Source organism: Macrotis lagotis, chromosome 1 (genome assembly GCF_037893015.1).
Source record: "Macrotis lagotis isolate mMagLag1 chromosome 1, bilby.v1.9.chrom.fasta, whole genome shotgun sequence".
Classification (NCBI taxonomy): Eukaryota; Metazoa; Chordata; class Mammalia; order Peramelemorphia; family Peramelidae; genus Macrotis; species Macrotis lagotis.
Genome location: NC_133658.1, coordinates 40,397,175 through 40,469,263, shown reverse-complemented (window position 1 = coordinate 40,469,263; position 72,089 = coordinate 40,397,175). Strand labels below are relative to the sequence as shown.

The 72,089-nt window shown below is 39.7% G+C and overlaps 1 protein-coding gene and 1 long non-coding RNA gene across 2 annotated transcripts; both read right to left on the bottom strand.

Moving 5' to 3' along the window:
• Positions 1-24,139: 24,139 nt before the first annotated feature.
• LOC141496238 (uncharacterized) lies at positions 24,140-34,997 on the bottom strand. Its single transcript, XR_012470987.1, has 3 exons — positions 33,509-34,997; positions 31,773-31,974; positions 24,140-30,688 (listed from the first exon to the last, which is right to left on the bottom strand). It is a non-coding gene; the product is annotated as an uncharacterized LOC141496238 (long non-coding RNA).
• Positions 34,998-36,840: 1,843 nt separating this feature from the next.
• On the bottom strand, positions 36,841-40,694 carry LOC141505234 (eppin-like). Its single transcript, XM_074210930.1, has 3 exons — positions 40,248-40,694; positions 39,845-39,976; positions 36,841-36,881 (listed from the first exon to the last, which is right to left on the bottom strand). Exons 1-3 carry the CDS (start codon positions 40,345-40,347, stop codon positions 36,841-36,843), a joined length of 273 nt encoding a protein of 90 aa, XP_074067031.1. The 5' UTR covers positions 40,348-40,694.
• Between the last annotated feature and the right edge of the window lie 31,395 nt (positions 40,695-72,089).

Genomic DNA, 72,089 nt, shown 5'->3' with positions numbered 1-72,089 from the left:
TTTCTTCCCAATATTCTCCAGAGGTCTATCATCATATTTAACTTTTCTAAAATTCTCTTTATCTCCTTAACTTCTTTCTAGTTTATTTTATGGTTAAATTCATTTAGGTAAGAGAGGAATAAATTGAGTTTCCTCCAAAAGTATAGTTTTGCTGCTTATTTACTCCTACAACTCATTTAACTATCCCTTCAAAATCTGGTTGCTATCAGGATCCCTGATTAACTTTTAATTATTTTTTTTATTTCAGATGAAGCAGGATAGATTTTACTTCAGTTCCTTTTTTTAATGCTTATATGTACTTTTTCAAGTGTGTTTCATGTAAACAAGATGTTGGCTTCTGATTTCTAATCTAGTCTATTAATCTCTTTCATTTTATGAGTGAATTCATCCAATTCACATTCAAAAATATGAGTGCTAACTCTGCATTCCCTTTCCTCTTGTTATTTTTATTTAGTTTTCTCTTATTTTATCCTGTCCCCACCTCTAGTCTGTTTTGCTTTTGATTTTGACTACTGCCTACTTCACTCTACCCTCTTTCTTATTGCCCATCCTTTCCTACTACTTCTCTACTGGAATAAGAGGAAATTAATTCTCTTTCCAATTGTGTTTATATTTATTCCTCCATTTTTTTAATAGTTTAGATGAGAGTAAGATTCAAGTATTGCCTCTTCCCGTCCTCCATTCTTCCCTCCTTTTGGACCTCATTTATGTAAGATAATTTCCCCATTCGTTAGCTCCTTTCCCTCTTTTCCCAGTTCTTCCCTCTTTCTGACCCTTCCATTTTTCTTTTGAAATTATCCCAATATAATAGACTCATGCCAATGATCTTAACTGCCTTAGTGATGCTAGTTCTTAGTGTTTATCTGTATCATCTTCCCATATAAAGTGTAACCGCTTAACCCAGCTTAGTCTTTTCTGATTCCTCACTCACTTTTACCATTTATACTTCTCTTGACTCATATAAAAATGTCAAATTTTTCACCCAGCTTTGATCTTTTCATAAGGAATGCTTTAAAATCTTCTGTTTCATTAAATATCTATTTTCTACCTGAAAGTTTTTACTCAATTTTCTGGGGTGATTCTATGCATTATGGAAAATCATATTTCCAAACTCTTCACTTTTTTAGAATGGTAGACACTAAATCTTGGGTGATTCTCACTATGACTCCACAATATTTGATTTTTTCTGGTTGCTTTCAGTCTTTTCTCCTTGATGTAAGAATTCTAGATTTGGGCCATAATATTCTTGGGAGATCTGGATTAAGGTCATAATATGCCTGGGAATTTTCATTCCAGGACTTCGACTATGAGGTGATCAGTGAATTCTTTCAATTTCTGCTTTTCCCTCTAGTTCTAAGATATATGAGATGTTTTCCTTTATAATTTCTTGAAATTATTCTTGAAATAGAGTGTTCAGGTTCTTTTTCTATTCATGATGTTCAGGTAGTACAATAATTTCAAAGTTATCTCTCCTCAATATGTTTTTCAAGTCAATTATTTTTGCAACGAGATATTTCACATTTTATTCTATTTTTCAGTCTTTTCATTTTGTTTTATTGTTTTTTGATGTCACATGAAGTAATTATTTTCCATTTGACTGATTCTAATTTTTAAGAAATTATTTTCTTCAGGTTGGTTTTGTACTTTTTTGTACTTTTTGTACTTTTGTACTTTTTTAACCATTTGGTCAATTCTGATTTTTATACCTTTTTACCAAATTGTTGATTCTCTTTCCACACCTTTCTTGAATTTGTCTATTTTTCCCAATTTTTCTTCTACTTTTTTATGTTTTTTTAGTTTATTTTCATAAATCTTGTTGTGAAAGTAAATACAAACCCCTCTCCCCCAAAAAAAGACAGAGAAACTTCAAGAGAAATGAAATGAGACAGGAAAACGCTATACATCAGTCTATTTTCAGATTCCATTGGCTCTATCTCTGGGATGATTTGCCTTCTAGAGAAGATACTTCAATATTTTTTCCCTCCATTCTATTCCTCCCCACTCACATTTATTCTATTCTCTCTCTCTCTCCTTTACCCTGTCCCTCCTCGGAAGTGTGTGGTATCTGATTACCCTCTCCCATGATCTTCCCTCTTTTATCATCTACTCCCCCCTCCCCATCCCCCAATCCTATCCTTTTCCCCTCATTTTTCTCTAAGGTAAGATAGATTTCTATACCCCTATTGAGTGTGTATGCTATTTCATCACTGAGCCATTTCTGATGAAAATAAAGGCTCATTCATTTCCCCTTAACTTCTCCCTTCAAATCTATTGCAAAAGCTTTTTCTTGACTCTTATATGTGAAATATCTTATTCCTTTCTACCTCTCCTTTCCCTTTTTCCCATTTCTTACTTTTATCACCCATTGACTCCATTTATACTATATGTTACCATTATATTCAGCTCCCTCTTGTGACTCATCTACATATGCTCATTCTAATTGCTCTTACAAATGAGAAAGTTCATATGAGTTAATCAGCAACTTTTTCCCATGCAGAAATACATGCAGTTCAACATCATTAAATTTTGCATAATTATCCTTTCTGTCCACACTCTCTATGCTTCACCTGTGTCCTATACTTGGAAATCAAACTTTCTGTTCAGCTCTGTCACTTCAAAAGGAAAGTTTGAAATTCCCCTGTTTCATTGAATATCTATCTTTTTTCCCCTGAAAGAGGATGTTAAGTTTTGCTAGGTACTTGATTCTTGGTTGTAAGTCAAGCTCTTTTGCCTTCCAGAATATCATATTCTAAGCCCTAATAGCTCTTCATGTAGATGCTGCCAAATCCTGTAAAATTCTAATTGTAGCACTATAGTAGATTAAATGCTTCTTTCTGGAAGTGCATAGTAATTTCTCTTTGACTTGGGAATTTTAGAATTTGGCTATAATAATCCTGGGAATTTTTTTTCTGGGGGTGTGGGGAAGCACTGTTTCAGGATGTGATCAATGGATTCTCTCAATTTCTATTTTACCCTCTGCTTCTAGGATCTCAGGTCAATTTTGTTGGATTATTTCTTGAAAAATGAAGACCAAGCTCTTTTCTTGGTCATGACTTTCAGTAGCAGAATAATTTTCAAATCTCCCCTGGATCTGTTTTCCAGGTCAGTTATTTATCCAATAAGATATTTCAAATTTTCTTCTAGTTTTTCATTATTTTATGTTTGTATTATTGTTTCTTGATTTCTTGCAAAGTCATCAGCTTCCTTTAGCTCCATTCTGCATTTGAAGTTATTTTCTTCAGAGACCTTTTTTATCTCCTTTTGCAACAGGTCAATTCTGCTTTTTAAGACATTCTTCTCTTCAATTGCCTTTTGGATTGCTTTTCCTATTTGATATAAACTGGTTTTTAAGATGTTATTTTCTTTAGCATTTTTGTATTTCCTTTACCAAGTTGCTGACTTGATTTTCATGATACCTTCATTGCTCTCATTTCTCTTTTCAATTTTTCCTCTACCTGCCTTACTTGCTTTGCAAACTTTTTTCTGAGCTCTTTTATAGCCTGACCCCATTTCCTATTTCTCTTAGAGGTTTTGAATACAGAAGTTTCAAGTTTTTCATCTTCTGAGTGTGTATTTTGATCCTCCATGGAAACAACATAATTTGTGTGGTCAGGTTCTTCTTTTTCTGTTTGCTCATTTCCTCAGTCTATAACTGATTTACCACACTTTGAAAGCTTTTGGGGATTTCTCAGATACCCCATAGGGACCTTAATTCCTCCAAGGTCTTATGGAGATTCTACTGCTGTCCTGGTCTGGCTGTGGTCTATGGATGACCACAGACCCTCCCCTCTGCCCTGAAGCTGTGAGGAGGGTCCCTACTTGTCTATGGTGGAATGGGGGCCCAGACTGCAACCTATATCTGAGTATAGGCAGCAGAGTCCTTCCCCAAGGATAGCAGAGATATCTCTACAGTCTCTTCCCATTCCCTTACTGTCTATGGGCTGAAAACTCTGGAAGTACTGGGTGGCTCTGCAGGTCCCCACCACAAGGCTGTTCTAAGGCCTGTGCTGGCCTGGGCTCCATGCTCACTCTGGTGCTGCAGAATTCTCTCATTACCCCTTCAAGCCATCTCCAGTGATCCCTAGGCTAAGAGGTGTGGAAACCAACCCCATTGTCATGGACACAGATGCCCCCAGGGACCCAGGCACCTTGCAGGTTGTTCCTGGAAGTCTGGAGCTAGATTGCTCCAGCTCTGCATAGTGAAGCTGCCATCAAATTGCCCTAGGCTCTTTCCAACCCTTGGTCCCAGAGGAACAGACCTTTCCCATGGATCTTCTACATTGTCCTAGACTGGGAAATTATATCACTCAGTCTTTCTGTGGGTTTGTACCTCTAAATTATGATTGGAGTCATAATTTTATGGCTTTTGGAACATTTTGTGGACAAGTTTCTGGGAATTCCTGCCCTCACACCACCATCTTGGCTCTGCTCCCCTTTTTCTACTTTTCTTATTTGATTTTAAAAAAAAACATTTTTTCCTATTTAAAAAAAATCACTTTCTTGAGCTTCTTTAGGTATTCTTGTTAGACTTGTATTTGGCTTTGCTTATAGATGTTTTTGAGTAATTTTCTTTTTTCTTTTTTGGATTCTTATCTTGAGCTTCCCTGTAATTATAGAAGCTTTTTATGTTTTGTTTCTTTTTATGTTCATTTATTTTCTTATGCTTCCAACCTATTTCCCAGGTTCTGGTGACTCCTGGAGGAGAAGTCTGAGCTTCTATCTTTTATGTCTTTCTGTTGCTTCCATCATTAAATCTGAGTGCCAAAAAGTTTTTAGTGCTTCAACAAAGTATGATCCACTCTCCTGGTCAGCTCCTTTCACAGGCAGGACCTTTGTTCTTTTATAACCATAAACTCTCTTCTCTACCCTGAAACTATGACTCAGAACTAAGTAAATGGTGACAGATTTACCAGATGACCTCCATTCCTTCTTCCATTGCTAGTATTAAGGTCCTCTGGGATCTTTCTGCTCAGGTGCTTAGACCCCTAATCATCACTGAATCAATCACTGTTGCTTCCTCCTCTTACTGCCACCACCAGTATCCAATGCTGCTTCAGCTTCTGGGCTGTGCTCCTAGCTCTCTCCTATCCACTGTTCACAGACCTCTCTTTCTGTCTTCCTAAGCTGCTTTTAGGCCAGAAAAATGACTCATGGTGACTTTTTCTTGGCTATTTCACTAAGAATTAGAGCTAGCATTTTCTGGGGTGTTGTGGAAGATGGAGCTGAAGCAAATTTGCTACGACTTACAGTGTCAACTTAAAGTTACCCTGGAGAAAATGCTTTGTAAATAGTAAAGTGGGAGTTGCCATTCCTGATCCATAACCCCTGTGCTCTCTTCCTTCCTTGGGGATATTGTCCTCCCTTAAAGCCCTCTTGCTCCATCTTCCTTTTCCTTCCATTTGAACCCATCACACCTGCCCTCAATGTCTTTATTCACGCTGAAACAACAACAATTGAAAACATCATAGAGGGAAATCTTAGGGCTCTTTGTATTTCCAGAAAGATTATTGTTATCAGTCAGGTTATGTTAAAATGGCAGGAATTCAGTTAAGCCAGTTGGTAAAAAGGAGGTATCACAGTTAGGTGTCACAGTGGATAGAACACAAGCCCTGGAGTCAGGAGAACCTGAGTTCAATTCTGACATCAAATGATTAATAATTGTCTAGCTTTGTGACCTTGGGCAAGTCACTTAACCCCATTGCCTTAAATAAAATTTAAAACAAATTTAAAGGAGATGAATGATTATTGGAACTTTATTGGGGTTTTTGTGAAATTGTACTCTGTAAAAACAGCTACCTTTTGAACCTGTGAGGGAATGGAGAGAGAAAAACACAAAAAGAGTTAAGTTTATAGGTGTTTTAAGTTTCTGACTTAGATGATTGGCAGCTGGGATGACCTCATGAACTAGAAGTCGCAAGATTCAGGGAATAGAAGCCAGGACTCCCTTCTCTAATAAGGAATATTAACTGAATTCCAGTAAGTCAATAAACATTCATTAAATGCTTATGTGTAAGGTACTGTGATAAGAGCTACAAAGAAAGGGAAAATGAACATAAAAACCCAAAATCCTTTCCCTCAGGTCATCTGCATTCTAACAGGGAGTAAAAATATCAATATTCAATTACATACAAAATATATTCAGAGTATACAAAGGTAACACAAGAAGAGAAAGTATTAACAGTGGGAGGAAGGAGAAAGGAATGAGGAAAGGGTCCCTCACAAACTATAGGGTTTAAAACTGAGTCTTAAGGATTCAGGGAAGCTACAGGTAGATATGAAGAAGAACATTTCAGGGCATGGAGAACAGCCATGGAAAAGACTGGAAGAAAAGAGATGAATTGTCCAGATTGAGCAACTGTAAGTAACACAGTAATTGATTCAAAAGTTTATGAAGGAGAGTAAAGTAAAATAAGACTGCCAAAGGAGAGATTAGTCAGCTTGAAATAAGCCCTAAGAGAAGCTTTTTTAATTTGATCCTGAATAGTCAGACCTATATTTTTGAAAAACCCGCCTTGGTAGCTAACTGCAGGATAGATTGAAGTGGGAAGAGGCTTGAAATAGGGAGACTAATTAGAAGGTTATAGCAATAATCCAAATGAGAAGTCCAGATGAGGGTCTAGGGGGAATATTATACTAATAAACTTATTATCAATGAGGTAACATTTGCTTTATGTTTTGATTTTTTTGAATATTTTATTTTTTCTAGCTACATGCAAAAATAGTTTTCAACATTCATCTTTGTGTAAGCTTTTGAGTTTCACATTTTTCTACATCCCTCCCTTCCCCTCCTCCACCCCATGACAGCAAGTAAGCTGATGTAGGTTATGTATGTACAATCATGTGTAACATAGTTCCATATTAGTCATGTGGTCATAGAAGAATCAGAACTAAAGGGGAAAACAATAAGAAAGAAAAAACATAAAACAAGTTTAAAAAAGTGAAAATTGGGGTGGCTAGGTGGTGCAGAGAGACAGCTAGTTGGCACAGTGGATAGAGCACCAGCCCTGGAGTCAGGAGTACCTGAGTTCAAATCTGACCTCAACACTTAATAATTACCTAGTTGTGTGGCCTTGGGCAAGTCACTTAACCCCATTTGCCTTGCAAAAACCTAAAAAAAGTGAAAATTGTATGCTTCGGTCTGCATTCACACATTCACACTTCATAGTTTTTTCACTTCTGATTCCTCTAGAGTGTCCTTCCACCTAAACTGTTGGAGAGAACCTGAGTCCATCATAGGTGATAATCACAAAATATTGCTGTTAACGTGTAAAGTGTTCTCCTAGTTCTCCTCACTTCACTTGACATCAGTTCATGCAAATCTTTCCAGATTTTCTGAAGTCTTCCCACTCGTGCTTTCTTACAAAATAATAGTATTCCATCACACTTATATAATGTGGTAACATTTGTAAAGCCCTTTTCAGATTTTAAAGTGTCATATGAATCTTATTGATTATTTTTACTGTTATCATGATTATTAAATGAGAAAGAGGGGTTACATATGATAGATGTTGTGATGGTAGAAATGACAAAAAGAAAGAATGGAATTTGAGCATCATGAAGTTTAATTCACTCATTTTAACTGAGAAGGAAACAGACCCAGAGCTAGCCAGTGATTTACTCAAGTTAGTAAGGACCCGCAGGGAACACAACTCAAATCTCTTAGGTCCTAGGACTGGGCTTTTTTGGCCTTACTGTGTTTCTGGCTTCTTGACTTTAAGTTCACGTTTCTCACTTTAGCACCAGTTGCTGTTTTAGCCTGGGATCAAGGGAATTTGGAGCAGAAGTCCCTAAGCAGTATGACGGGATGGGAAAGGTTCTAATTAGAGGTGAGAGGTGAGAGGCCCAACAAGGCAAGCACTGGGATCAGAAGAAATGGGTTGTTTCCCACCTTTGTTTCTAGCACTGTGATGTTGATGAACACTACTAACTTCTATGAGTCTCAGGTTTCTTGTCTGGAGCATGGAATTAAGACTTCTGTACTGACTTTGCCATGTTATTGGAACAAAACAGCAATACAATGGAAATATGGGGGGGGTGTTATTATTTGTATACCTCCAATAATTCTATTTCTTTCTTCTTAGCTCAGACAAGGAGAATCCAATGGCTTGAATATGAGACTATGAGAGATTGACATTGTTGCTCTTGTTGGTCCAGGACCCAAAATAAGAAAAAGAATTCTGTCTTGGGCAGGAGCACCTCAATCAATATTTATTAAGTAATGAGCATATGCCAGACACTGCTGGGGATACAAAAAGAAGCAAAAAACAGTCCCTGACCTCCATTGGCTTAAAATATAATGTTCCTTTCTACATCAACCATCCCCTATTCCCAGGAGAACTCCCTTAACCAATCTAAGATGGGTTGACATTTCTGAAAGAAAGAAACAAAGTTTCTCAAAATTCCCCAGGATTCCATGTGGTAGTTAGGGGAGAAGGACAGAGAGATTGCCCATTCCCAACGCCATTTCTAGTAAATATTCTCTATGTCTCCTTTTCTGAAGTCCCTGCTAGTTCTAACAATTCTATGTTCTAAGATTCTTTCTATCTCTGAAATTCTGTGTGGTAAGATCATGGATTTAGAATCTGAAGGTACCATATGGGTCATGTCATCCTACCCTTTCATTTTAAGAGTGAGAGAGTTGAGGTCTAGTTAAGTGTTTTTCCCCAAAATCATCCAATTAGTAAATAGCAAAACTGAAGATTCAAACTTAGATCCTCTGACCCCAAATTCAATGTTTGTTCCACCACATCATGCTGCCCCTTCGAAGATTTCTTCCAGATAATCTAATCTTCTCTCCATAATTTAAATAAGAACCTAGAGAGAAGACAGGAATATGTCCACAACAAAATATAGCATGTGAATTTGCTGAGAGAGACGAGTGTCAAAAGGATTTCAACTGTAGGAGTAATATGAAGTGCTGCAATTTTACCTGTGGGATGAAATGCTTGGACCCAAAGGCAGGTAAGGAAAGACCCTGAATAGAGCTCATTCTAGATTTTGTACACATAGATTTTTGTTGTCATTTTGCATCCTTCCTTCTAGAAAAGAACCAATGACATCAGGAGGGTGATGTCTTGAATTGCAAAGTGAACTGGATTCAAGTAAGGCAGAACTGTGCAAAGTTATCAATCTTCCACTGTAAGGTTTGAATGCTTTGCACTCAACTGGCCCCAGAGAGCCTTAGGGTGCTGACAAGTGAGTTCCAGGGCTAAGATTTCTTTGCAGACTCCTTATCCTGAATGGTCAGCAAACCTTCTGACCATAGTGCTCAGCAGAGTTTCTACAATGTCAATGGATAAGTTACCATGGAAATTTGGAATGGAAAAAAAAGATCTCCAGTTATTTTTTTTGCATATATGCTGTAAATTAAAACCCATTTTCCATAAAATGAAGGGGCTGTTACATAGTAATGATTTATTACATACTTATAAAATTATATACAGAACAAACATAAAGTTAACAAATATGTATATGTATGTATATGAACATAAAATACGTATTTACTTTCTGCAATGAATAATGAATGTTATCTGGCTAATGTTTGGAGTTTTTAAACCCTTGAAATTAATTATTTAAGATCAAAATATAGGCTAGAAAATATCTCCATGATTAAGATGCAATGGATCTTTGAAAGCCAGTGCAAAACTTAAGATTTAGAAATGCAGGCTTTGCCAAGATTGTCTTGCAGGCATCTTTCCTCACTAACTTTGTTGATGGAGAGAGAAACCTATCTCCTTTAAAGGAAGGAAATTGAAAGAGGCAGAGATTAAGGGACTTGCACGGGATCATGTTGTAAGTAAATGCTTGAGGCTGGATTTGAACTTGAGTCTGTCTGACAAAGGTAGATCTGGATGTCAAGAAATATGGCTCAAGTCTTCTCCCTACCTCTTAATATAAGACTCAGATGATATTTTTAATCTCTGAGACTCAGTTTCCTCTTTCATCATATGAAAATAATAACTGTCTTACCAGTCTCACAGAGTTATATGCCTTAAATAAGATCATAGATATGAAAGTATTTTCTTAATAACAGAAGCAGTTATTATAATTATTATTGTGATTATTCATTTTTCCATTGATCCTTGAACACTACAGATTCCCTGTCAGGTTGGCTGCTAATTGTCACCTATATCTACAAAAGGAGGGCTTATAACTGGATGATACCTAAGGTCCTTTCCATCTCTAAGTAGATGGTCCAAATAGCTCTTTCTGTTTTCTGTATATTTTCAGTTTTATTTCAAAGACCCTCTGTTATTCCATCTACTCTCTATGAGACTTCTAGAGGAAGAAAAAGACAAGTATAACCCTACATATATTTATACCAATACTAAGTTTATATGAACAATTAAACTAATATTCCATATTATCACTTATTTGTTATCATAAATTCATCATAGCAATGCTCTATCTGTAGTTATGATAATACCATGATGCCTCAATAACATGGGAAAGACCATACCCAAAAGGCCAAGGTTTCCTACTGTATACAGACCATCATCAGAAGTCTTGTTTCCTATTAGGTCAGGTCATGGGGTGAAGACAGCTCTGGAACAGGCAATGAGAGGGATGTCTTTGCACAAAACTCCTTTCATTTTAATAAATATATCATGCAAGTTATAATATTCATATGTCATTGTCTTCTTTAATTATGAAGAACAACAATCAGGATCATGGAGGACTGCAGAGGGAACAGGTTTGCTTGAGACCACTGAGTAGGGAGAGCCCAAGCCTCTAGATTCCCAGTCCAAGTCGTTGCTGCTGTTCCTTCTTGAAGAAGACCATGACATCAGGAAGATGATGCCATGATATGCATGTAAATTGGGTTTGAGAGAGAGGTTCAAAGTCACCAGCCTCACTTTCTCCTTCAGAGCCATCTGGATCCAGTGTCCAGATATGGATCAGGGTGACTGAAGATGACCCTGGATTTGAGGCAATCAGGGTTAAGTGAATGACACAGGGTCACACAGAAAGTGTTAAGTGTCTGAGGTCAGATTTGAACTCAGGACCTCCTGATTCTATCCACTGTGCCACCTGCCTGCCACAGACCCAAATACCACACCCTGACTAGGTCTGGGTAGCTATAGCAAGGACACTTTTTCCTTCTTTTTCCATCCTCCTCCCAGATTTATGCAAACTGACACCAAGAATGGGCTCCTGTGATAATTTTTCCCTACGATGGTTCTACAGCACAGCAAATGGGTCATGTGAATATTTCTTCTACAGTGGATGCCAAGGGAATGCCAACAATTTTCCCAACAAGAAAATCTGTGAGCAGACCTGCGAGGGAACTGGTGAGATGCCAATCATAGTGGATACAGGGCTAAAGGGCTGGATATGGGAATAATGGGAAGAGCCTGCCTAGATCCTTCAAAAACCCCAGTTCAAGGGTTCTTAGCATTTTCTATTTGGTAGACTGCCTTGGTAATCTGGAGATTATGAACTTCTCAGAATACTAAGGCTGTTATTTTAATTCATTATTTAAGAAAATGATAATTTGAGCTAGAAGTTATAAAAATGAAGATATAATGAAGTAGAAAATTAAATCTATATGATTCCTATTTATATCTAATCTGATTGTTTTATAGAAGGGAAAAGCTGAGACCCAGAGAAAAAAAATATTTGACTGAGATCATATGGTTTGTAAATGTCAGAGATTGATTTATTTTTTGGAAGTTCATTGAGGTTTTCTTTTCTTTTTTTTTATAGATTTTATTTATTTTGAGTTTTACAATTTTTCCCCTAATCTTACTTCCCTCCCCCCACTCCACCCCCCCCAGAAGGCAATTTGCCAGTCTTTACATTGTTTCCATGGTATACATTGATCCAAATTGAATGTGATGAGAGAGAGATCACGTCCTTAAGGAAAAAACATAAAGTATGAGATAGAAAGATCAGACAATATCAGGTTTTTTTCCCCAAAATTAAAGGCAATAGTCCTTGGTCTTTGTTCAAACTCCACAGTTCTTTCAGAGATTGATTTAGAACCCTGTGTTATTTTGGCAATGTGTGTTGAAGGCTATTTCCTGACAGGCATGTTCCTAAGACACATTCTTCCCTGAGAAGGTTTGCTACAATTCCATTTGAGTCCTTTCCTTCTCTCCAGCGGAAGATATAATGCTAGGAAAGATAATTGAACCTACAATACAAGATTAGAGGCAATTAGAAGCTAAACTGGGCCAGTATATGGGAAGGTGAAGGAAAGACTGTTTATTGCCCACATTTAGTTAGCTGACTGTTTTCAGAGTCTGGTCTTGGTCAGAATGGGGAGCAGAATAGAAAGGACCTGAAATATACTGTCTTCTGTAATCACATATAATAATGTCTTTGGGCTTAGATAAAGAACAGAGGAGACATCAGTGGTTTAAAGGAGAGAAGGTATCCTGGAGAGGGGTTTGAATAAAGAGAGAGATATTATTTTGATGATATAAATTTTGGTGAGAAGCAGAGGTAGCTGTATCTAACAGAGAGTGCCTGTGTCTTCTTTCAGTAAAAAAAGGAAATTGTCCACCCTTCCCTTTCAAACGTCATACAGATTGTACTGCGATCTGTAAACGCGACCTAGACTGTCCTTCAGATCTCAAATGCTGTGCATCCAGTTGTGGATTGGTGTGTACCACACCCTGGAAAGGTGAGATCTGAGGGGTCACATTTATTCCTCAAAGCTAGTCAGAAAGCAGAGCAGAATTAGAGGTTTGTGACATCTAGGCTGACCCTGGATAAAGAATCCCAGCTATCCAAGGTGATCAGAAATAGTATCTAATTTTAGTTTTGAAGAGGAACAACTTGTCTCATTTTTGCTTATGGCACTCAGGGGATCTCTGAGCTTTAGAGAATCTCTTAATTTGGTTTAAAGGGCTACCAGAGGACCAGGCAAACCTTTGAAGCCAATGACTGACCACCCTATAATTTCTTCAGGCTTAATCAAAAGTCACTTGATGCTGTTAAAAAAAAAATTATGACCCCTGGAAGCAGTGAAGAGAGTCCACCATGGATTCAACAAAGAAATTGTCTTGTCAGTCAGAAATTGAGTTGCATAGAGGAATAGGATCATGGAACGATCAGAGAAACATTTTTAACAGAGGCACCAAATCCAATGAGGACATAAGGAGAGGCAGAGTATCAGTATCTTGCTACATCAGAGGCCTGAGTCACCTTGCCACATAGTGTCCCTAAGTATGTACTTGTTTGCTAGTATTATATGTGCCCATCCTTCTTAGTGATGCTGTGTGTATTAATAAGGGGAAAATTTTGTAGCTATTATTCCTGTGATGCCATTAAATACCTTTTTTTGAGATAATTATGCCAGCATGAGTTCATAAACTGTACCTTTAGGACCTATACCCATATGTCACCTTGAACCCAAAGTGTCAGCTTCTAGTTTTGTAGTAACCCATCAGTCCAGTTCTGGTGAGGTGAAAAGTTGAACACTGTTAAGACCACTGGGGACCTAGTTCTGGGTCTAAATCATGAAGTTGTCTGATTTCTTGTGTTGTGATGCAGTTAAACCTTGGGCCTGCCCACCTCAGCCAACCTCTTGCAAGTCAATTGAGAAACCCATGTGTGAAACAGATGATGAATGTGCGAAGAATGAAAAGTGCTGTTCTAATTGTGGCTTAAAATGCCTTGAAAGTTAGTAATGGGTGAGGTTCAGGGAGGTGGAAGGAAAGGGGAGTGAGAGCCCTTGGGAATGATACCAAGTTCCCCTCCTGATTACCTTCCTGACTGTAGACTTTCAGATTGGGAGTGAAGGGGAAGGGCTTGGGGATGGCAGATGGAGCCCAGCTCAGAGGAAAGAAATTTGGGGCAAATTTTCTTCTAGTTAGAAAATCCAGAGCACATTGCCACCAGAATCTATTACAAAACCTAGACTGAGCTAGTAGAATGTACCCTTCATCAAGCACATCCTCTATTAATGTTCTAAGGAAATGAACCAATTCCAAGTCCTTTGCAGAAGCCCATGGATCATGGGATGTTGCTGAGAGCCCCAATGCTACATAGCTCCTGGATCTTAAGCTGTAAGACAAGGACTCTTGATATATTTTGTGCTCTGGACCCTTAATCATCCTGTCCATCCTAGTGAACATCATCTTTGAATGTTTTTTAACTGCATAAAATAGAATATATAAGAATACAAAGGAATCTAATCACATTGAAATATAGTTGTCAAAATATTTTTTAAATTTGTGGACTCCAGATTAAGAACCTTTTATATAAAGCTTAATCTAACCTTGGAGATCATTCCCATATTTTACAAAAAAAGGAAACTGAGGCCCAGAGAGGTTAAATAACTTTCCTGAGATTATATTGTAAGTACATAGTAATAATAATGATGATGATGATATCAACTAATACTTCTATAATGTTTTCAGGTTTGCCAAAGCTTTACATGTTATCTCATTTTATTTAGACCCAAAGATTCACAACAATTCCTTATAATCCAGTTGTCATGATGACTTTCAACTCCTGTCCTATATTGGCTGAAATTTTGACTGAAAAAGACCCAAATGAGAAAAAAAACTTCAATCCTGAAAAAGAAGGAATCCTGTTCAGTTCCTTGGAAGGGTCTAACTTGAAGGACACTGCTATCATCTTTCATGTTGGACTGAAGTCCTGCCTTTGGTTCTTACTTGTTTTGTAAACCTAAGCAAGTTTCTGAACTCTTAGGTCACTGATGCCAAATTCAGAAAGAAATGGGGGCCTTTAAGCTATATATAAAGATTCATATAGACTTTAAAAATCACAGCTAAATATCATCTACATTTTACTACATTTTCCTTATTTTTGTTAAATTTTTTTCAATTAAATTGAGAGTAAATCTTTCAATTAGGGAACAAGTTGAGTGAGCCGGATAGGAAGATTTCTATAAACTGATGCAAAGTGAAGTGAGGATATATATATACATATATATATATATATATATATATATATATATATATATATATATTGCATATACTGTAACCACTACTTCGCAAGGATATGAAAATCAATTGTGAAATGTGAAAGAATTGGCTACTCTGAACAAGACAAAGAACCAGGACAGTTGCAAAAGTCACATGATAGAAAAACATGCTATCCCTTTCTAGAGCAAGAGTTAATGAAATCTCAGTGCTAATTAAAGCTTTCTTGTTTCACTTTTTATGTATTTTCCTTTTTGTTGGGGGTTTTGGTAACATAACTAATATGAAAATGTGTTTTCCTTGATTTTCCTTGTATAATTGATATCCTATTGCTTACTTCTCAATGAGTGAGGGGGGACAAGAGAAATTGTATGTTAAATTTTTTAAATTAGTGTTAAAAAATAAACTAATGAATTTATTTTTTTAGGTTTTGCAAAGCAAACAGGGTTAAGTGGCTTGCCCAAGGCCACACAGCTAGGTAATTATTAAGTGTCTGAGACCAGATTTGAACCCAAGTACTCCTGACTCCAGGGGTAGTGCTCTATCCACTATGCCACCTAGATGCCTCTAAAACTAATGAATTTAAAGAAAGTTTTCAATTAGATTGTAATCTGATTCAGGTTGCACTTGGAAAGAGTTGTCATGCATGTTTTGCTCTAGGTATTTCTCTTAGATTACAAATTGCAGAGAAGTTGTCAATTTGCATGGCCATAGCAAACTTCTTTATTCAGGAGTTCCTTAAACTAGTGAAATCATAGATCTGGTTTCTGGTAGATATCATAACTTTCTTGGGTGGTCTCCCAACCCTCTGGGGACAAGAATTGTGTAACATCTAAGAAATGATTGACTTGAGAGAAGAAGCAAGAGAGAAACGAGGACACACAGGGAGAGATGATACTAATAACTCACATATTCAGTTCTTTGAGTTTTTACAAAGTTTTGTCACCATATGAATTATCTCAGGAAAGTAGAATGATAATTATTCTGTCTATTGTACCAGTCATAAGATTTTGTGTTAAAAAAAAAAAACTTTGGGGATCATCAGTCCTCAACTCAAAGGCTGTAGACCAAGTCAGAGGAGAAACATAAAATCATACTATGAGCCCCAGTGAGCTGGGAGCATAGGATCAGATGGGACCTTAGAAACTATCTTGCCCAATGCTTTCATTTTACAGATGAAGAAACCAAGGGCCAGAAATTTTAAGTGATTCGTCTGAGGTCACACAGGTAATAAGTGTCAGAGGCGGGATGACTTCAAACCACTCTCTGAGAATCCATGAACTGTGCAGAACCAAACCAACCCTCTCATCAAATGGCTCAGAATAATAAGCAAGCAAATAGCTATAAGCATCAAAGAAAGAAACAAAAGCTTTAGAGCTGGGGAAAATTGCATGCTTTACATAGCATAAATTACGACTTTTCCTTTAAAAGTATGACTACATAGGAGCTTCTAGGTGGTGCAGTGGACAGAACACCAACCAGTCCTGTAGTCAGGAGGACCTGAGTTCAAATCTGTCCTCAGACACTTAAAACACTTAGCTGTGTGATCTTGGGCAAATCACTTAACCCTACTGCCTTGCCAAAAAAAAGTATGGCTATATTCACAGTAGCCTTTTGTTCTTATGATCTCCCAATGAGTAGATACTAATGATACTACTATGGCAGCCAGGTAGCAAAGTAAATAGAGCACTGGAATTGGAATCAGGAATATTCATTCTCATGAATTCAAATCTGATCTCTGACATTTACTAGCTATATGATTCTGGGCCAGTCACTTAACCTTATTTGTCTTCATTTTCTCATCTAAAAAATAAGCTGGAGAAGGAAATGACAAGCCCCAAATGAGGTCATGAAGAGTGAGCTTCAAGAAAGCTCATGACTGCACAACAAAAATAATACCATTATGACTAGGGGCAAAAAGAGGAAGGTCGGAAAATTTTAGAGTTAAAAAGTTTGAAATCCCTGAACTCATCCAACCTCCATGTTTTATAGATGGTGCAGTGGATAAAGCACTGACCCTGGATTCAGGAGTACCTGAGTTCAAATCTGACCTCAGACACTTAATAATTACCTAGCTGTGTGGCCTTGGGCAAGCCACTTAACCCCATTTGCCTTGCAAAAAAAAACACTTAAAAAAATGCTATGGGAGTAAGTTGTCCAAGGTGAAACTGGCACTAAGAATCAAAGCCAGGATTCACACTGGGATCTCTCTACTTCAAGGACGATGTGTTTTTCATTAAAAGTGAGTGGCAAAATTTGAGAGGCAAAATGGGGGGGAGAGATATTATAGCTTAGACATACCTCAGAAATGTTGTAGGCTCAGTTCTAGATCACTGTCTTGAAGTGAATAAACAATGATCCAAGGTCACATGAATAGTTTCATTTCCTCTACAGTATAGTCTATTTATTGTACAATAGCATTATGTCTTAAAAGATGTATATATCATTAGACCATTATTATTGCTGAACAGGTAAACATGGAAGTAAAGGGTGATTAAGGGAGGAAATTTCCATTCAGGCTGAGGTGATCATGAAGTTTAATAAAAATGTTCCATTTATCTCTTCATTCCCGACCTTCACACACACACACACAATCACACACACACAAACACAAACATACATACACACCATCTGAACAGGAAACAAAATTCCAACTCAAACAGCCTTAAAGATCTTCTTTTCCAGAGTTTCTCCAACCATAGACTCAGGGAGGGGGGATAGAAGGCTCCATAAAGTTTCTTGGAATCCTCCAAGAAAGGTTCATACACTCAACAAATACAAATACAAATGGATGTCTAATTGTGGAATTCGAGGTCAGCAATATACAAACTCTACTAGAATTGTAGGGTTGATTATTAACCTCCCTCCCCTACTCTTTTAAAATCCAATCCATTCTTTGAAGTTCAGCTTGGATGTTTTTCCTTCATTAGGCTTCACCCATTCCCATTGGTAGGCAAGAATCTTCCTGGAATCTAATTTTGTATTGTTCTATCTTTCCCTCCTTTCTCACTCTTGTCTCTTCCCATTATGTCATATATATGTTTGATTTTTTTATCCCCTGTCCACACTGTCACATCCTTTAGAAGAGTAATCTCATATATAATATAAATCTTCCTTTCTTTTATCTCTGCCCCAGAATCCTATCCCACCTCAACCTAGCATCCTGGTCACTAAATGTGTGTTTGCTTGGTTTGTGTTTGTGTCTTTATTAAAGACTTAATTAGTGAGAAGGGAAGTTTCCATGGGGGGGGGGGGGGGGATCAGGTTGACCTGTGAAACCGAAACAAAATATATAAAGCCAAAAGGCATTTAAAAAAACATTTTTAAAGTCAAAGGATGAAACTTCCCCTCCCATTTCAAGTTGTGCCAAAACTTTAATTAGGGGAAATGTGAAATGAGAAGGATGCTATGTATTTCAATCCGGAAGGTCCCGGGACATATATAGGCACTTGATGTATTTATAGAAGATTGGAGGTCATTGAATGGTATTGGACAGCCTCCAGCTCTCCCAGTCCAGAGCCAAATTCCAGAACCATATGTCTTTATAAGAAGGCATCAGAATATCTAAGTTAAAAGAGGGTACTTCACCTGAAAGAATCCCTGCCTCTGGCCCTGTACCCTCAGCTCCATGAGTTTCTTCAATGTCTTCTTATTCCTGGTACTGATCACCTAGGGCAACTTCAAAAGAAATAGGTGTCCTAAAGGAAGTTGCAAGTATACCTGTCCTCAGTCCTGACCAAGGCAGGAGGGTCATAAGAGGGAGGGAAGGAAAGGGTGAGGAGTATAAGGTCATGAAGGAAAACTGTTTCCTTGGCCCCAACTTCATTTTCAAGGGGAGTTCAACTCTCCCTTCTCATTCCCTGAATAAATGGGGTTGGAAGTCAGGATAGATGAATCTGATTCCTCTGGGACAGTGAATTACTTTCTGGGGGAGTTTTAAAATTTTATATCAGGAGACCAACCTAACCTCTGTCCCACCCATTCCTTTGATATAGAGATAGAAGCCAGACCTGTAACTTTATTGGTCTAAAGAACTCCTATAGGTAAAACATTCCCTCTACCAATGTAAGAAAACTCCCACTCTTCAACTTAGTCTCAGAAAAATCCTAGACCACTGCCATATTGCCTTGCTGGAGTCCTAGGATCTGCCATGACATCTGAACCCCAAGGTGGTCAGAACTGGGGGATGTGATTTGGCTTCTCTCCCTTGCTTTAGCAGGGTCTGAAAACAAAGGGTAAAATGGAAGACTTGTGAACTTTCCTTTAAATTTGGACAAATCTTACCCATAATACATTCAAGAAGCTGTGAGGTATCTGCTTCTAGTTCCTGACTGCATTGAGGCCTCCTAGAGTTTGGATCAGCAATAAGCCAGTGGGAAAAGCATGTTAAGGACACTAGTCCCCTTTCTCCCGGTCTACTTGGTATCTGTTCCATTGACCTTAATTCATCAAGTACTTGTCACAAACCAATTGTTTCCAAAGTGCTGTCCCAGGTGCTGAATGAGATGCCAGGTTTACATAAGGCATGGTAAATGCTCTCCTCAGGAGGCCATGGGACCCTCCCCACCCTTCCCCAATCCTTGTCATTGATGCTGTGGGGGGGGGCTGACAGAAGTCCAAAAAGATGAGCAAGTCAAAACTGAACCCAATTCCAGTTCAGGAGCAGCTCACAGTATGGGTATACTTTCTATATCCTTGTAGAACAGGGAAAACAGCAACTGGATCATCCCTTCTCTTTTCATGAGAGCATAAAACCACCTCATTGTCTTACGTTATGGCCTTAACATCCTCATCCTTAGCATCCAAGTCAAACTCAGGACTGAGCTAAGCTAGATAATTCCATGTAAGATCATATCACTACCTTTGTTCTAGTTGAATGATGAGAAGCCATGAACCAGCAGTCCATGAACATTAGGAAGTTTTGAGAACCTTGAGTTCTTCAACTTGTCCCCACAAGATGACCAGCCCTCCCAATCTACACCATCCCAACCTAGCATTATTCTCTTTTGACCTTCTCTTCTAGCCTCACCCCAGTAGGGACCCTTTGGATTCATTCTCCTCTTCCCGTCATTAAAATAATGAGCTCACCAGTCCTGGAATATCTCTCCCAGCTTTTTCCAGGTCAATCTGTCCATCGTCAGGCATTTATATAGAACCTTCAATGTGACAGGAACCATGATAAGCAATGGAGATATATAGAGACTAGGTTTCCTGGGTCTATGGAAATGTCCATTCTGAAGAAGAGGAGGCATCCAGGGAAGCCTTTGGAGACTTGCTGCTCAGAAGTTGACTTGTTTTGAATGGGAACAGAGGAGAGAACTGAGCTCAAAAGATAAAAGTTACAAAAATGTCAGTGAGTCACCATTTATACATTCATTAATTTTATCATTATTTATTCATTCTGTTATTTATTTATGTGCTCATGTATTTTTTTATTTTTACATATTAGATACCTATTGGCATTTAATTATTTAGTGCTACAGTATCCCAGACACCGTGCTAAAGTAAGCATTGGGTATGGTTTTGTCTCAATATAAGGAAGAACAATCTAATTATAACAGCTTCCAAATAGTGTAACAGGCAGATTAGTTGGCAGAAGTAAATGATGGAAGGATCCCCTCCACTGAAGAGGTCAGTATAAAGCAAATAAGTACATGTGTATCAAGCACCTATTCTGTTCCAATCACTGTTCCATAAAGCAAATGAATAAACACCTCCCTGACCTCAAGGAGTTTGTATTCTACTAGGAGAAAAAGGACCCCCAACAAAATGCAGAATGTCCCAAAAATCTTATAACTGTTTCAAGATTTAATAGTTTAAAATGATACTCAGACTTTGAGGATATTATAAATAAAAAATAGTTTAGAAGATTACAAAAGTCCTTGTGGAGGCTTATTTGAACAGAGACCTGCATGTTATAAGGAATTCCAAGATTTGGAAGTGAAGTTCAGATATGCGGAATATATTCTGGTACAGAAGGGTACAGGGGAATGAAATAGAAAATGGATCATGAGAAACAATAAAGAGAACAGCTCTACAACAAGTGGAGAGTGTGGTGTGGGAGGAGTGAATAAGCATCCTGGAAGATGGATTGGAGAGCTTAACAGCCAAATAGAGTTTATATTTTGCCCATATGTCATGAGGAGACAATGAAACTTCTTGTATGCAAGAATAAATGATCAGACTCCTGCCTTAGGAATAACAGTGTAGCAACTATCCAAAGGAGGAAGATTCTGCCATGCTTCTTACGAAATAGTATTGAATCACCTGAAAGAGAGTCTGAACCAGTCAAAAGAGTCAAGCCTGACCATCCTTACAAGAAAAAACAAATGGATGCAGGATATCTATATCCATTTGATGTCCTGCAATTGGATGGGTGACCTGTAGAACTAGTTTATTATTAGGTATATTTGGGACAGATAAGACAAAGGAATGAGTTGAACCCATAATCAAAAAGAAGATGGATATATGACTGTATTGCTTTCAGGTAGTTGGAAACTTCCTTTAATGTCCCCAAACTTCTCCCAGGAAAAAGGACACCTTTTTTGGTCAGTTCTGGATTAAGTGGAGCATATGGCAGTTGTGAGGGTAGCAAGATTCAGGATACTGAAACCTCCAAAATGGAAATGAGTGTCAACCAGAGGAAAATGGAGAGGTGGAGGGTAGGTATGAGTACAGTCTGTACCATCTAGCCAACAAGAGATTCAAAGGAAGAATGGGGAACATATTTGCAGCAATGAAATATATTTTAAAAGACGAAGGATCAAATGAAATAATAGTAATTATAAAAAGTGCTTATCACAGTTCCTGACACATAACATTTTGAGAATCTGGGATTCTATGATTTGAACACAGGACTTCCTGACTTCAGGACTGGTGCTTTATCCACTGTCCCCCAGTAAATTGATCTTTAATAAAGGAGGCATATGAAATTCAAAATATAGATAGATAGATAGATAGATAAGTGTGTTTCATTATCAATGATTTCCTTGGTAATACTACATATTTATTTTATGCAATAAAAAGAAAACAGTAAACATTGTTCTGAGGTTTCACCACACTTCCAAAGAGGATGACCACAGAAAAATTTAAGAATGTTCATTATAGGGGCAGCTAGGTGGAGCAGTGCATAGAGTACCAGTCCTGGAGTCGGTAGTATCTGAGTTCAAATCCAGACTCAAACACTTAATTGCCTAGCTGTGTGACCTTGGGCAAGTCACTCTTAATCCCATTGTTTTAAAATAAATTTTTAAAAAATTTAAAAAAAAGAATGCTCATTCCTAATCCTTTTAAAACTTAGGAAAGAGTTCAGATCAGTTAATGTTATCTCCAGGTCCCTTCAGCTAACTCCACCTACCCACAAGGACCTGTGGGTGAATTTGGCATCAAGTCTTCAGATCCACACCTCAATAGGGGGACTTGGTGTCCTGAGAGTGGGAAACCGGAAAGAGTTGAACACATTTCAGACCATATAGTCCCAGAATCTGCCTGGATCAAGGAAGAATCAAGAACAAAGAGTAGAGGGAAGGTAGTCAGGCTGGAGAGACTACCCCTCAGGAACCATCACGACTCCCAGGCTTCATGGGTGCCCTGAACATCCTCCTTTTCCCAATTCTGTTTTCAGTGTGTGTGGAGACCCTATGGACTCAGATCATTCGAGATGGCTTGAATAACAGTAGGTACCCATATGGGAGAGCCTTCTCTTACCATTAGGCAGTGAAGAGGAGGGAAAGATCATGGGGAGGGAGGAAAAGCAAGAGAGGCTCCTTTGGAAAGAAGTTTGGGGAAGGGTACTCTTCTCTCTGTTCCCAAGAACAGACCTGATCAAGGAGGAGGGTAAATATGAGAAGTCAATAAGGTGGCTTTGAGAACTGTTTCCTGAATCATTTGGAGTGAGAATCTTAGAATGGGGAATTTAGCTTTGACACCCTTGGTATTACCTTGGGTAGAACCCTTCCCACTTCTGGGACCAGTTATTCCTCTGTAATATAAGTCCTTGGACCAGATTTGATTCAGTTTGACAGCTCAACAAACATTTATTTAGCATCTAAGAGGTATAAAGTGAGGGAAAGCATTAAGGGGAAAAGGTAGGCAGGAAAAAAAGTGGAATTGATCATTGCCTTTGAAGACCTTGAAATTAAGCTGTCCTCCAGGGAGCTGTCCCAAGGTCAAAGTTCATTGTATCTACAAGGAGAAGGATGTTTGTGATGAGGACCACAACTGCCCAGTCCCTCAGAAGTGCTGCTTACTGAGCTGCGGAAGAAAATGCATAAACTTCTCAAAAGGTGCTTAGCATAACTTTAGAACCTATAAGGAAAATCATCCCTGCTCCAGTACTATCTTCAATCTACTAAAAGGCCAGATACTGATCATCTTTTGGTCTAAGGACCTGATGCCACAATTCTTATGAACACAATTCAAGGCAATGGGGGGAATAGAAAGAACATTAGCCATTTGGAATTAGTAGGAGCTTAGAAATTATATGATCCAGGACTTCTTGACCTTCTTGTGGCATTGAAACCTACAGAACCCTTCTCAGCAAATAAGATTTGTTCCCATTCCTGGTTCTTTTCCATAACTTACTGTGGGATATCACACCTCTCGGGATCTTAGCCTTGCATTGAGAACATACAATTTAGAAGGTGATCCTCCTTCTAAATACACAGGCTGACATTTCTTTTGTTTATTCATTTTTGACTTGAGATGTTAATGAATTGATTGTCAAGGACACTTAGCAAGATGGTGGAAGAGAGAGGTGACAATTCCAGGTCTCAGAAGTCCTACTTATTAGAGCTGAGTTTTTCCCTCAAGTAATACAGATAAAAGTTAAGTGCAGTGGGGTCTGGGAGAAGGGAAGGGAAAGGTTAATGTTTTTGTGGTCCTCTTAGCTAACTTCCATGCTTGGGGATGGTCTCTCCTCAGTCCTATGTAAGCTACCTGCAGATCCTGGGCCTTGTCTGGCTTCTATAAAGCGTTGGGCATATGACAACAAAATCAAAGACTGTGCCAAATTCTTCTATGGGGGCTGTGAGGGAAACAACAACAACTTTCAGACGCAGGAGATCTGTAGAAAGACATGTAAGACATTGGACAAACATGAGAAATCCTATGGTAATTAACCCATGTCCTCCAGAACTTCGTGAGTCCTGATGGATATCTCTGAGGGAAGGGTACCTCCACCACCAGGGTCAGACCCCTATCTTAATAAGCCAATAAAACATTGATGAACTACTCACTGTGGTCAGAGCACTGTGTTAATTGCTTGGGACAAAAGTAGAAAAGACAGTGTCTGCTCTCAGGAAACTTATATCCTAATGGTGGATACCTATGGAAGATTCCAGTTGGAAAGGTCCCATTGTCCTTAGAGTGAAGCAGCAGAACAGATGGTCATCCCACTTCTTTAATGTCATTCCCCTGATTCAATGAAGTCATATTCCATTGTTGAGCCATTTGACAATGCCTAGGACTTTGGTGACAAGAACATTCTTTTCTAGAATTTAAAGAGATATGATTATAGCACCTGCAGCTCCATCTCCACCATAATTACTTCCCAAGATGGCAGCTGTAGACACTGGTCTGGAGATCTGAGTATTGCCAAAGTTCTTAGGTTCATGGTCCTAGATTATCTCCATCAGGTTCTGAGGGAAGATGGTGTTCCAGGCAGATATGTTGATTTGAATATCTTGGAACATGTTGCCTCCTGTCTCTTCCTCAGAACCTTGCCAATTCACCTAGACTAACTTACCTAAATTGTGAGAGGCAATGGGTTGGTGATTGATGGAGATGACTAACCCCTTCTCTGTAGAAACTACCTCCTGGAATTATGTTAATAAAGATTTGGCTAAAAGGAAAGACCAGTGGGAGATGTGAGTGTTTACTGACACCTTCAGGTCTTGTGTGTCAAATTTGCTAGTTGGTGGCAACTGTTGGTAGTAGCTGTTGATGGTGATGGAGAATGTGAACTCCTCCACAATGACTTCTCATTTCAGTGATGGATGCAGGGGCTGTAACTGATAAAAACAAACAAACATACAAACACACCAAGGAACCCAAATCAAGAATCAAGAGAAACCTAGAAAGGCAAATTTATTTTAATAATTAAGGAAGGGTTTTATTATATGGTAGTACTAACATTTGAATATAGGGGAAAGAAACATGTCTCTTCATAACCTTAATGCCTTCCAAGGGAATTGATGGAATTTGTTTTTTTTTAAAGTGTTCCTGACGGTGATAAAATTCTGTTCTGTTGGTTATATGTGAGTGTGATGATAATGTTAGTCCTTCATTCTTTTTTTTCTTTTTTTTGTAAGGCAAACGGGGTTAAGTGGCTTGCCCAAGGCCACACAGCTAGGTAATTATTAAGTGTCTGAAACCGGACTTGAACCCAGGTACTCCTGACTCCAGGGCCAGTGCTTTGTCCACTATTCCACTTAGCCTCCCCTTAGTCCTTCATTCTTGAAGAAAACCATGATTTAATGGAGGTGATGGTAAGTGAATTGGATTTGAGTGAAGTGACACTGTGCTAAGTCACCAGCCTTACTTTCTCTTCTCGAGCCATCTGGGTGCAGTTGCCAGATATGGATCAAAATGACTGAAGATACCCTGGATGATAGGGAATCAGGTTAAATGACTTGTACAAGGGCATTCAGCTAGTAAGTGTCAAGTGTCTGAGATCAGAATTCAACTCAGGTCCTCCTGATTCCAGGATCAGTGCTCTACTCACTGTGCCACCTATTTGCACCCCTCTCCCCATTCTGATGTTTGAAGAGAAGGGAAAGGGTCAAGAATGGATATCAGACAAATTTCACTCTGATCTACAGGAGATAAAGGTTAAATACAAAGGTTCATTTTAAAGGACATCAAGCAACAGAGAAAAAAAGTGGAAATGGATTGGGGGAGGAGTTAAATGGAAAGATAATAATAGGGAAGTAAGTCATGAGCAAGAAAAACTTCCCATTCATAAATAGATTAATAGAAAGAGGGAAAAAAGGAAGAGACAACAAAGGGGAGAAGAGGAGAAAGGAGGGGAGGGGAGGAAAGAAGAGAAGAAAAGAGGAGAATTGAGGGGGGAAGGGGAGAGCAGTGGAAAAAAGAGAAGAGGAAAAGAGAGAAAAGAAGATGAATGGGAGAGGAAAAGGAAGGAAGAGAAGAAAGAAGGGATGGCATTTTTCAGACATTCTGTGTGTGATTTTCATCCTGGAGGGAAAGAGTGGTTTATTTCTATCTTCACTTTGCCCACTAGCACTAATAAATCTGAACATTTTTTTCTTTAGGACTTTAAAAGTCACATTTTTCAGCAAGCTCGATGACTCTTAAGCTATCTCTATTTATCCACATCATTTGTTTTCTGCTTTTGCTTTGGTTTTTGTTTTTAGTATAAGAAAATGTATATTTTTTCCATTTTTTTCAATGAGTTTTGTTTTATTTTTACTATCACTTCCTGTTCTTGATTTCTCTTTGGTCTATTTTAGTTTTCAGAGAGTCCACTACTTAGATAAGATTTACCACTTTCTTTTTAGGCTATTTATTCTCCTTTCAAATCTCTTGCTTATCTCTCACTAGGTATCCATTTAGCACTTGGGAAAATTGAAGCAGTTCCTTCAATTCACTATTTCAGGTTGATATCATTATTGGGGGAAATTTCCATATTTGCATCTATAGGTTTCAATATAGATATACATATCTTATATCTATATTTATATATTCTATAAAACTTTTCACATAAAAAGTAACAATCTTTTGAAACAGTTGATGTCTTTTTTCACTTAATTCCTGTATTGAGATTTGGAATCAAATAACAGGGCACACGTATCACTATGCTTTTGACTATTGTAGTTACCCCCTCCTTAGTCTTGCCCTGGGTTTCCTGGTTGACCTCTTCTTCCTGGTACTGGGCGCCTTTCCCACTCCCCTGGATCTTTGAGATTTTGAGCACTCTCTAGCTTCAGAATCATCCAGGGTCATTCAGGATGTGTTGCTAACATCAAGCTTCTCTGATGGACCTCACCCTCGTGGCTCTGCAACAAGTCACAAATTTTTCTTTTCACTCAAATGCAGGATTTAAAAGCTCCTTCAATTTGCAATCATCCAGAAAGTGTGTGTTCTTACTGTGACTAAGAATTCTCTTTCAAAGTCAGGCAACTTCAAAACTCATCACCCTGGGTATCTCTGGACCAAACTGACAACTTGAGTACAGTGTTGACTCACCGTGTTGCTACATTGCCCAATAAGAAAAGAGCTTGTCTTCAACAATTTGGGCTGGTTTTCTGGGCTAAAAAAATCAGTATGTCAACTGATATTCATCAAAGTACCTAGTTACAACATTTATCTTTCTCCTTCTTAAACCAGAAAGGGTAGAAAAGAGCTATATACCCTTTTGAGATGCTCTGCCTCTGAAAATTTAGGGATACTGAGGGACTATAGTGAAATTTCAGTCTTCATCAGGTATCATGAAGTGAAAGCCTTCCATCAATGGAGCAATTGTTGCTATTCTTTTCTTCAAACCCCTCCAACAACCTTCTTTTCTTACCCACCTCCCCAGATGTTTATTCTTTACCAGCTTCTTCTTGCTTCAATCTCATGTTCCTGTCTTCTCCTCCTTTGTTCTCTTAGTCATGTTCCTGACTTGAAAAGTTCCAAACCCTGTTGCTGCCTCTGTCTCATCCTCACTTCATCACCTGAAAGGCATATGCCACTTCTCCCACTGATGAGTCCCTCGTAGGGCTACCATTTTATAGAGGGGACCAATATAGTTGTCATTTCCCTCCCAGTCCTATCTCTGGATTCTGGGAACCCTGAGCCAAGTGCTTTCATTAACCATCCCCTTCTTCCTCTCTAAGAAATCAGAATGAAAAGACCAGGGTATTCTTTAGCTGTCTATCTTTCCTTCCCTGACCCTCCTGGAAGAGACTTGGGAGAAGTCTGGAAGCCTGAACTGGCCCCACAATTTCTTTGCTCTCTGCTATATTTTCTTGGGCAGTCTTCAGGTCACTTGGTATTGAAAATGAGCTAAAGCCCAAGAAAGGGAAGGACCTTGTCTAACATTTGACCAACAGTAGAAGTAAGAAGGAAAGAATGGAAAATACCTGAAACTAAAGTCATGGGACTAAGATGGGACTTCACATTCTGCCCCTAACTCACTGTGATGGACAAGTCCCTTACCTTCTCTAGGTCTCAGTTTCTCCTCTATAAAATAAAGAAGATGGAATTAATTCTTATAAAGATCTCTTGAAGGTTTAGAGCCAGTGACTCCACACATATCAGTGGAATAGAAGTGATCTATGAGAGATTCAAATCATGAGATGCTCTGCTCACCCTAAGGATAATCCTAAATCCATTCCTGCATCCATTCCATCCAGGCACTCACTGGTCTTTAGATTCTCTGAGGTGATAGAAACTTTAGAGGTCACCTAGACCAAGGACCTTTTTCCAGACAGCAATTGCAGTAAGTGATGTGAACTGCCTGAGGTCACCAGGGTAGTAAACAAGTGATCCAACTCCTCAGGCAGTCTTCTTACTCCAGTTTCAGGTTCCACGGGTTCAAAGAGAAAGTCCACATTTAACAGAGCAAGGATTTGAACCCAGCTAGAAACACGGGCTGGAGAGCTATAAGAAACCTTGGAGGTCATCTAGTGTAAATGACCTATTTCATAGAAGAAGGAATAGACCCAAGAAGGCTTAAAAGAGTGACTAGCCCTGCCCAAGGTCACACATTAATAAGGAGCAGAACTGTTGTCTCCTTCCCAGATTGCACAGAATTTCCCTCTACAGATCATCTTAATGGTGAGCATCCAGTCTTCAGGATAGTGATTTTTACATTGAATACAAATCTGGTAGGCTTACCATCATTAAAGGAGTGGTAAGGATGACTCTCCTTCTTCTGAACTCTCCCTTCCTCTTCTTTAGATTTCCAAGGAAGGGTTGGTGGAAGGAATACCCCAAGGATTGATTCCCCAACAGTAATGAGCAGTAGAGATACATGGTTATTGGAGGCTTTACCTTGCCCAAGAGAACCTGAGATTGGAGTTGCTTGAACATCAAGTTTTTAACTGTCTTCTCTAACCTTTCTCTTCACAGATCAGTAACAGGGAAGGTTGATAACTGGAAATTTGCAAACTTGGTGGCTATCTCCTAACTCAAGAGATCCCAACATGCTTCTTAGAGGAAAAGCAAGTGAATCCTGTAGCCAAAAGGCTACCATGGCTGGCCAGGAGATGTGAACCTTGGCAGGTTTTCCAAGAATGCTCTGGCAGGGAATTCCTGTATAGGATTAGATGAGGAATGATCCTAGGCTAGGATGTACAAAGGACCTCAGTCTACTGGATATCAGATCACTGACTGTACTTGGAGGAGGAAAATGTTCTTCCTCCTCCTTGTCCCTGCTCCCTCTCCCACCACCACCTTAGGGAACTCTTACAGTAGCTTTCATTCTCTATTTTCTTTTTCTTTATCTATAAATACAGAATCAAGATATATTCACAAAATTTACAGGAAAAGAGTATTTCAAACTGGGAAAGAAATAATTGTTAAAGAACTCAAGAAAAGCCATGTGATATAGAGGAAAAAATCATTGATTTGGTAATGGGAACTGAGTTCTTTTCTTCCCCTGTCATTTACTATGTGATTTTGATCAAAACATACAATTATTTTGGGGCCACACTTTCTCACTTTCTCATTAGTAAAACAAAGTGTGTGTGTGTGTGTGTGTGTGTGTGTGTGTGTGTGTGTGTGTGTGTGTCTGGAAAGTGGGGATATGGGGTGGCAAATGTCCCCTTTAGCCTATAAAATTTTAGGATGCTATATCTGGCCATAATGGATGCTCAGGCCTATAACCTTTCCCTCCTTTAGGACTTTAGTTCTCCTTGATGTTTAAACTCCAGCCTTAGTTTGTCACCTATAGCTTGGGAATAACATGGGGTGTTGGTCCATAGTGGCTCTTTAAATCTCTATTCTTTATAATTCACCATAATGGCATTGGGCAGTTAGGTGGTGCTCTGGGCCTGGAGTTAAGAAAGCCTTGAGTTCAAATCTGGTTTCAGATACTTATTAGCCTTGGAGAAATCACTTAAGCCTTTTTGCCTCAGTTTTCTCATCTGTAAAGTGAGTTGAAAGAGGAAATGGCAAACTGTTCCAGTATCATTGCCAAGACAAGCCCAGTGGAATCAGGAAAAGTCAGACACTAGTGAAACAGCAAAAAGTACCCAAGGCTAGGTCTTTGGGAACCATTATAATTCTTTTAGCCTTGAATTCCTACCATTATATGTCTTCAGTCCTCCTTGGCCCCTTTCTCCCTCAAATTGGCCTAGTTCAACATTCCTTCCTCAACTCCAGGTTGAAAAGAGACTAAAAAACTAAGAACTAGAAGGGACCTTGAAAGACCTTAAGTTACTTTCCCCCTACCACATTGATAGATGAGAAAAATGAAGATACTTAAGAAGACATTCCCAGGTCACACATCTAAGAAATCACAGAGAATGAGTAAGTGAAATTTGAGTTTTTTACACTGACTTCCCAATGAATTTTATGTAAAGATCAAACTTCCCAACAATGTCAGTTATCCAAGATTGGAATGGGTGGCCCCCGGAAAAAATGAGTGCACCCTCTCTAGAGCACTTCCAATAGAGTTTGGAGGATGGTCCTAAAGAGGTAATCAAGGCACCAGGTGACCCTTGAAGTTGCTTGTAGCTCTGAGATACTGCTATTCTGTGAAGCAGGTCTATTCCTGAAGACCTAAACCAGCATAGTAAATGGTTCATCATTCAACTCAAAGAGCTTCAAAGGCACTCCATGTCCTAGAGAAGGAAGGATAAAATAAAGACTTGTCATCTCCCCATGGCCTCAGACTTCTACCTCCCACTGTTCCACAAGCAAGATGGCCAGTCTTTTCTCACCCTCCTCTGGAACATGGACAAAATGTCCCCAGACAATTGACTTTGCTAACACTTTGTAGATGATATCATTCCCCATAACTCCCACTCTTGGATTCAACAAACTCCTATGGTTCCCTGTCATTGCCAGGGTGCAATTTAAAATCTTTTGTTAGGTATTCAAAGTTCATAATAACCTCTTTCCAGTCTTCTTATCCCTTACACTCTCCAATGAACTCCTTGATCCAGTAACATTGGCCTCTTGGCACACATTTGCCAACACTAGACATTTTCCCTGGCTGTTCCCACATTCTTGTAATGCCCACCTTTCTCACCTCTCCCTCCTGGCTTCCCCTGTGTTCTCCCAATTCCAAATAAAACCCTACTTCCCCATTCCCCTTAATGCCAGTATTTCCCTCTGTTGATGAATATAATCTCAAATATAATATATTTAAATGTAGTTGTTTATATGGTGTCTCCCCCATCAGACTGTGAACTCCTGGAGGGTAGGCAAAGAGTTTGCCTTTTACCTCTTTTTACATATCCAAAACCTAACAAAAGTCCTTATATATTGTTGGCATTTAAGAAATGTTTATGGATTGACCAATACTGTTCCACTTTCCCACAAATTCCACCTTCTACAATCCCTATTTCCACCCTATCTCTGATTGTTCAATCTTTCTTCTCCTTCAAAGATCAGTTAAAGTCACCTTTTCCAGGAAACTAATGGGATTTCACATATACATACACTCACATAAAAGGGGTGAATTTCCCTTCCTGGGAGACAGCTCACAACCCTTGCTTTGTGGTTAATTAGATATACATTCATCTTATTCTGAGCTGTGATTGCAAAGAAAGAGATTGTTCACCAGGAACCATTTGGTCCCCGAGAGTGGATATTATTCCAGATATTGAAATGTTAGTGTGTTAACAGGTTAAGAAATATATTTTAAGAAGCATGCAGATGTGCTCAAAAGAGACCTTTTGTTTATCTGAAAATGGGCCCCACCTTTGGAGAACTTTTTAAAGTTGTCTTACAGCCAGTAGGAGCTGGGAGTCCAAAATGGCCTTGAAAGAGAATCAACTGGGGTGGCTAGGTGGCACAGTGGATAGAGCACTGGCCCTGGAGTCAGGAGTACCTGAGTTCAAATCCAACCTCAGACACTTAATAATTACCTAGCAGCCACTTAACCGCACTGCCTTGCAAAAACCTAAAAAGAGAGAGAAAGAGAGAGAGAGAGAGAGAATCAACTGGTCAAAAAAAGGAAGGGTCAGAGGTTGTTCATGACTTCCAATTGGATTAGATAATAGGGACCCCCTGTTACTATCCAAAGGTCCAGCTAACCATTGTCAACATGGTGGCCAGGAACTAATGGGGATCAGAGCCTAATTGAAACCATGGTGTCTGCCTCAAAGTGTAGACTCTTTCCATTAAAACACACTACTGCCTCCTGAATGTCTTGGCCTCACCAAATGCCAAGCAGGTCTTCTTGCAAACCTCATGAGACTGGAAGTTGTTTTTCTTGTTACTGCATGGGCTGTACTTGAAGGGGAAGCAATCATTTTCTTTAATGTTGTAGAGACATTGTTTCAAAGTGTGAGAACAAGGTACAAAGCTGGTATGATCTTCACATGGGTCTGAAAGGAGATGGGATAGTTGGGGATCAAATATATATCAATCACACATAACCATGTTGACTATTTTATCTGGAAGCAGAGCCTTTATCTGAGAATCCAGAGACCTGTCTCCCAGGTCTAGTTGGGTACCCTTGGGGTCAATGTCTATGACTCCAAGGTCCCATTGCTAGACTATGGCCCATGATCACACAGTGAAAGAGTCAGAGCTGGGGTATGAATGCCCTCCTCCTTATTTGAACCCCTTCCCACCATATCTGCTTTCTCAGCTTTGGGCACGGGGGAAGAGAGGTTTGGGGTCATGAATAGATGCAGTCATCCTGAAGCAGGGAAAGAGAAGAGTGGGCCACTGCCTCAACTAGCCTCTCCTTCCCTCTTCTTTGAAATTCCTATCTATCTTTGCAAGTTCAACTCCAATGCCCCCTCTTCTAGAAAGCCTTCTCTGATTCCAGAACGCTCTTCTCTCTTGGATCTCTGGCTCCATTTTGAATTTCCTCAATTCATATTCTTGTTTAGAAGTCTTGCTTGTGCTTTAGCCAATATACTATAGACTGGAAGGTCCCTGAGGACAGAACCGATTAAACTTCTTTTCACTCCTAGTCCTCATCAAAGCTCTCTGGGTCTAGTAGGCATGTGCTTCATAATGGTCTGCCAACTGGCAGGCTGAACACAGACAGGAAGAAATGGTGCTTACCTTCCTTAGGGTTTATGCATTGCCTTCCACAACTGAATGGGCAACATTTCTCTGGATGTGTGCAATCCTTGTTTTTAGAGCAATCTCTATTCTCTTGGTAAGCACACTGAACCCTGATATAGGGACATTTCCCTAGGAAAGATTCACTCTGATTCACTCTGTTATCACCCTTTCTTCCTCTTCCAATTATCCCCCAGTCATCTCCCATTCTATGCTTGCTTCTGAAGGAAACTATTTGGGAGAATTCTCTCAGTTTCACCTGATCTGGTATAGGGAGGTTTGGGGAAGGGTTGGTACGTCTCCTTTCCCATCTGGGTTTGTTCCTTCCCACAGTCCTCCCCTGGACCCTCCCTAGCTAGAGGAGTCTCCTCAAGGAAGGGCAAGGGCTCCCCCATGTCATCACCCCCATCACTTACATTCAGGTTTCAGACTGTGTTGTATAACTTCCAGAAAAGTCTCTGATGGTCCAGAATCAGCAGCAGCAGCAGTGGCATCAGTAGGCATCTTGGATATCCCATGATGTTGAGGTTTGGAGGAGGTGAGGGCTCTTCTCTCTCAGGACCTCTCCCCCCTTGCTGGACAAGCTGCCTGCCTACTTGGCTTCTTCTTAATCTGGCCTGCCCTAGAGTTTGACTCCCCAATCAATCTCTGTGCCCAGCTATGGGCAGGGCTGTGGGCTGTGCCAGCATGTCAGAGCCCCACCCACTACAACTTCCCTGAAGAATTAGACTGGTTAATCCTTAATGTTTCCCCCAATCTATGGCTAGGCGTCCAAGGGGCTGTACTACTCCAGGTCAGACCAGAAACAGAAGGCCAGGGGACCACTTGGACACCTTCCTCCCCAGACTCATGGGGCACTCAAATACCCTGCTCTTTCCCACCTTTCTGCTTTTTTTTTTGAAATAACTCCCTATTCCCCTTTTCTGGATCATTCCTACTGTAACCTTTGAGAAACATACTTTGGGGGGCAGTTAGATGGAGCAGTGGATAGAGCACTGGTGCTGAAATCAGGAGGACCTGAGTTCAAATCAGAAATCAGACACTTAATGCTTAGCTATGTGACCTTGGGCAAGTCACCTAACCCCATTGCCTTGCAAAAAAACCCACCCCCAAAAGAGAGAAATATACTTTTTGCATAATTTAATCATTTTATTAATATTGCCTGCATGTTGTTAATAATAGAGTTCAGTAGCCCTCCTGAATGCCAAAGACCCCTAATGACTGTCAACTAACTGTTTATATTTCCTTGGAAGAGTGGGTGGTTCTCTTTAGAGTGGCAATAAACTCTAATTTGTTAACTATTAATGTGAAAATGAATATATTTCAAGGAGAATTAGTCTATAGAAAATGAGAGCCTTGAGGTATGTGATAAACCAAATCTTAAAGAGATTTCTCAATTTCCCTATCCTCTGTCTAACAAAAGAGAGAATCAACATTTTTCCAGACTTATCTGAATCAATGCTATGAGCAAGAATCCACCCATTAGCCTAAACTTAGAATTCCCTTTACTGTCTTTGATTAGATTTTTAGCCTGGTGAGTCTCTGAGAAAGATTTCCCACACTGGCTAATTCAATAATTAGTAAAAACAAGAGAGACAGTCATTTCTCTCACTACCTATCCTTTAACCTATTTTTTTCTGAGGAACTCTTAAGTTAACCTAGGAAGACAAATACTTTATCCATTTATTTCATGATCATCGCAGATGGACCTTGGTCTAGGATCATTCTAGCAAGAAATTCTCTTGGTTAGAAGGAGAACCCCAGTCAGTCACTTAAATTCTCAGAGTTCTTCACTATTCCCTTCTCTAATATTCAATATTCCATTTTCCAATAATTACCACTAGTCCTCCCTGTCCCCAGTTCTACTGAACTGACTGAGACTAACTTTCAGCCCCTAAGTGGCTCTTGGAATCTCAGGGTTCTGAGGTCCTTCTGAGAGCAGGTGAGCCAGCCTTCATCTGGATGAAAATTTCACTTCACAACATCACTAATGACCTTTATTTGTTTATCCATCTTGCAAGACTCAGTGTTGGGGAGGTTGTTCTATTTTGGGATATTTGCAAATATCATATGCAACTGAAATCTCCTTCTTTATAGCCCACTGCCACTTCTGCCATATGTGTGTGTGTGTGTGTGTGTGTGTGTGTGTGTGTGTGTGTGTATGGACAAAGTGAGCATACTGAAAACTATCAAAAACTGAACTCATTTATCACATTGTTGCAGCCCCCTTCCTCCATTCATACCCATACTCAGCATTCTCCAGTTTAAAATTTTTCCATTCCCTCTATTACTACATGGTATGTATGTAGGGGATTTAAGGAGAATAGGAGACTGATACAGTTAAATTAGAACAGATGATCCCATCTGGATCATGCAAACACATACTCCATACATATATATATGCATATATATATATATATATGTATGTATGTGTTTATCCATCATTCTCAAAGAAGACCATGACATCAGGGAAGTGATGCCATGACAAGCACATGAATTGCGTTTGAATGAGGGGGATACTGTGCTAAGTCACCAACCTCACTTTTTACCAGAACCAGGTCCTCCTGACTCCAAGACCAGTGCTCTATCTATTGTGTCACCAGTCATCCTGGTATGTACACATATGGATGCATGGATATATTTACACACACACACACACACACACACACACACATGTGTGTGTGTGTGTGTGTGTGTGTATAAGAATGGTCTTTCTGTGGATGTAGGCAATGATGATGGACATAGGTGAGAGTAATTCTTTGCCCTAAAAATTCTCACCCAGAAGTCTCTCATGGTCCAGAATCAACAGCAGCTATAAATAACTTGCTCTTGGGGAATAAGTCATTGGAGCAGATCCAGAAAAGCAATAGCAAGGAATTCAAAAGGAAACCCATAAAATACAGACAGAAGACATCCTTCTTTCTTGGGTTCCAGGACACATCATAAAATTTTTACCCCACCTAGAGACTTTTTAATGTGAAAATTATTCACCTCTTTCTCTGATCACGCTTTCTCCTCTAAATCAACCTGGAATATTAATGGAATAATGAACATCAATTGATTTTCATTCTCAAAAACTGGCATAGACAACATAGACCACATGACCACGCAAGTTTCTAAAAATGCCCTTGATGGAACAGTGGGAGTTAGAAAACAGTAGCAAGGGAAAGAACAGAGATACCAGGCAAAAGGGGACAGTCACTCACTATAGATTGAATATATTAGACAAATTATGTCTGTGATCCCATCCAGATTCAAAGCCCATCATTCCATTATCACATGGTGGGAGAGGGAATATTATGTCCTGTATCACATTTGAGAAGAGAAAAAAACAGAAAGAAATGGGACATTATGAAAAGAACACTCTGTCTCTCCCAAAGAATAACAGGTTTACACCAGTATTAATGAGCAAACTATTATTAACTGTTGGTTACTTTCTCTGGCTGAATTTTGCAGTTTTTCTCTTTTGAATCTCTATTTAATGACTCAATAAATTTCTGTTTTCTACCCTAGTCAGACTCTGTCTGAAAAAATACTCTCTTCAATTCAGAGACTATATCTTAGGAAGGACATTGCCAATCCACAGCATGTCCATAAGAAGGCAAACAGAATGAGGAGGGGACTGGAGAAACTAAATCAAAGGAATGGTTGAATCAAACATCTGTCAATCTATAAGCATTGATTAAGTGCTTGCTATGTGTCAATCATTGTGGTAAACTATAGGAATTCAAAGATAGAAAAGCAAAATCTACCTTCCAATTACATGCTTATGCCACAATCTAACAGCCACTGACATTTCAGGCCTCATCCTTCTGAAACTTATACTGAGATTTGTAGGGAAAAAAATCTAGACAGGAAAAAGTTGAGTGAAAAGTTGAAGCTAGTAAGGGAGACATGCCCAGGTCACATATTTAAGAAGTCACAGAACATGAGTGAATGGAATTCCAACTTTTGCACTGACTTCCCAATGGGCTTTGTGTATAACAGGCATCCAATAATGGAAGGGAGGGAATGAGCTCCCCCTCACTGGAGCCCTTCAAGCAGAAACAGGAGGTCTACTTGCAATGGAATATTGGGGAGAAGGTCCTGGAGAAGTAACACGAAACCAAATGATCCCTGAGGTCACCTGTAGATCTAAGATACTGCCATTCTGTACATCGGCTCTTAAGTCCTCTGAAGAGCTTCACATTTGACTAAATTCCAATAGGTAATGGTTCACCTTTCAGCCTGTTTTTCGAGAAGGAATCCTGTGTCCTAGAGAAGAAAGAATAAAACACAAACTTGTCATCTCCAAGATGTCCCTCCCCTTGTCCCTGGACCTTCTCCTCTCACCCCCTATAAGCAAGATATCCAGCCTTTATCTCACTCTCTTCTGGATCATGGATTTAATGTCCCAGGTAGCCTAGTTATCTCCACATGTCACCTCTTCATTCTGATTTCCTCCTCTTTGTGTCTTTGCCAACCTGTGCTAATCCTGTCATCACCATATATCTCTACAGTAAACTCAAACTCCTATGACACCCTATCATTTTCAGAATCCAATAAAAAAAATCTTTCTTTGGCATTCAAAGTCCATCATACCTTCTTTCCAATCTTCCTACACCTTTCATTCTCCCATGGACTTTTTGATCCAGTGACATTGACCTCTTGATACAAAAGACCATCCATCTTCCCAAACTGGACCTTTTTCCTAGCTGCTCCCCTCCATGCCTGGAAAGTCCTCCCTCCTCATCTGTCCCTCCTGGCTTCCCTGCTGTCCTTCCAATCCCAATAAAATCCCACTTCCCCATCCCCCTTAATTCCAACATTTCCCTTTATTAACTATTCCTAATTTATCCTGAATATAGCATATTTAAATATGAATTCCTGGAGGGCAAGCAAAGAGCTTGTCTTTTACCTCTTTGATATTCCCAGTCCTTACCATAAGTCCTGACCCAATATAGATGTTAGAAAAGTTTATGGACTAATACTGTACCACTTATCCAGAATTTCCAACTCTTGCTCTTCCTGACCCCATCCTATCTCTAGCTACTAAATCTTTCTCCTTCAGGGACAGCTAAAATGTCACTTCCTCCAGGACACTGATTGGATTTCATACATAAATACACCCACAAAAAATATGAGCTTCCCTTGCTGGGAGAGTTCACAACCCTTACTTTGCTGGCAATTAAATGCCTTAGTCATATTCTGATCAATATTAAACTTGATTGCAAAGAAGGAGATTGTTACCAGGAACCATTTGGTCCCAGAGAGTGGATATTATCACAGACATTGAAATGTTACTGTGTTAACAGGATATTTAAGAAGTATAATTTAATAAGTATGCATATGTACTCAAAAAGGACACCAAGGGGCAACTAAATGGTACAATGGATAGAGCACCAGCCCTGGAGTCAGGAGGACCTTGTCCAACCTTAGACACTTGATACTTGCTTAGCTGTATGACCTTGGGCAACCCACTTAACCCCATTACCTTGCAAAAATCCAAAAGCAAAAAAGAGAAGGAAAAAAAGGGACAATACCATTGTCTTATCTGAAAATGGGCCCCATCTCTGGAGGGTTTTGAAAAGTTAAACCTTACAGCCAATCCAAGTTGGGAGTCAGCACCAACCTTGAAAAAGAGTCAATTGGTCAAAGAACAAATGGTGTTCCTGTCAGTGTATTTGAATTCCTTCAAGGAAGGGACATAGAGTTGTTCATGGGCTCCATTTGGATTAGACAGTGGGGCCTTCTATTACTATCCAAAGGTCCATCTGATCATTGTCCTCACAGTGGTCAGGAATTAATGGGGCTCAGAGCCTAATTGAAACCATGGTGTCTTCCTCAAAGTCTAGGGCCCTTTCCATTAAACCATACTACTGCCTCCTGGATGTCTTGGCCTCACCAAATACCAAGCAGGTCTTATTGCAAACATCATGAGACTGGAAGTTGTTTTTGTTTTTACTGCATGGGCTGTACTCGAAGGGGAAGCAATCATTTTCTCTTATGTTGTAGTACCATCGCGTCACAGAATGATAACAAGGCACCTGTCTGACCATTTGTGCACATGGGTCTGAAAGGAGATTGAAGAGTTGGAGATCAAAGAGTCTGAGGGTCACATTGCCCCCCCCCCATCACCATACATCACTATACATCATCAATGTTGACTACTTTATCTGGAAAAAGAGCCTTCACCTGTCTCCTAAGTCCAACTGTATGCCCTTGGGGTCAATGTCTGTGACCCCAAAGTCCCATTGCTAGGTTGTGGCTCAGGATCACATAGTGAAAGAGCTGGAGATGGGATGCAAATGTCCTCCTCCTTATTCAAGCCCTTTCTCACCATATCTTCTTCCTCAGCTTAGAGCATAGGGGGAGGCAGGTTTGGGGCCCTGAATAGAAGCAGACATCCTGAGGCATGGGTGAGAGCAAGGTGGGACACTGCCTCAACTAGACTCTTTCCCTCTTCTCCTTTGAAATTTCTACCTCTCTTTGCAAGACCAACTCAAATGCCAGCTCTTCCAGGAAGCTGTCTCTGGTTTTGGAACCATTTTCTCTCTTGGTTCTCTTCCTGAATTCACATAAATGCTGATTATGGATCTCTATTTGTGCTCTGCCCAAAAGACTGGAGACTGGAAGTTCTCAAGGTCAGGCAGTGATCTAAACTTCCTATCACTCCTAGAGCTCATCAAAGCTCTCTGGTCCTGGTAAGCAGGTGCTTCACAAAAGTCTGCTAACTGACTGGTTTGATGAAGAAAGGAAGAAATGGTGCATACCTTCCTTGGGATCTAAGCATTTCTTTCCACAGCTGTACATGCAACATTTCTCTGGACCCTTGCAATGCCTGTCTTTGGCACATTCCCTAGCCTCTTTGTAAACACATTTTATTGTGACTCGGGGACATCTACCTAGGAGAGACCAAAGCATGACTCATTCTTTTGTCATCCTTTCTTCCCCTTCCATTTATCCCCTAGCCCTCTCCCATTCTATGTTTGCTTCTGAAAGAAACTCTTTGGGAAAATTTGCTGAGTTTCATCTGAGTACATGGCAGAGTATCTCCCTTCCTATCTGGTTCTGGTCTTTCCCACAGTCCTCCCCTGGCCCCCTGCCCAGCTATAGAAATCTACTCCAGGAGAGGGAACAATTTTTATCCCCATCACCTCCCCCATATCCTACTACCTAATTTTCTTATATTTCCAAAAGCCAGTAGCTTCTTGTGGTCCTGAATCAGAATGAGCAGCAACAGCAGCAGGATCAAAGGGCGTCCTGGAGAACCCATGGTGTTGAGGGCTGGATGGGGTAAGGGCTCTTCTCTCCCAAGGCCTCTCCCTGCTTGCTGACGTGGTTGCGTGGTTGCTTGGCTTCTTAATCTGGCCTGCTATGGGACTTGATTCTCCAGCCAATCTCCAAGCTGTTTACCCATGCCTAACTATGAGTAGGGCTATGTCAACTTGCCAGAGCCCCACCTACCAAAACCTCCCTGAAGAGCTGGACTAACCAGTCCATAATGTTTCCTCAGCCCATGGCTAGGCATCCAAGGGATTGCACTAATTTGAGTCAGACCAAGAACAGGTCAGGGGATATCATGAACCTCTTCCTCCCTAGGTTCATGAGGCACCCACATACCCTGCTATTTCCCACCTTCCTTCTTATGCTCTTCCCCTTTCCCTGATCACTTCTTTCTATCCTTTAAAACCCATCCTAAACATCACCTCTTCCAGTTGGCTGATTCTTGTCTTTCATTATCAAAGACAAAAATGGTATCACTATGTTAGAGACATGTTGCAGTTCTCTGATTTTTCTCCGACCAAAGGAGCTTAAAAGCCTCTACTACAAATTGGACCCAAATAGTTCAAGTGAACACCTGGCATGAGTTTTCACAACTTCACAATTTTAATTCCTTTGAATTACTTCTATTCTGACTTGCTTATAGAGCACAGCACCCTCTCTCTTGAGGACATGAGAATATATGTCTCCTATGCTGCACAATCAATTCCAAAGTTCTTACAGAGACCTTGAGAATATCCCTGTATCAGTTCTTGTGTACCCCCTTCCCATTGAACTCTTGCCCTTTGTATACATATAGCATTCTAACATCATGACAAGCCCATCTTAGTTGCATTCCCTGCACTAACATTTGAATGTCTGGCTGTTTAACTGGAGAAAGGACCTCAGTGTCTGGTTTCTTATCCTCTCAGTTGATCTTCAGAATCTTCCTAAGACAATTTAAATGGAAGAAATTCAATTTCCTCATATGACACTGGTAGACTGTCCAGGTTTTTCAGGCATATAGCAATGAGGTCAGCCCAACAGCTCTGTAGACCTTCAGTTTATAGTAAGTCTAATACCTCTTCTCTCCCATACCTTCTTTCAGAGTCTCCCAAACACGGAACTAGATCTGGAAATGTTTCTGTCAATGTCTTCATGAATGTGTGCTTCCCTAGAAAAAACTTCAAGCTAAGTAAACTTATCCACAATATTAAAAAGTTCTCCATTTGCTTCTATTGATGGTTCCACAAATAGATAGTGTGATGCTGACCAATGGAGCTCCTGTGTTTTCATGGTGTAAATTGTTAGACCAAATTTGACATAAGCAGCAGAGAATCTATCCATACTTTGCTTCATCACAACTTCAGAGGCTGCATTGGGTGCACAATCATCTGCAAACAAAAAATCATGCACAAACTCTCCCTCCATTTTGGACTTGTAGATATCTACAAGTTGAAGAATTTACCAGGAGTGTGGTAACTGATCTTGATGCTATGCTCTATCCTCAGTGAAGGCATCAGATAACATGACCAAAAAACATGACCAAATAAAAAGAACATGGGAGCAAGGATACAACCTTGTTTCATTCCACTGATGACTAGGAAATCTCAAGAGTATCATCCACTATCCAGAACCCCATAAGCATGGCATCATGAAATTGATGTACAATACTAATTACCTTCTCCAACAACCAAATTTTGACATAATTTTTCATAAGCCCTCATGACTGATGGTATCAAAGGCCTTATTCATATCAACAAATGGTGTATACAGATTTCTGTTCTGCTCCTGGCATTTTTCCTGGAGCTGTTGGGCAGCAAACACCATATCATCCATTGCTCGACCCTTTCTGAAGCCACATTGGCTCTTAGGGAAGTGATCATTTTCCAGGTGAAGGATCAGTATATTAAGGAGAAGTCTCACTAGAGTCTTATCTAAAAGAAAAAGACCTCTGTGACTGTCATGGGATAGTCTCTTTACCTTTACAGAAATGGACAGTGTAGGCATCCTTGAACTCCTGGGGATAACCTCTTCATGCCATATAACCTGGAAAATTTCAATCAGCTTTTGTATGAACAATGGTTCCCCCATCCTGCAAATTTCAACTGGAATAGAATCAGCACCATGTGCTTTGCCAGATGAAATGAGCAAAATGGAGTTCCAAACCTCTTCTTCATTTGGAAATTCAGGGGTGAATTGCTACAACTTGAGGTAAATGGTCAATGGCTTCCACATTGATTGATGATGATTTGTTAAGAACAAGATGGACAGAACATCTCCCTAGCATCATGTCCCTATCACTAATCAATGTTGATTCATTTGCATTGAGTAGTTGAGATACTTCATACGTTTTGGGGGGCATCACAAAAGCATAATGGGTCATTATTATCAGCATAAAACTGAATTATATCTGCCTTCTTTCTGAGCCAAGAATCTTGCATCTTGCTAAGCTTCACTTGTATTTTATTTTTGATGGAATTAAATATCTTCTTAGAAATGGTTGAACTACCCTGCTGGTAAATCCTGTGGAATTCTCATTTCTCATTTAGCAGTTTCTGTATTTCATCAAACCAGTATTGATTGTTTGCAAATGTTCTGACCCAGATGAGCAAATGCAATGCCATACATCAAATCTCTGAAACCTTCCTACTCCTTTACTGCTCCACTATTGCCAACTGTGTGACTCAACTTTCCTTGAAAGTGAGCAATATGGGGCGGCTAGGTGGCACAGTGGATAAAGCACCGGCCCTGGAGTCAGGAGTACCTGGGTTCAAATCCGGTCTCAAACACTTAATAATTACCTAGCTGTGTGGCCTTGGGCAAGCCACTTAACCCCATTTGCCTTGAAAAACCCTAAAAAAAGTGAGCAACAAATTGTTCCCATTCAGAGAACCACTCTAATCTCTTGACATTAATTCTTCTGGTAGTCATTTTGCCTTGAGGACACTGCTTTGGTTGAATGTGAATGTGAATATTTAGCTTGGAAGGGATGAGTCTGTGATGAATCCAGCACTCTGTAACACAGATTGTCCTCACCACTCTTACATACTGTTTGTCTCTTCCCTTTACAATCACATGGTCTATTAGATGTCAATTTTTGCTTCAGGATGCATCCAGGAAGTTTTATTGTGTTAAGGTAAATGAAAGACAGTTTTGTGGTGGAGAGAGAGAGGGTGCTGTGCTCTATAAGCAATAGTGACCACTGCTGTTGTTGCTTCCAGTTCCATTTCATCTCATGACTCCCTATAGTGTCTGGTAGTCTAAGTCTTCTCTAGTATTAAAATCACCCAGAATTATAAGTTTGTCCTCTTTTTGGTACATTGTTGATAAGGTCTCTAGGCTTTCATAACATTTTTCTTTGATTCCATCAGATTTCATAATGGTAATAGCATAGGCACTGAAGATGGTGCCAAAGTGTTTTCCTGAAAGTAGAAATGACATTGGCATAAACCTGCTGTTCACCGCTTTTGGTAAGCATACAAGTTGTTGACTAAATTAATTTTGATTGCAAAATCTACCCCAGCTTCACAATGCTCCCCTTTAATTCTGTCACTTCAGAAAAACATGTATCCAGAGGCATCTAGATGGCACAGCAGATAGAGCACCAGCCAGGAGAACCTGAGTTCAAGTTTGGTCTCAGACACTTAATATTTAACTAACTTTGTGACCTTGAGCAAGTCACTTAACTCCATTGCCTTGTAAAAAACAAGCAAAAAAAATGTGTATCCAGCTCCAATTCCAGTAAATTGGTCTTCATTTATTACTCTTATTTCACTCAGGCTTGCTTTTTGGATATGATATCTGATGAGTTTTCTTGCAACAACAACTGTTTGATACAGTCTCTAAATTAAACTTCAGATAGAACTTCAGTACTTCAGATAGAATCTGACCAGAGCAGAAAACAGAGTCATTAACTAAAGAAATAATAGAAAGAAAAAGAGTAAAATTTAGTCAGGGAAAGTAACAAATTGTTGATAATGTTGTGTTCACAAACACTGATGTAAGCCTGGTTATTTTAGGGTGAGACACAGTGCTCCCTCCAGATTGTCTCATTAACTTCTGTTTGTTCTTCTCAAATATGTTGAAAAACAGAATATTCCCTCTCTTCCTCCCACCATATGATAATGGGATGATGAGCTTTGAATTTGGATGGGATCCCAGACATAAATTATCTAATCCATTCAATCTATAGTCACAGATTGTCCCCTTTCTCCTGTGATCTCTTTTTTTCCCTTGCTAATGTTTTCTTACTCCCATGGTTCTATTAAGAAAATTTTAGAAGCTTGCCTGGTCATGTGGTCTGTGTTGTCTCTACTGGTAGCTGTTGAGAAGAATGAGTAGTCTGGGAACATCAAATAATATTCATTAATTTGCTCCAAGTTGATTTACAGGAGGGAGTGTGAACAGAGAAAGGAGATGAATAAGTGCCTGTTAAGCAGTTCCCTAGATGGAGTAAAACTTCAGGAGGTATCCTGGGACTCAAGAAAGAAGGGTGTCAGGGCAGCTAGGTGGCATACTGGATAAAGCACCGGCCCTGGAGTCAGGAGTACCTGGGTTCAAACCCGGCCTCAGACACTTAATAATTACCTAGCTGTGTGGCCTTGGGCAAGCCACTTAACCCCATTTGCCTTGCAAAAACCTTAAAAAAAGAAGAAGGGTGTCTTGTGTGTGTTTTCTGTGGGGTTCCTTTTGAATTTCATGCTGTTATTTATCTGAGTCTTCCCAATCAATGACTTATTCCTCAACAACAAGATATTGTTTTGTAAGAATTTATGGGATGAAATATTTTTCTTACCTATACCCATCATCAGTACCTACCTCTACAGACATAGACATAAATACACATATGTATACACACATATATACATATGGGTATATATGCACATATGGATTGCATATATGATGCCCAAATGGGATCCTCTATTCTAATTTAACTCCATCCGTCTCCTATTCCTCTTAAATCTCTTTCATATTTCCCATATCTTGAAGTAATAGAAGGAATAGAAAATTTATAAAGTGGAGAATGTTGAGCCTCGGTGGAAATGGAGGAAGCAGGTTGCAACAATATGATAAAGATGTTCAGTGTTTGATAGATTTCAGCATATTCAAAATGACTTTAAATAGGCAGAGCTGGCAACTGAATGTAAAGAAGGAGGTTTCAGTTTCCATGTAAGGATAAACTCCCTAATAATTACAAATACCCCAAAAATAGAAAAATCTATCCAATGAAGTAGTGAGCTCCCCAATATTGGGACTTTGTTAAAGATGGAAAAGAAGTGTAAGGGTTGCCACTTTTTAAAAATGCTGTAAAGAAGAATCCCATCAAGATGAGGACTGGCTTATATGATCTCAGAAAGATTCCAAGACCCACTAAGGGTTTGAAGATTGGTCTTGGCCAGTTCAGTTAAATTAGGGACTGGGAGGAGCTAATGGTAATTATTGGAACAGGGAATAAGGGATATTGAATATTAGATAAGGGAATAGTAAGAAGTATTAGAATTAAAAATTCTCAGTGATCTCTAGACAAGTTCTAAGTCAATCCAGGTTCTGAAATATATCACCTGTGATCTTGAGCAAGACACTTAACCTCTTTGGTTTCAGTATCTGTCGATGTCAGCTCGAACAAGTTTGGGTTAAAAGGTCAATTATGATTTAAAAAACCTAAGTTCTGGTGACTCTCAAGCTGAAGGCTTTCCACGGAACTCTGATTTGATAACACAACTGCATCATTTGTGGCCTCACTTGTTGATAGCCCTGTTCCCTAACTTCTTGACCTGGGCTACATCCTGCCAGGATACATCCTGCCCAAATTATAGTTACATCATTGTTTTTATCCTCTATGCTAATTTTGTGGTTTTCTGCTATAAAGAACTGTTTGATACTTTCAATAAACGGCTCTGCTGGTTGTCCTTCTAACACCCCCACCCAAGTGTACACATGTTTCTTTTCTATCCTGAGATAAATGAATCCCCTGATAGACAGAGGAACTCAACATTTGGCACCCTTACATGGGGCAGGCACAGGGGACCTGAAACTGTCCAGAGGCTGAGACAGTCTTTCCAGAGAAGAAAATGTCTGGTAAGGTTGTGGTAATCCCAGAATGATTAAGGTAAGAGGAAGGCTTGAAGATAAGCCAATCTGCATTGGTGACTTTTTCTTTTCTTTTTCCAAGCAGATACAAAGGGTACAATAGGGAAGGAACTATTTATAGAACTAAAAGAAGCCAGGGCATGACATAAATATTTTGAAGAACCTGGCTAAAGAGAAGGGCTTAAAAATTATCAAAAAAAAAAAAACACTGATAAGATTTTGCAGACTGAGATAAGAAAGAAATTTGTGTATAAAAGATATTCAGATCTAATGTTAACTTTAAGAGAACTTGTTTTATTTTGTCTTTAAGAGAATGAAATGTCAGTCTGGAAATCTTATGTTTCACGTAGGTTAAGAGTTAAATGTCTGATTTTTTTTTAGGTTTTTTGCAAGGCAAACAGGGTTAAGTGGCTTGCCCAAGGCCACACAGCTAGGTAATTATTAAGTGTCTGAGGCCGGGTTTGAACCCAGGTACTCCTGACTTCAGGGCCAGTGCTTTATCCACTACACCACCCAGCCACCCCTAAATGTTCAATTTTAAAGAAGTAAAATGGTAAACTCAGAAAAAGAGTGTACAAGAGATTGGGAGGTATACCTTAAGTGCAATTATTTCCAATAATATTGAGTATATGTGAGGGACTTTGAAAGATGATTGGGAAATTGAAAATTATGCAACCCATAGTTAGATAACTTGCTGATGAGAAAAATGTTGAAAAAGTTATGTGATCTAGCTTTGTCTAAATAAGCTATTTTACTTAATAATATCTAAGCCTAGAATTAATGATTGATTGCTTTGTAGAAGTAATGAGGGAAAATATCAGAAGTTATGACCCTCTGAGTTCCCTGAAATTTTTAAACAATGTGATGGACCTTATTCTAAACCTGTAGGTACAAGAATATATGCAATAATAGAAAAGAAATTATAGCTATATTATTGGTATCAAGAGAATGGCCACAATTCCTTAACATTTTTATAGATAGTAAGTATAATTATCATGTCACCAGATACATAGTAACAGCCTTTATTAATCATAACACTGATGTAGTATTATATCAACTCTTTAAAGAATTACTAGAAGTTACTAGAAATAGATACAATTAATTCCTTTTTAATTGAATATATAAATTCCCACCCTGGATTGCCTGGTTACACACACACACAAACACACACACACACACACACACACACACACACACACACATATTAAAGTAATCATCATAAGACCCATCTATTAACCCTTCAACTCCTTATAAGCTTAGTAGAAGAGTAAGCTAAACTGTCTCACAAAAAAAAAAATTCATCAGAATGCCTCTTTACTAAGGAAAGAATTTAAAATCACCAGAGAGCAAGCTAGGAATATAGTAAAATCCTGTCCACAAAGGGGTATTTATCTACCCCTCCAAATTATTTTAAGAATCCTAGAGGCCAGACTCCTAATCATTTATGGCAGATGGATGTGACTCATTATGCACCTTTTGTGAAAATGAAATCTATTCATGTTACTGTAGATACATTTAGTTCATATACAATGGCAACAGACCAAAGTTCAAAGGCTACTCAAGATGTGAATGATCATTTATTCTATTATTTTCAGGGATACCAAAATCTATAAAAACAGATAATAGCCCTGGACATACTTCTATTTTAAACAATTCTGTCTATATTACAATATAAGACATGTTTCAGGCATTCCTTATAATCCTACTGGTCAAGTCTATCGTTGAGAGGAAGAATGGGTTATTTAAAATATTCTCACATAAACAGAAAAGGGGGAATGTGGGGGAGAAGATATTGAACATGCCTAAATAAAGCTTTCTATTCATTAATTATTTGACTTTGGATGAAAAGAATAAAACGCTGGCTGAGAAACATTTTGGGTTACAAAATTACCATAGATAACATAATAAATACCCCTAACAGTATTCATAGAGTAATGTGGAAGGATACAAAAGATGAACATTTGAAAGGACTTGATCTATTACTAACCTGGGGTTGAGGGTATACTTTTGTTTTGTCCACAGAAGGAGAAACTGTTTGGATGTCAGAAAGGAACATCAGACCATGCAGACCAGATGATCAAGTGATATAAAAAATGAATAACTTACACCTAAGAAATCAAAGAAAAGAAAGCATAAGAGGAGAAGGAAGGACAGACCACACAAAAGGAAAGCACAAAATGGACTTAGAGAACAATTTGTGATGCTTATATTAATCATGAATAATTTGGGGACTGCAAAATGAACTGAATATTGGACTTCTGTCCAAAACTATACCATGGAGAGAAAAGTATGACTGAAATTGTTTTGACAGGGAAAGCTGAAAAATTATTTGGGATATAATAAAGTTACTATTGGAAATATCAAAGAAAAGATGCTAAAAAGTTAGGTATAATTTCTCTGACTTAAATAGTATCACACCTCATATAGAGGATTTTATGATCATTACTGAAAAAAAGAAGGGAAATAATATTAACTGTTACAATTACATTATTTGAGCATGTGTATGTAAAGAAGCTATGAATAAGAAAAAGATAGAAGCAGAATTAGTATGCATTACAAACTTCTGTAATGAACAATTTGTGTTAGGGAAGAAAAATTGTATGATTGGTTGTCTCCACCTGTAATTGGTATATGGTTACATGGTATTATTTCTGTTTTCAGTTTTGTTGTAATTATGATATCAATCATTTGTTGTTTGTCTCTCATTTTAAAAACTATCTTTGCTCTAAATAAGAGTGTGGGTTTCACAGTCAAGATGTTAAAAATCAAAGGATGGTACAAATCCAGTGCTGATCATGTTTTTTGTGAATTAATTCAATGACAGGAGAACCTCCCATCTGGAAGGTTTAAGAGATGTATTAGTTGTTTTGTAGTTGGAGTTATTATGCTTGTCTCTTATAGCCTCATCTGTATCACTTGCCCTGTCTATATATAATGCACAAACTTACAATTGTAAGTTTGGGCTTCCCAAAACAGTCAAGATATTGATAAGTAGTTTTTGCAAATGTTAGAGGGTTTGAAGAAGACAGTAGTTTCTACAGGGGATGAATTCTATATGGTAGAATTTAGACAAATATTAGTTGTGACTATCAATACATGCAAATTTGTGTGACCAGCCTAAAGTATGATGATACTCAATGGGAATGGGAAAAGGTTAAGAATCACCTTAATGGATTGTTTGATAATTCTACTATATGTTTGGTATTGATGATTTGTATAAGTTGGCAAAAGATATCCAAGAAGCCTCCCAGTGAGACTTGATCCCTGAAAAGACAGCTAGTAAGATAATTAAATTGGTTTCAACATCCCACTCTCCTCGGGCATTGGACCCAGAGTATTATGCAATTATGTCTCATATTGATTCCCTTTATGTTTCTCTTTTGCTGTTTACCATGTTTTTTCAAAGTTTTTTTCTGTAACCAAAGCCACTACAATATGCTATTAATAGAATTCAGTATCATATAACCCAGGTTGAACATCAGGTTGGGCAATTGTGAGCTTGTTGTGAAAACAGAAAAGGGGAAAGTGTTGATGGCTGCTTGAGTGAGTTTGAGTTAGAAGGTCGTTATGACTTAAAAAACCCGAAGCTCTGGTGACCCTCGAGCTGAGATATTTAAAACCCTGAAAGAGGTGCAGCTAAAATGATGAACTTCATAGGCAAGCAAATTTGGAAAGCTCAAAAGTGGCCACTGCTCTGGAACAGATAAATTTATGTCCCAATCCTAAAGAAGGGAAATGCCTAAAGAAGGGCAAGTTACCAAACAATTGTGCTCATTTCACAGACCAGCAAGATTATACTTAATATTCTATGAGCTAGCATTCACCAACATGTGACCCAAGAATTCCCAGAAGACTAGGATGATTTGCAAAAAGACAGAGGAATTAGAGAACAAATTGCCAACATTCATTGTATTGGGGAAGCAAAAGGGATTCTAGGAAGATGGCAGTACAGATCAGAAATTTCCAGACTCTCCAGATTTCCTCTCCAAACAAACAGAAAATCACCAAAATAAAGGGGTAAAGTAGTTGTCTTCCTTAGTTAACTTGAGAGGATCTCAAAAAAAGAAAGGGCTTACAGGAGTTGGTCTAACCTGGGTGAAGTGTACACACCTCCAGGCAGAATCCACTGAATTAATAAACAATAGGTGAGAAAGGCAACTCTATTGGGAAATTGGTTAGTCCTCGAGAAATTTCATCACACAGATTTTGAAAATAGTAATCTATTGTCAACATTCGAATTCCATTCTTCCCTCTATGGATTTTGATGGTTGTCTTTGATTATTGATTATTGATTATTGTATAGCTGAGATAAATAAGTCCATCACAGCTGATCACCTCATGAACTTTTATCTAACAAAGGACAGAGGATGACTGATTGAGGGAAGACTGGCTAACCCCCCAGTTGCTTCCAGAAACCAGTCCTAGCAGTGCTGATTAGAGGTGATCCCAGGCTATAGCTGTGAGTGAAGTAATTATCATGTGCTGGGTAAGTACTGAAGCACAGGGAGCAAGAACCAGGACCATATGCCTAGAAGCCTGAACTGTGGCTTAGGGAAGGAGAAACAACCCTGAAGTTGAGCTCCCAGACAGAATTCAGAAAATAGCAGTAAGGAGGACCTGCTGCCTAGGACAGCATTATATAAAACTCAGGATTAAAACCTGATTATAATAATAACTTGATTATAATAAACTGCTAAGAATTGCAAAGTAGAATCAAGATGAGCTCTCCCCCAAACCCCTCTATATATCTTTTAAAAATAGCTCTAAACAAATTCTAGAGTAGTAGATCCCTGAAAAGACAGAGGGAAACAATTTTCATGGCCAAGACAACTTAAAAGATTGGCAAGAGAGGTTCTTGCACCAAGGTAAGAGAGGAGAGCAGTCCAACACAGGCTGTGCCAGTGCAGACCCAGCCCCAGCAAACCAAAAGCAAGCATTGGATGTCTCAGAATCAATAGCAGCAGCAGATGCTTCTGAATTTCTCAGCCCATAAACAGTAAGGAGGTTGCACAACTAACCAGAAGGAGATTACGGGAGTCTCTTTGCTAACACTTAGGCAGGACTTTACTACTCTGTCCATGTTCAGATGCAAATTACAGTTTTGGTTAGCAGTCCCTGGTCAAGGAGGAGCACTAGTACACATACCTCTTGTGAGCACAGAGGAGTAGGTACCCTCCAAGGACAGACAAAATTGTTTATGGTCATTCACAGATCAGAACACAGGTCAGGAAAATATTAAAGACATTTCTCCATAGATCTTACCTACTTGAAAGAACTGAAAGCTTACAGTCCCTAAAAGTATCTCTGAATACAGCTGCACAAAAAATCAGAAGTGAGCCCTCCACCAATAGGCTGGGAAAATGAGCAAAGAACAGAAAAACAATCTGAACATAGAAAGTTACTGCCGGGGTTTCATTTACAACGCCGGCTTCTTTATGCTAGTCGGTCCTCTTACTCACCAGTCCAACGCATGATGAGTCTTCGGGGTACCTCCGGCCCCCACTCTTTGATGGGGGAAGAACCAGACAGAGCGCCTGAGGTGGATAATGAGTCTTTATTCTTCTGTGATCACATCCCGCTCTCTCCCAACCTCTCAGCAGACACTTTTAACCCTTCTGTCCTCCCTCCCATGAACTCTTACCCAATGAGGGGCCGAGTTCTGTAACATTCCCTTATAAGGTGATTATGTTTCCCCCGCTAAGCGACCGCCAAGCCTCTTCCCCCCCGCCCCCAACAAGTTACTATGGTGACAAGGAAGATCAAAATGCACACTCAGAAGATAACAAGGTCAAAGCTCCAATAACCAAAGACAACATGGTCTCAGATCATAGAAAAGCTCAAAAAATATTTTGAAAATAAAGTAAGAGGAGTAAAACAAACTGGGAAGCAAAATGAGACTGAAGCAAGAAAATCATGGAAAATGAGTCAACAGGTTGGTAAAGAAGACACAAAAAATATTCAAGAAAATACCTTAAAAAACAGACCAAGATAAATGATAAATGTGATCCAAAAGCCCAATGAGGGAAAAAATGCCTGAAAAAAGAATTGGCCACATGGAAAAGTAAATATAAAGACTAAGTGAAAAAATAATTCCTTAAAACTTAGAATTTTGCAATGAGAAAATATTTCAAGCATCCAGAAAGAAACAATTCAAGTACCATGGAACCACAGTCAGGATAATAGATTTTGGAAATTCTTTAGAAAAATAATGGAAATTCTACATTAAATCATCAGAGGACTTAAAATATGATATTCCATACTACTTATTAGAGAAATGCACATTAAAGCAACTCTGAGGTACCACCTCACACCCCTCAGACTGACCAATATGACTATAAAGGAAAATAAACAATATTGGAAGGGCTGTGGGAAATCTGGGACACTAATACATTGTTGGTGGAGCTGTGAACTCATCCAACATTTCTGGAGATCAATTTGGAATTATTCCCAAAGAGCAACAAAAATACACCCTTTGATCCCGCAATACCACTACTGGGTATATAACCTGAAGTGATTGTGAAAAAAGGTAAAAAACATCACTTGTACAAAGCAGCCTTGTTTATGGTGGCAAAGAATTGGAAATTAAGGGGAACAGCTTAACAAACTGTGGTTATATGTATGTCATGGAACACTATTGTTCTATTAGAAACCAGGAGGGATGGGAATTCAGGAAAACCTGTAAGAATTTGCATGAACTGATGCTGAGCAAGATGAACAGAAAAAGAAAAACATTATACATCCTAACAGCACCATAGGGGTGATGATCAACCTTGATGGACTTGCTCATTCCATCAATGGAACAATCAGGGATAATTTTGGACTATCTACAATGGAGAATACCATCTATATCCAGAGAAAGAATTGTGAAGTTTGAACAAAGACCAAAGATTACTATTACCTTCAATTAAGAAAAAAACTGTTACCTTATTATGTAATTTTGCTATACTGTATTTTTCTTCCTTAAGGGTATGATTTCTCTCTCATCACTTTCAGTTTAGATCAATGTATACCATGGAAACAATGTAAAGACTAACAGACTGCCTTCTGTGGGGGGTGGGAGTAGAGAAGCAAGAATAGGGGAAAAATTGTAAAGCTCAAAATAAATAAAATCTTTCTTTAAAAAAAAAATAAAGTAATGGACTCCTGGCCAAGATGATGGAGAGAAGACAGGCACAGTTCTAAAATCTCCTGATCTTTCCCCATCTATGATATGAAACAAACCTCTTAACGGAAATCCAACTCACAAAACCCAGAAAGAAAAGCCAGGAGAAACAACATCTACCTCAGGATTTGCCTTCCACAGCCATGAGTGAGTCCAGGCACAGAGGGGATCAACCCCATATCAGCCAGATTAGCCGCTGAATTTGGAGCCGGGGAGCCTGAGGGCCCAAGAGCTGGACCTGCTTGATCAGCGGTAGGGCTAGACCACAGGGGCTTGAGTCAGCTAGGGAGAAGAGGCACTGGTGTTGGTGCTGACCCTCTGGAGCTTGCTGACAGGGCTGGGGGAAGAGTTCCCATACAGGAGAGCTGTGGACATTATCCCTGGTCTCCTTGGGTCTGAGGAACTCTGAGTCCATGCCTCCATTGCGGCTGAGGCCTCTTCCCAGAACAAACACAATTACAGACTACTGCTGCCTCAGGCACAGGTGTGTGAGCAGAAGTACCAGTCCAGCTGACAATAGGGAAAGGAACAACCTCACCCCAAGCTACAGCCCACCATTGATTGAAGGCAAAAGTATTCAACAGCTTCAATTGCTCCCTTAAGCCTAAGGGAGAAGGCCTCAATAAAGGTCACAGACACTCCAGAGAAAGCAACAAGCACCTCCTAAGGGGCAGCCAGAGTGCACTCAATGAGTAAAGCCTCTAGGGATCCCAACACCAAACCCCTGTGAACCAGCCCCTCCCCAATTCAAGGTCTTAACAAAATGAAGAAAGGTCAGCGGAAAGGTGGATACATAGAAAAATTCTTGGAAGGAAAAGACCCTAACTCAGAGAGACCTAGAACCTCTGAGGAGAATATGATCTGGTCTCCAGCACAGAAAGTCTTCCTTGAAGAAATAAGGAAGGAGTTTAAAAATCTACTGGAAAATTTGGGAGAGACAATTAACACCTTGCAACAAGAAAACAAATCATTAGAAAATACAATTGGTCAAATACAAAATGAGACTAAATCTCTCACACCCTCAAAAGGCAAAAAAGAAAATAATTCTCTCAAAACTTCAATTGGTCAAATGGAAAGCTCTTTCCAAAGAGCTTAATTGGAAAAGGAGTTGCAAAAGATTAATGAAGAAAACTACTCCCTAAAAAAAAGAATGGAGTCTGTAGAAACCAATGACTTCATGAGACAGCAAGAGCCTGTTAAAATAAAAAAAATGAAAAAATAGAAGAAAATGTAAAATACTTCATCAGCAAAACCACTGACCTTAAGAATAGGTCAAGGAGAGGCACCTGAAAACATTGAAAAGAAAAAAAAAGCCTAGACTTCATGTTACAGGATCCAGTGATGGAAAATTGCCCTGATATCATGGAACCAGAGGGCAAAGTAGTTATTGAAAGAATACATCTGTGGGAACACAGGCTATACTAATGGCCCTGCCACCTGGACAGTCTCAGGAGCTGGTTTTCAGTAATAAAATTGAGCTGGAGGCATAAGACAGTGGTGGCTTGACTCCTTATTCTCAGCTCCCCTTCAGGAGGTAAGTCATAGCTGTGGGTCCCAAGGTGAAGCAAGCCACAACATACATCGATCCCCTCCAGAAAGAGATCTTAAAATGAAAACACCAAGGAATGTTGTGGACAAATTCCAGAACTATCAGATAAAAGAAAAAATCATGCAAGCAGCCAGAAAGAAACAATTTAAATACCAAGGAGCCACAGTAAGGATTATGCAGGACCTGGCTGCACCAACATTAATGGATCAAAGGGATGGAATGAGATATTTTCAAGAGCAAGGGAGCTTGGAATGCAGCCAAGAATCCACTATCCTGAAAAACTGAGCCTTCTCTTCCAGGGAAAAAGATGGACATTTAACAAAATGGAAGAATTCCAAAAATTCCTGATGAAAAGAACAGAGCTAAATAGAAAATCTGGACATCAAACAGGAGGTAGGTTCAAGAGACACATGAAAAGGTAAAAAGAAATGGGGCAGTAAAAGAAAAAAACTGATATCCAATAAGTTGAAACTGGCTGTATCCCAGCATGGGGGAAAGGATTCTCATAACTCTTGAGAATTGCAACTCTAACAGAGAGAATATACCTAGCCAGAAGTGATGGACATTCATGACCTATCCATGAGACTGCTATCCAATGGGAAGAAACTGCCTATAACCCCACTTGGGAGAAAGACACTAATAACTCTCAAGAATTGGAACTCTAAGCTGTGTGGCCTTGGGCAAGCCACTAAACCCCATTGCCTTGCAAAAAAACTAAAAAAAAATTGTAACTCTATTAGAGAGAATGTACTTAGCTAGAAGTGACAGATACTCAGAATTTTCTATGACTCAGATAGAATGATTTTAAAAACACTACCTCCTTAAAAAGGGGGACAGGAAGGAGATGGGAGGAGGGAGGGGATTGAATGGGGTAAATCTCATTACACTAAGAGGTACAAAATACCTATGGTAATAGAAGGGAAGAAAGGAGGAGATGAGAAACACCTGAATCTTCTTCTCATCAGACTTGGTCAAGTTACACACATACTCAGTTAACTTAAAAAACATCTAACCTTTCAAGTATTAAAAGGGGAAAAGGGAAGGGGGGTGGATAAAGGGAGGGAGAGGGGAAAGGGGGAACTAAAAAAAGGAAGGGAAGGGAAAAGGGAAAAGGGAAAAGGGAAAGGGGAAAGAAAGGGAAGGGGGTGACACAGGAGGGCAAACACACTGAAGGGGGTGATATTCAGAAACAAAATACTGGATAAAGGGAGGGAAGGGGAAAAATACAAACAGAGGGAAGATAGCATGGAGGGCAATAAAGAATTGGTCATCATAACTTTGAATGTGAATGGGATGAACTCTCCCTTAAAACGTAAGTGAATAGCAGAATGGATTAAAAACCAGAATCCTACAATATGCTGCTTACAAGAAACTCATTGGAAGCAGAGAGATACATACAGAGTAAAGGTAAAAGGTTGGAGCAAAATATATTTTGCTTCAGCTGAAGTTAAAAAAAAGCAGGGGTAGCAATCCTTATCTCAGACAAAGCAGCTGCAAAAATTGATAGCGTTAAAAGAGATTAGGAAGTAAACTTTATCCTCCTAAAAGGTATCATAGGCAATAAAGTTGTTTCAATACTGAATATATATGCACCCAATGGGATAGCATCCAAATTCTTAGAGGAGAAGCTGAAAGAACTACAGGAAGACATAGACAGCAAAACTCTACTAGTGGGAGACCTCAACATCCCTCTCTCAGATTTAGATAAATTGAATGATAAAATAAACAAGAAAGAAGTTAAAGAGGTAAATAGATTGTTAGAAAAACTAGATATGGTAGACTTATGGAAGAGATTGAATGAGGATAGAAATATATATACCTTTTTCTCTGCAGTACATGTAACTTACACAAAAACTGACCATGTACTAGGACATAAAAACCTAATGATCAACTGCAGAAAAGCAAAAATAGTGAATACATCTTTCTCAGATCACAATGCAATAAAATCCATATGCAATATGGGGCCAAGGAGATATAGATCTAGAACCAATTGGAAACTGAATAACCTCATTTTAAAAAGTGAGTGGACCAAAAAACAAATTATAGAAAGAATTAACCATTTTATCCTAGATAATGACAATAATAAAACAACATACCAAAACCTATGGGATTCACTCAAAGCGGCTCTCAGGAGGATATATTATATCTTTAAATGTTTACATGAATTAATTAGAGAAAGAAGAAATCAATGAACTAAATATGAAACTAAAAAAAAATTAGAGAAAGAACAAATTAAAAATCCCCAATTAAATGCCAAATTAGAAATTCTAAACATTAATGGAGAAATTGATAAAAAGCAAAAGCAAAAAAATGAATTAATAAATGAAAACAAAAGATGTTTTTATAAAAAACCAATAAAATTTATAAACCTCTCATTAATTTAAAAATTAACACCTCACACCCTATACCAAGATGAAAAAAGAAAGAAGAAAACCAAATTGCTAGTATCATAGATGAAAAAGTTGAACTCACCACCAATGAGGAGGAAATTAAAGTAATAATTCAAAATCATTTTGTCCAACTCTATACCAACAAATTGTATAATCTAAGTGAAATGGATGAATATTTACAAAAATATAAGCTGCCCAGGTTAAATGAAGAGGAGATTAAATATATAAACAACCCTATCTCAAAAATAGAAATTCGACATTCCATCATTGAACTCCCTAAGAAAAAATTTCCAGGGCCTGACGGATTCACCAGTGAATTCTACAAAATATTTAAGGTACAATTGTTTCCAATTCTACATAAACTCTTTGGGAAAATAGGGGAAGATGGAACTCTGCCTAACTCTTTCTGTGAAACCAATATGGTGCTGATACCTAAACCAGAAAGAGTTAAAACAGAGGAAGAAAATTATAGACCTATCTCCCTGATGAATATAGATGCAAAAATCTTAAATAAAATCTTAGCAAAATGATTACAACAAGTTATCACTGGGATAATACACTATGATCAAGTAGGATTTATCCCAGGAATGCAGGGTTGGTTCAATATTAGGAAAACTGTTAGTGTAATCAATTATATCAACAACAAACCTATCAGAAATTATATGATCATATCAATAGATGCTGAAAAGCTTTCAACAAAATACACCATCCATTCCCACTAAAACCACTACAGAGTGTAGAAATGAATGGACTGTTCCTTAGAATAATTAGCAGTATCTATCTGAAACCATCAACAAGCATTATATTCAATGGGGAGAGGCTAAAGGCATTTCAAATAAGATCATGGGGTGAAACAAAGATGCCCATTATCACCACTACTATTGAACAACATATTAGAAATGTTAGCTTCAACAATTAGAGAAGAAAAAGAAATTGAAGGAATTAGAATTGGGAAGGAAGAGACAGAACTCTTTGCAAATGACATGATGGTCTACCTAGAGAATAGCAAGAAATCATCAAAAAAACTACTGGAAACAATTAGCAATTTTAGCAAAGTAGCAGGATATAAAATAAACCCTCATAAATCCTCAACTTTTCTATATATGTCTAGCAAGATACAGCAGTTAGAGCTAGAAAGAGAAATCCCATTCAAAGTAATCTCAGACAATATAAAATATCTGGGAGTCTATTTGCCAAGACACACTCAGAAACTTTTTGAAAACAATTATAAAACACTTTTCATACAAATTAAATCAGATTTAAATAACTGGGCAAATATCAACTGCTCATGGATAGGTAGAGCTAATATAATGAAAATGACAATTCTACCTAAATTAAACTACTTATTTTGTGCCCTACCAATTAACATTCCAAAAAATTACTTTAATGAGTTAGAAGAAGTTGTAAGTAAATTCATATGGAGAAATAAAAGGTTGAAAATTTCCAGGGATTTAATGAAAAAAAGAGTACAAAAGAAGATGTTTTAGCTTTACCAGATATAAAATTATATTATAAAGCATCAGTCATCAAAACTGGTATTGGCTAAGAAATAGAGTGGTGAACCAGTGGAATAGACTAGGAGCAAAAGCAGGAAACTATTATAGTAATCTGCTATTTGATAAACCCAAACAGTCCAGCTATTGGGATAAAAACTCTCTCTTTGATAAAAAAAAAAACTTCTGGGAAAATTGGAAGTTAGTATGGAAGATACTTAGATTAGACCAACACCTCACACCCTATACCAAGATAAGATCCTAATGAATGCAGGATTTAGACATAAAAAAAAATACTATAAGCAAATTAGAAGATCAAGGACTAGTCTACCTGTCAAATCTATGGAAAGGGGAGCAATTTATGACTAAGGAAGAGTTGGAGAACATCACCAAAAGCAAACTAGATGATTTCGATTACATTAAATTAAAAAGCTTTTGCACAGATAAAACCACTGTAACCAAGATAAAAAAAAATGTAGTAAACTGGGAAACAATCTTTACAACTAATGATTCTGACAAAGGACTCATTTCTAAAATATACAGAAAACTGAGTCATATTTTTTTAAAAAGCCATTCCGCATTTGACAAATGGTCAAAGGATATGCAAAGGCAATTTACAGATGAGATCAAAGCAATCCTGAATCATATGAAAAATTTCTCTAAATCATTAATTATTAGAGAAATGCAAATTAAAGCTTCTCTGAGGTACCACCTCACACCTCTAAGACTGGCCATTATGACCAGAAAGGATAATGATCATTGTTGGAAGGGTTGTGGGAAATCTGGGACACTATTACATTGTTGATGGAGCTGTGAACTTCATCCAACCTTTCTGGAAAGAAATTTGGAACTACACCCAAAGGGCAACAAAAATGAGTATACCCTTTGATCTAGCAATACCACAACTGGGTCTATACCCTGAAGAGATGATGAAAAAGCGTAAAAACGTCACTTGTACAAAAATATTCATAGCAGCCCTGTTTGTGGTGGCAAAGAATTGGAAATCAAGTAAATGTCCTTCAATTGGGGAATGGCTTAGCAAATTGTGGTATATGTCATGGAACACTATTGTTCTATTAGAAACCAGGAGAGACAGAAATTCAGGGAAACCTGGAGGCATTTGCATGAACTGATGCTGAGTGAGATGAGAAGAACCAGAAGAACATTGTATACCCTAACAGCAACATGGGGGTGATGATCACCTTGATGGACTTGCTCATTCCATCAGTGCAACAATCAGGGACAATTTTGAGCTTTCTGCAATGGAGAACCCCATCTGTATCCAGATAAAGAACCATGGCAATTGAACAAAGTTTAATAGGGAAAAAAAAACAGGTATCTTCTTGTCTGATTTTGTTATCTCTTATACTTTTTGTTTCTTCCTTAAGGATATGATTTCTCTCTCATCACACTCAATTTGGATCAATGTACAACATGGAAACAAAGTAAAGACTGACAAATTCCTTTATGGGGGGGGAGGGAGGTAAGATTGGGGGGGAAATTGTAAAACTCAAAATAAATAAAATCTTTAATAAAAGTAAAACAAAATAAAGTAATATAATATATGATATTCCAAAAGGCGAAAGAGCTTAGATTTCAACCAAGAATCAACTCCCCAGCAAAACTGAACATCTTCTTTCTGCAGAAAAAATGGCCATTCACTAAAATTAAGGACTTTCAAACTTTTCTGATGAAAAAATTCATTTCCTCTTCATTTCTTTTTACAGATAAGAAAACAAGTAAATTGGTTTAAGTGACTTCTCTAAAGCTAAGTATCCAATACCATATTTGAACTCAGATCTTTCCTACCTCCAGACCCAGAGCATCACACCACCTAGCTGACCAATGTCATTAGGTTGTATGGTAAAAAACAGAGAATTAAATGGAGTAACATCCTGTCTTGATCCCAAGGTGAAGGGGACAGATTAAGCTTCGAGTACAAGGGCCAAAGACACCTAAGGTCCCAGAGGTTAGAAAAAGAGAAGGCATGAGTAGCCAGTATGGTTAGACATGTTAGACTGTGATTTTAGAGTTTAATGGGAATAATCACCATCCCCTACCCTCACTCTTCTAATACAAACATACACACACACACACACACAAACACACACACACAATGAGAAAGTGTAGTCCAAAAGTGATTGTGATTTAACCAAAATCACATATGCAGGAGAAGAAATTAACCCAGTAATTCTCAGTTCCAAACTAATGTTTTTTTACTTTGCACATTATATTTCTTAAGCCTTTTATCAATATCTTTCAAATATCGAAGTAGTCTTTTTTCCTGTGAATAAATCATATAAAAAGGAACTTTGATTCTCAATTCTGTGTTGGAAAAGAAAAAGGAAAGAGAGAAGGTCCCCAAGATGGTGGAAGGGAAAGGAGCACAGGCAAGGAGGATAAAACATTTCCTTTTCTTTAGTACAGACAGTGATGTGATGTCCAATAGTTTGAGGTCCTTTGTCTATCCTAACCTAGGTTCCTTCTTCAACTTATCACGTACAGGGATCCTCTGTCAGAGAATGCTTGGAAAATCTGTCAAAGTTCATATCTCCTGACCAGTCATGGTATGTCTTCAGTTCTTTAACTGTGGTATTCTCCTATCATTCCACTTTGTTTCCAAGAAGCATGTTGGGATCTTCTGCCTCTAGTTAGCCATTCCTAATCTGAAAGGCAACATCTCTTGACACAAGAGATAGCCACCCAACTGGGAAATTTCAATGACTTTGACCAGCCCATCACTGACCTGTGGATAGAAAGATAAGAGAACACACGTAGGAATTTGAGGTTCAAACAACTTCAATCACAGCATCTTTAGGGCAAGCTGAAGTCTCCCATTTTATTGTGTCTACACTGCAAATCCCCATTACTACCAACAGATGGGGTGGGGATCCCTTCCATCAGCCTTTTCCTTGAAGTCAAAGGAAGAGAAAACTGAGAAAAGGGAAGAGACCAGAAGGAGAATCATCTCCATAACTCCTTTATTAATGATAAGCTTCCTGGACAATTGCCATTAAGGGACATTCTGTACAATCTGGGAGGGGAGACCAGACAATTCTGCTCCTTAATAATGTATAACCATGGTTAATTCAAGTCACTTTTTTAACCTCCTTGGGTCTATTTCCTTCTATATCAAATGGGTCATTTGCATTAGATGATCTCCAAAGAGCTCTCCAGTCTATGTTTTATCTGGGTTCAGATCCTGATTCAGCTAAGTGGTGAATCGCTCATTGAATTTATAGGACCTGGACCTGGAATGAAAAGACTGCCTGTGAAGATGGATCCCTCCACTGGTGACCCCAGGCAGATCACATCATTTATACACCCCACCCCTACAAACTTTAAATTGTTCCCTAGGAAAAGAGGCATTGGTTTAGGTGACTTCTAAGTTTTCTGCTACCTTGGTGAGTTCCCAGGGATGGAATGGAAGAAGATAAGACCATCCATTAGGGTCAGACAGAGCATACTTAGATCCAAGATCTAGAATAGATTCCAAACCCAGGAGTCAAAAATTTTCCTGATATCTCCCAAATCACCAATCTCAGTCCTCAGCCTGTTCCTTCTGAAGACTTTAGTTCTCTCTGCTCCTTCCTGGTGTATGAGGGTAGGGAGTCTCCTGGGTAGCAGAGGAAGTCTAGGAATTCCCTGAACACCGATGAATGAAGGGAGGAAGCAAACTTTACCTCCTTCTTGATCTTTCTGGGAAAAGTCACAGATCACTCCCAAGATTCTGACTGTTGCCACCAAATCTGTGGCTGAGAACACCACTGGAGATCTGGGGATCATGGGCATCTTCCCTATGTCTTTGATCTATACAATATCTGTTCAGTTGCCTGATTGATTTGCCATTGATATATGAAAATTCAGCAATTTCAGACCTTAGAAATCACCACATCATATCTTCTACCCTCTGTGAGTGAAGACTATGTTGACATTCCATTTGTATGCCAAGAATGAGTGTCCATGACTGAAGAATGTCCCACTGTCATAACTGAGCAGAGGAGCAAAACTACTTTTAGGGGAAAACCAGGAGGAGGGAGAAAGTCCAAGACCCATCACTCTCCACCAGCCTCTCCCCTAGTCCCACCCTCTTCCAACTTGGTCTGAGTTTGACCCTACAGGCTGCTGCTCACCCACAACAGTTTCTAGTGGTACAGAACAAAGAGGGAATACATTGTCCTGGTTCCAAAAAAAAAGAATTGTTGTGATCAGCAATAGTGATATGGGAAAGGGGAACATCTGGGACACTAGAGATCTAGGTTCTAACTTGAATGTTGTCATTTTCTATCATAGGATCTAGAGCTGGGCTCCCTTCTCCCCTACAGCACAAGGGTCACGGGCTCTAGACTGGCAAGAGACCTTTAGAAGAATTTAGTTCATCCTCCTTAGTTTTCAGAGGAGGAAACTGAGGCCCAGAGAAGGAAAAGGACTCATCCAAGGTCATCTAGTGAGTTAGGGGTAGAATCTGAATTCCCCTCTTAGTCCCCTGACTTTAATTACAGGATCTTCCCCACTCTTTCACTCTCTCTCCTTCCTATTGTTCAAATGTTAGGCAAGATCCTTGTCTTTTCTGGGCATTGTTAGTACTCAGTGACCTAAAGCTTGCCTACCAAAATAGAGAAAAGGTTAGAGAAATTGTGGTAACAGCCCAGCTTCCAGATTTCTCTCAAGTCCCTTCCTGAAGGGTCAGAGAAGTCAAGAATAGACAGCTGAAGAATACCCTGATCTCTTTAGTCAAATCTAGAAGAAAGGAAGGAAGAGAGGGAAGGAGGGAGGAAGGAAGGAAGGAAGGAAGGAAGGAAGGAAGGAAGGAAGGAAGGAAGGAAGGAAGGAAGGAAGGGAGGGAGGGAGGGAGGGAGGGAGGGAAAAAGGAAGGAAAGGAGGGAGAGAGGAAGAAAAGGAAATATTTATTAAGTGCTTATTAACCAGACCATGAGTTAAGCATTAAGTACAAATAAAAGTACAAAAATAGCTCTTCCTTCAAGGACTTTACATTCTAATGGGGGAAGACAATGCAGCAAAGGAAGCTAAAAGGAAGAGGAAGAAGGTTAATGAAGTTACTTGACTCAGGATTCCCAGAATCCAGAGATGGGACTGGGAGGTAAATGAAAGCAATGTTGAAACCCTCTATAAAATGGCCTTCGGGATCTTACAAGGCCCTACAAGGGCCTCATCAGTGGGAGATGATGAAGTGAGGATGATATAGAGACAACAACAGGGTTTGGAGGTTTCCAAGCCAGGACCATGGACAAGAGAATAAAAGAGGAGACTAGAACCCTGAGAATGAAACAAGAAGAAATTGGATAGAATAAAGAAACATCTGGGGAGATAAGTCAGAAAAGCTGTCAGAGGGATTTGAAGAAAGAAGCAGCTCAGTTGATGGAAGAATTCAACGCCAAGGTTCCTGATGGATGAAGACTGAACTTTTACTATTGCCCCTCAGTGCCCCTAAATTTTCAGAGGCAAAAATTCTCAGATGGGTCTGTTGTTCTTTTCTACTTTTTCTGATTTGAAAGGAAGAAAGACAAGTATTGCAACCAGCGTCAGTAAGAGGAACTGACTAGGCTGGTTCACCTTGCTCAGAGTACTAATCTAAGTTGTTGAAGGTGAGTTCTGTTCTTATTGGACAATGCAGCAACCAGGTAAGTCAATGCCTGTTTAGTCAACTGGCCTGTTTAACCCAAAGAGTCCAAGTTCTCTCCCTTCCCTGTCCTCTCCCATTTGTCTTCTTTTGTTTCCTCTCCTCTCCTTTCTATTGCTCCCCTCTTCTCTTCCCCCTTTCCTCCACTAGCTTCTCCTCTCTTTTCCCCTGCTCAACTCTCTTCTTTCCTCCTCTTCTCTTCTCATCTCTCCTCCCTCCTTTCTCCTTTCCTCCCCTTTCCTTTCTCTTTCTTTTTTCCTCTTTCTTTAGATCTATCAATAATTAAGAAGTTTAACTTGCTCATGATCATTATTACTTCCTTTATTATTCTTCCATTTAACTCCACCCCATCCATCTCTGTTGTTTGATGTCCTTGAAAATAGACCTGTGTGCTTGACCTTTTTTCATCTCTTGCTGATAAGAGTGAAGTTTATCTGATTTCTATTCTTGTACCTTTTCCTCCTTGTTAGTAAACTTTTCTCTTTAAACATCAGAATGATGAGAAAAGGCAAATGACTCAGTTCTCATCCAAACCCTGAGATCAGGAGGACTTGAACTCAAATCCAGTCTCAGACACTTGACACTAGCTGTGTGATCTTGGACAAGTCACTGAATCTTGATTGCCACCTATCCAGGGCATGTCCAGTCATCTTGATTCCATATCTGATCAGGAACTATATAGTTACAGAGGAGGAAGTGAGGCTGGTGACTTAGCAAAGCATCCCCTCATTCAAATCTAGTTACGTGCTTGTCACCTCCCTTTTGTCATGATCTTCTTTGAGTATGAAGGACAAACATCATTACACTGACATAGAATCATCAGAACAGAATCAATAATATACTTCATCAATTCCCTTAGAAGACATTAAGATTTTGAAGAGACATATTTCTTTTCCCTATATTCAAATCTTGTCATATCATATAGCCTTTTCTAATGTGTCTTTCTAGGTTTCTCTTGACACTTGGTTTGAGTTCCAAAGGTCCTTCTTATCCCTGGATTGTTTGTTTGTTTGTTTGTTTGCTTTTTTGTTTGTTTGTTTGTTTGTTTTTACCAGCTCAGCATCTGTCATTGAAGGGGGAAATCATTATGGAGAAGGGGTCCACATTCACCATCACCACCAGCAGCTGCCACCAACAGGAAAATTTAATACACAAGTCCTGAAGGTGTCAGCAAACTTTTTCACCTTCCATTGCTCCTTGCTCCAGCCAAGTCCTCATTAACATCATCCCAGGAGGCAATTCCTTTTTTAAAAAAAATGTATTTATTTAAGGCAATGGGGTTAAATGACTTGCCCAAGGTCGCATGTGAAGGCAATTATTAAGTGTCTGAGGTGGGATTTGAACTCAGGACCTCCTGACTCCAGGACCAGTGCTCCATCCACTGCACCACCTAGATGCCCCCCTTAGAGGGCAACTCTTATGGAGAAGGGACTTATCATCTGCATCAACAACCATCCAATTGCCTCTTCTTGGATAGGCAGCTCAGTCCCCTTGAATCAGCAAAGTACCCCAAAGGAGAGACAAGAGGCAATGTCCGGGGTCTTCTTCCCCGGACCCCCGAGTGAGCTCCTCAGTGGGCACTGCATCGGGCGTCCCCGGTTTTTCCCTCCCCCGGGGATCAGCGAGGAGGGACTCAGGCAGACATGTCTTCAGGAGGCATATGTTTTATTAGGTGCAGAGGGATCCCCCGAATAGCTCAGGGCTCTGGTTAATATAGGGAGTTATTTCCGGGCTGCCACCCCAATCCGCCCCGAGGGCAGAACCTACCACCCAATTGGAGCAAGCTACACAGGCCAACCAGGCGAAGCCACTGTTCCCCTTAAGGAGCCGTGTCTTCTCTGGGTTGGTCTGACCTCACTCCCGGGGAGGTCCTATCCACCCAGGCGGTCAGGGCCGACCCCCGACAACTCCCCCGTTTTGTTTAACATGAGTATGTCTGCCTTGAGTTGCTCAAGGGCCCAACGCCCCATTTTTATAAACAGAGAAAAAAGAAGGGGAAACAGACAACATAGCAATAAGGCCATTAAACACCAAGCACCAAGAATCAACAAATAATGCATCCAATGATTAAGGTCTATCTTATTTATCCAATCAGGGAATAGACCGTGATTATCCTCCATATCTTTCTTATACTGATCTGTGATATTCCTTATGGTGTTGATTATTTTGTCTAACTCATCTAGATAGGTAGGTAGGCTAGTATGGTCATTCAGGGTTTGTATAGCCCTGTCAAGTTGTTCGCTAGCATTTCTGACTGCAGCTGTCATGCAAGCTGGTCGTTTAAGGACATGATGACATGGTAGCCCATCTAGTAGCATCTGGGTTCTCACTAAGGTAGACAGGGCTTGTACAGCAGAGACTAGAGCACTCAGCTCTGTCTGGATTTCTCTATTTATTTGTTGCTGCATCGACCATGCTTGTGTTGTAGCTTGCATAAACCTCTGAAGGTCCTCTGCCAGGATGTGCATCTGGTTGGCTAGAGCCGAGATTTCTAATTGCTCCAGCACGGAAACTACAAGCTCAACTACGTCCAAAATTGGAAATTCCACATCCCTCTTATCCCTCTCCATCATAGCCATAAGAAATTCAGAATCTGCAAAGGGTTTTGACGTGCTTACAGGGAGGGAGGTTACAGGGGGTATCTGCAATAAGAAGATCAGGGTCTTATTTGACCCTACATACTCTGGCTTAAGGGTGTTAGTCATTGTTCCATTGTTACATGTAATGCTATAGCGCTCATCTGCCCATTTGAAAGAAGTATTGGTGCAGATGAGGAACATATCTGAGCTCCGAACAGTCACTGCTTGTGTGGTAAAGACATTACACCAATAGTCTGTCCTCTGTCCTTCGGGGCACACCCAATATAAGTCATAAAACAGTTCAGCCCAAAGGTTCCAGATGGTGTTGTTCACTTTGGCAGGGGCAGTGTTGTCCATAGAACGAATGATGACATCGAAGGCTGCTGCGGCTTTCCAAAGGTGCGTCTGTGGTCTGGTACTGTTGTCTTTCATCACATGCGGGACCGGAGCGGCAAAGTAGGGGCCTGGGCCGCCATCCAGGAAATACACTTGAGTGCCGTTCACGTTGGGACCTTAGATTGGAACTCCTGTAGAACAAACCTGTACGGCTTCAAACATAGTTGGTGAAGGAGAGCATGGTGGTAGAGGGGAATGGGGTATTTCTTGGTTAGGGGACATTCCTGCAGCCACTCTAATCCTGTCCATAAAATTACAAGGGCCATCAGTTTTATTACTTTCCCAAGAGGCTTTAGTGGTATTGCATCCGCCTCCCAGAATCCAATGCCACGTTTTATTGAACTCGCTCAAAGCCATTCTCCCTATAAAACTGTTATTGGGCAGAGGGAGTGACGGGACATAGTGTATATCTCCTTTGGTCTTATCATCTGGCGTCAGATAGGCCACAGGCATAGGATGTTGGATCATAGAGAAATGCAAGAAGTCACCATGCCCAAGATTGCTATCTGGTCCATGAGGGGTTTCTTTAAGTGTTCCATTTATCACCTGAGCACAGAGGGGGTGAGAGCCTGTAGTAAGGCATATCGGAAGATGCAAAGAAGTCAAAGTTACAGGGCTTTTCAGATCATGTTTCTTTTCAGGAGGAGCCCCTTTAAGTCCTCCTAGCACTAGGTAGGCAGAGCCTGCTAACTGTAATTCCACTGGATCTCCTATCCATGTGGCCAGAACAACTGTAGGAAACCCTGGTATTACTGTCCAATAAGTAAAATGAGTGGCCTCAGTAAGATTTTTCCAATGAAGGGGAATGGATCGGGAGTCAATGGGTTTTAATCTGCTTAATATTCCTAGTATACTTAGCCATTTATGTGCCATCTTTGCTTTCTGCGTCCTGTTGAGGCGCTTCCGTCTGCTTTTTTGGCAGTTTCTCTTTATCTTCTGTACAGGTCCTGGTCCACCTGGTGGGGACCCAGCGTGTCCCTTCACCTGTGTGGAGACACAAGAATCCCTTTCCCCATACCATCACCTGGGCAGGACCATGCCACTGTCCTTCCTCATCTCTCCACCATACTGTCGTGGGTTTATTTTTTGTTAGGTTTTTTGTCTGTGTGTGTGTTTCTTGTGTTAGTGAAGTTTGTGGAGGTAGTATTTGTTTCATAGCAGGGGTAATGCCCTGATCATCACCAATCAAGTAATTCCTGGTGAAGACCGCAGTTGCTACCTGAACTGCAGTGAGTCTACCACGCACTCCCCCTTTTTGTTTAATGAGAGTGCGCTTCAAGGACTGATTGGCACGCTCCACGATGGCTTGACCGGTGGGGTTGTAAGGGATACCGGTAACATGAGTGACACCGAATTGGTGGCAGAAGCGAGCAAAAGCAGAGGTATAGGCCGGGCCGTTGTCGGTTTTTAACAACCGGGGTATCCCGTGGGTGGCAAAACAGTGAAGACAATGAGCTATCACATGGCGTACAGCCTCACCAGGCTGCAAAGTGGCCATAATAAAGTTAGAAAAAGTGTCCACAGTGACATGAATCAAGCTGGCCTGAAAGTGGGTGACATCCATCTGCCAAATATCATTAGGGGCCAGGCCCCGGGGGTTGGTGGCACGTACAGTCGGGGCAGGGTGGAAAGGGACACAATGCCTGCATTGTCGGACAATGCGACGTGCCTCTTCCTTAGGAAGACCATAGAGCCGTGCAAGTGTTTTTGCTGGGAGATGAAATGTGTCATGAACAATAGAAGGATCTGCATACATGACTACCTCACTTTTTATATCAGGGTCAAGGAGAGCCGAATCAGCTATGGCGTTCCCTGCGTAGATTGGGCCAGAAGTGGACACATGAGATCTGACATGTAAGACATAGAGGGGGTCAGAGCGGTGTAGGAGAGACCATTGTGCTTGGTGTAAGAGATCTATGACTGCAGAATTGGACAAAGAAAGATCTGCTAGAGCTAGCTGTTGTAATAAAACAAAGCAGTAATAGCTATCAGTGATTAGGTTAAAGGGCTCATAAGCACACAGTTCTAAGGCTATCACAATGGCCTGCAATTCATTCTTTTGGGCTGAGGCATATGGAGTTTGTAACACCTTCAATATCTTCTTGTCTGGAATATAAATAGATGCTCTATGGTGTTTGGTAGCATCGGTAAAAACATTGATTCCCTGTACTGGTTGAGGAACCACTGGGTTGGAGGGATACTTCAAAGGGAGTTGCAACTATCCTCGTAATGAGGGAGGTGGATGACCCTGAGAAGTGGGATAAGTAGACAATAACATGGCCTACTCCTCGGAGTTCTGTGCTAGATGAGTAAGTATTGCAGGGTCCTCCTGGAGCAGTAACATAGGAATGGTGCCAAAAATAGTGATCGCAGCTTCTGCTGCTTTCAAAAGGAGTTGTGCATCCACTTCAAACCTAGAGGGTATAGACTTAATGGGTTTTGATGAATGTACCCATTGTAAAGGACCTGTAACTTGGAACACTACTCCGGCCTTACCCAATGAAGGATGACACACCAAAGTTACATAAACCGGAGCGGTTGGATCTAATCGGGCAACAGTTGATGTGGATGCCAAGTCCTGTATCTGGGTAACAGCTTCCATGGCTGCAGGGGTCCATGTACGGGGCGAGTTCAAATCAGATGAGCCCTTTAAGATATCATACAATGGATACATCATATCATTGGAAATAGGAACTACATTCCTTAGCCATTGGATTGAACCAATTAATTTCTGAAAGTCATTTAATGTAGAAACTTGAGCTGTATCAATCTTAGGATATTTCTTCACTAAATCCTTGTATACCTGATGTCCTAAATATGTGTAAGGAGGTTCTGTTTGTATCTTTTCAGGGGCAACCTGTAATCCATATGCTGCTAGGGCTGAGGTAATCTTTTGTAAAATAAGCGAGACAACAGTCCGGTGGGATGCAGAAATTAATATGTCATCCATATAATGAATAATAATGGCTCCCGAGTGTTCTCGCCTAATGGGCATCAGAATCTGTGCAACATAAACCTGACATAATGTGGGACTGTTTGCCATGCCTTGTGGAAGGACTTTAAACTGAAAACGCTGAGCAGGTTCTTGATAATTTACAGCAGGTACACTAAAGGCGAAGCGTTGCCTATCGACAGGATTAAGGGGTATACTATAAAAACAATCCTTTATATCTATAACAGTTATGGGCCAAGCCTTTGGAATGGCAACTGGAGAAGGTAACCCAGGCTGGGTGGTACCCATAGGTTGTAAGGTGGCATTAACCTTTCTTAGATCTACTAGCATTCTCCACTTCCCACTTTTCTTTTTGATTACAAAAACTGGGGAATTCCATGGGCTGGTGGATGGCTCTACTTGTCCAGCCAATAAAAGTCTTTGTACTATGTTAGCAAGGGCCTGTAATTTCTCTTTGGTGAGGGGCCACTGATCTACCCAAACCGGTTTGTCAGATCGCCACGTCAGCGGTATGGGTTGCGGCCCTCCAGTGACCCCTAGTGGTTTAAAGCTGTGTCTGTAGTTAGGGACAAGCCCAAGGTTTGCAAAACATCCCTCCCCCATAGGGACATAGGAATAGTAAGTACCAAAGGGCGAAAAGTCCCTGCCACATCATCACTTTTCCATTTTAGAAATCTTAGGGACCTTTTCGCCAAAGTTCCTCCTGAAACTCCCGTGATGTCTTGGGGAGTTTTTGAAAGTTCCCAACAGGGCTGCCAATCTTTTGTGGATATGACCGAGACATCAGCACCTGTATCAATTAAACCTACAATCTCTCTTCCCTCCACTATAAGTGGTAAAGTGGGACGGTGGGCTGATATAGCCTGTGTCCAGGCCACAAATGTGTCCTCATGGGTACGTTCTCTCCAATCCTTATCTATCCAGGGGAGGGAAATAGCAAGAGCAACAGGCTCACCGCCTTTTAGCTCTATTGGGTAATGATGGGGATTTGTTACAGTTATAGAAGTCTGGCCTGGGCTTAGGAGCTGTGTGTGGACAATGACCTGGGGAGCGAGAGCAGTTCCAATCACTAAACGGTGGAAGTCCCTAGGGGAGGCTTTAACAGTAGTCGTAGTCCATGGACTCAATTCTGTGCTCTCTGAGAGGGGAATAGTAACCGAGGGATTTAGCAGATCAGCCCTGGGGTCGGGCCCTCGGTTTCTCGACCCCTCTTCCCTTTTCCCTGCGGCCCACCATCGCTATACTTCTGGTTCTTGTTTTTCTGCCTACAATGCTTTGCTATATGACCAGGTTTACCACAGACAAAGCACTTCATTGCACTCTTCTGGGAATTACGGCACTCAGCTTGAAAGTGACCGGTCTTTCCGCATCGGAAACAATTTCCTTTACCCTTTGATCTAGGCACTAAGTTTGTGGTTTGTAAAGCATTAGTGAGGAGATTAATAGAGGTTTGGAGAGGGTCCGGGGGAGGTTCCTCATCTAGGGCTTTATCAATTATC

Coding starts and splice junctions, on each gene's coding strand:
- LOC141505234 (XM_074210930.1), bottom strand. CDS start 40,347: ATGGGTTCTCCAGGACGCCCTTTGATCCTGCTGCTGTTGCTGCTCATT. Junction 39,977..40,247: donor TGGAAATATAAGAAAATTAG/GTAGTAGGATAT, acceptor GGTCTCTCCTAG/GTAGATGTCCCCGAGTCACA. Junction 36,882..39,844: donor ATGCTTAGATCCCAAGGAAG/GTATGCACCATT, acceptor CTGAAATGTCAG/TGGCTGTTAGATTGTGGCAT.